The 72,089-nt window shown below is 32.0% G+C and overlaps 1 protein-coding gene across 1 annotated transcript; it reads right to left on the reverse strand.

Moving 5' to 3' along the window:
• Window positions 1-28,628: 28,628 nt before the first annotated feature.
• On the reverse strand, window positions 28,629-56,125 carry LOC143082223 (uncharacterized). Its single transcript, XM_076257807.1, has 3 exons — window positions 55,538-56,125; window positions 34,178-34,321; window positions 28,629-29,546 (listed from the first exon to the last, which is right to left on the reverse strand). Exons 1-3 carry the CDS (start codon window positions 55,590-55,592, stop codon window positions 29,332-29,334), a joined length of 414 nt encoding a protein of 137 aa, XP_076113922.1. The 5' UTR covers window positions 55,593-56,125; the 3' UTR covers window positions 28,629-29,331.
• Between the last annotated feature and the right edge of the window lie 15,964 nt (window positions 56,126-72,089).

The raw sequence follows: 72,089 nt of genomic DNA on the forward strand, positions 1-72,089 counted from the left end.
AGTATTCTGCAACATCATTTCTAAGTTTAGGCCAGTAAAAATGCTGCAAGATCTTAAGGCAAGTCTTCCTTATACCTAAGTGTCCAGCCAAGGGGGTGTCATGGGCAAGACCAATAATTTCTTGTCTATAAACTTTAGGCACCACCACTTGGTATAGCACTCTCCATTCCTCCTCTGGGGTAGCATCAGGAGGCCTCCACTTCCTCATTAAAATACTGTCCTGATGGTAATAGCATTCGGCCACTTTGTCTGCTTCCTCCTGTGGTTGAGCCCTCTGGCTGAGCTGAAGAACCTCAGGGTCTTTATGTTGTTCTTCGAGTAAATTATTTCGGTCTAATGAATGGCTGTTTACATCTGGCCATGGCATAATAACTTTTTTGTTAACACTAGGTGGTTTTATAATAGCCTTTTCTGAGTTACCAGGATCTTCAATATCAGCTATAAAAGTGTCAGAAAGGTCCATGAAATCAAACATGTCTTCTTGCAAATTCTCATTTTGTTGTTTTCTAGCCATCGCCCTAGTAACAACACAAGCTGGATACAATTCAGCATCATCTTCAGGTGATTTAACATCCACCACCGGTTCACTGGTAACAATTGGTTCAACAACCACTTTGTTCCTAGCTAGATCATTTCCTAGCAATAAGGTAACACCCTCAACAGGGAGATTAGGACGAACACCTACAACAACTGGTCCAGTTATCAAATCTGACTTCAGATAAATACGATGGAGAGGAACATCTATACAACCTAACTCTACACCTTGTAACAAAACGGAGGCACCAACAGAAGTATTCTCGGACAAAGGCAACACACCTTCTAACAATAAAGTCTGAGAAGCTCCAGTGTCCCGTAAAATCTTAATAGGCTGAAGAGTGGTATCATCAACAATAGAAACAAACCCATCAGACATAAAGGGTTTGTATTCCTCCATGTAATCACAAAAACTGGACTTAAAAGCCTGACGCGCAGGGCATTCAAATGTACTGGTAATATAAGGTGTCGTACAAGCACTGGTCTTCGGCTTATTATCTCGTTCATTCTTCTTCTGGAGTCTAAAACAATCAGCCATCAGGTGACCAATCTTCTTACAATAAGCACAAGTCAGTGACTTCTTCTCAAAAGTATCAAATTTTGGACTAGACATATTATAACTGGACTGACTCTTATTCTGTGGACCAAGCTTACTATCAGTATGCTCAGTGCTTTGATTTTTGTAATTTCCACTGGAAGTATTAACATTTTGACCCTTGAAACTTCTTTTATGTGAAAGAGTATAATTATCTGAAATTACAGCCGCATCATGTATTGACTCAACAGTTTTGTCGTCTAAATGTGTTTTTAATTCTGAATGAACACATTGTTTAAACTCTTCTAATAACATCAATTGTCTTAGTTGATCAAAATTGTTTTTTGTTTTCTTTGAAGTAAGCCATTTATCAAATAGATTTTCTTTTTCCCGAGCAAATTCCACATAGGTTTGCGAATCAAACTTTTTATAAGATCTAAATTTCTGTCTATATGCTTCTGGTACTAGTTCATAAGCTTTCAAAACTTCCTGTTTTACCATATCATAATCAGAACTTTTTTCTGATGGAAGTGCGGAATAAATTTCAGCGGCCTTACCCTCAAAAACACTTTGCAGCATCGTAGTCCAATATGGTTTCGGCCATTTCAAATTATTTGCAATTTTCTCAAACTGTGGAAAATATTTATCAACTGTTTTTTCACAAAATTTCGGAACCAAACGTATATTTTTTGCTGCATCAAAATAATCTGATTTCGACTGGACGTTAGTGTTATTTTCCTCTTTGCCAATTTCAATTTTCATTTTTTCCATCTCTAGCCTTTCCCTCATTTCAAGTTCTTTTAATTTTAATTCAAGTTCTTTTAATTTAAATTCATCTTCTTTTTCTTTTTTATCCATTTCCAACCTTTCCTTCATTTCAAGTTCTTTTATTTTCTCTGTCTCCTTCATTTCCAATTCTTTTACTTTGAGTTCATGTTCTAATTCAAGCTGTTTTAATTTAAAGGCGTCAACGTTTTCGACCTTAAGATCAAGAGCCTCTTCACCTAAAATTTCTGATTCAACTAATTTGTCTATAACCAAATTTTTTATAACTTGTTTTCTCATAGATACTTTAAAAACTAATTTCAGTTGTTTAGCAAGCAACACTAATTCCTCTTTCTTTAAATTATCAAAACTCTCCAGGTCTGGCGTTTTCAAAAATTTACCAGCATCAAATGCCATTTTGTAGAATTTTGTTGGCTAGTTATAATACAAATACTAAACAAATTTTGAATAAAATATTTTTAAGATCCCAGGACGAGCCCTCAATTTCTGTTACGGCCAGAAATCGCCTTTAAATTGTAGCCAACAAAAAACACAAATCAATAGTAAAATTTAACAATATTTAATATACAAAAGTTTACAAAAGGTATTACACAAATATTACTATTAACTTAACTGTCAAAATATGAGTCCAATCTGTTATCTTTATCTGTATCCGGAAATCTTAATCTTTCGGAATCCAATCTGAATATTATGTTCACTACTAAGGTCACAATCCAGTATGATGTTGTTTGTAGAATAAAAGTGTCAATCCAAATGCCGTGAATACTAATGTCTATCAATGTCTAAGTCCAAGTTTAATTATGAGAGTTTAGCTTTAGTGTCTGTATATATAGTGTTGTCATGGAAAATTCTAGAACACTCTATAATGGAACATTGTGGAAAATCCTGGAAAGTTACAACGGAAGTTTCTGGAATAACGTAGAAGTTTAAATTACGCATCTTTTATAAGGATCATTCTAGAAAGTTCCAATCATTCCTAAACTGCACAGTTATAAGATTATTTGGTAAACAACTATCAGGCCATACAACACAAATTAGGCCAACATAAATAAACATAATAATTACAATATCATAACAGTACGAAAACACATACCTTTAAGTCATCCATTGGGGTTTGGAATAGGTGTTAGGACACCTTAATTATATCTGTCATTTCCGCATTCATGTGAAATGTATTTTTAAGCTGAATCATTTCTTCATTTCGTGTCTGGTTTTGGATCCATCAAAAGCTTATTTGACTCTCCCTCATCTCAATGTCTACAGGGACATAATTAGTTATGTTTCTTTCTTATCATTTCGTCACGTTTATTAAAATATAATAAAAGGTTATGCAGCCTATATTTTCTGATTACAGGCATAAGAAATGTGTTTGCTTTTTTATTTCCCCTAATATAATTTGTTATGTACGCAATGTATTTCCTTTTGCAAAAATTGCAAAAAACGTGAACATCCTTATAGAGAATAAATTCAAACAAATTGTCATATAGTTCTCTTTTTTTACGTAAAACAATTACTTTTTTTAACATGAGTTTTATAGTCAATTATTGTTTATCTACCAAACATGCTACCAGATTTATTACCATGGAATAAATTTCCTGTTATTTAAATTCTGATTTTTTTCAAAATACTAAGGATGTTCTTATCCCGGTCATTGATTACCGTAGCCATATTTGGCATTACGTTTTGGAGTTTTTGGGTCCTCAATGCTATTTAACTTCGAAATTGTTTGGCCTTATAATTGATTTGATCTCAGCGTCACTGATAGTCTTATGTAGACGAAACGCGCGTTTAGCTATTGAAATTCGTGTGTATAATATTCTCCATAAGGATTAACAGTTATATTTTCAATTATGAAAAATAAGGGATTTCAGATAAATGGATAATTAAATCAACAAAACACGGACACAGCAACGTCGAAAATGTGAAACTATCCAACGACAATTGAACAACAGTCTACAAAACACATCATACAAGGATTGAGGAACTAAAGTCATTTTTTTGCCAAAACAGCTAATGTTATATAATCCAGGGGTGTCCTTTGGAATATTTAAATCTTTTTGAAAACGATTATTCATAATTATGACCATATAAATGATAAAAAGAATGTTTCAAACGTTGATGATTAATACTACAACGCAATATTTATTTTTTTCAATAAAAAGATAATCTATAAAATTCATCCTAAAGTTCTGAAAATAGGTAATTCCTTGCATCTGACACATTCAAGCTTTGTTTCAAACTGACACCGTTAGGATACCAACATAGAACCAGGTTTAGATGAATAAACTTTATAAATAATAAAACAAATGTCTAATCATTTACATTTAATATTGAATAGTTCATATTATTACGTTTGGAATAAAAGATTTAAATGCTTTCTTCATACAAAAAAAAACATCATTGTCAATAGCCTCAATTTTCAAATTAATATTTTAGTTAATATGTAATTTAGAAAGTACAGGATAATTCGCCTTGAAGCCTTAATATTACATTGCCATACTAAGAAATTGAAGGTAAAGGGTCGTACTCATCAGTAAGCACGTCGAACATAGTATTTAAAATTATCTTTGTCTAGACTTCATTGCTCAAGCAGTTAATACGATCAATCCCTGTTTTTGTTGTCGAAATGCATTTTATCAAGCTTTTTACATTTACAGACAAAAGATACATTTATATACTCATCAAAGAAATCATGATTTAAATCTTGTATTCTTGTCTACACAAAAAACCGCATCAGTGACTGTAGAACCGAAAATTTTAAAACGGCTTAAACATTTAAAATCAAATCTGCATTGACAGGGGCATAAATACGACCAAGGAATCTTTGGAGTTATTCGTTACAACGTATTCAAAACTACACTGTTTCTTCTTTGTAACTACATAAACAGTCTATAACTTTGTTGTCATGTTTGTATGTGTTTATAGTCATAGGGATTATATCACCAAGTCGACTGCTGTACCTCTATTTTGACATTTGTACTTAGTATGTATGCTTGTCAGTATAATAGAATTCTATGAGACGGCAAAACAATTGAGAGATTTTGTGGGTTATTGAAACAGGTTTTCAACATAAGGAAATGCCAGTTCCCAGTCAAGAATAGTTGTTTGTCATTCGTTTGATGTGCTTGAGCTTTTGGTTTTGACATTTTATAAGGGAATTTCTGATAAGTATTCTTCCTGGAGTTTTGTATGTTATTTTACATTTGCCTGCCGGTTGCTATGTTTTCTCCCTTGTTTAACTAACTTTCTTCGTAGTCTTGTCATATAAATATCAATCGAGGTTGAGTTTAAGCATCTTGTTTCTTCTTTTACGTGAATGATTTAGAATGTCTTACGGAAGCTTGTTGTTCCCTATTGTTAACCTAAACAGAAAAGATTGTCTTGTTGCGTCTCGTATTTCTTTATTTCCTTGCAAATTGTTCAGAAGATCTTGTGGCATGTTATGTACTGTCTTTTAAATGAAAATCCTACATTGTCTTGTCGCGACATGATTTTGGTTAGCCACGTGAACATTCTGAACTGCCCTTTCGCAGCTTGTGTAATACATTTTCCGTTACAATTCTAAATTGTCTTGTATCATGTTTCCCTTTTCTTGTTAACATTATTTATTATGTATTGTGTCAGCTATTTTTCTCCTTTTCGTGTAAACGACCAGATTGCCTTGTCAGGACATATTTTTTTAATAACAACGGAGAGTCATGGTTGTCTTTTGGAAGCTTAACTTGTGTCCTTACACGAACAGTTTAGATGTTCAGCTTCTTTTCTACTTTCCATGTAAACAGTCTAAAATGTCTATTGTCAGCTTGGGGTTACCTTTCCACGCGAACAGCCTAGTTTATCTTGTTGTAGCTGGTTCAATTCTTTTCCCCATGAACAGTCGAGATCTTTTCCCTGTTCCATATGAACAGTCTAGAATATCTTGTGTTAGCTCGGTTTTACCTTTCCACGTGAACAGTCTTGGTTTATCTTGTTGTAGCTGGTTAAATTATTTTTCCATGAACAGACGAGATTGTCTTGTGGTGTTATCTTTTCTCTCTTCCATATTAACAGTATACAATGTCTTGTGGCATCTCGGTTTGACCTTTCCACGAGTTCATCTTGTTGTAGCTTGTTGAATTCTTTTTCCATGAACAAACGAGATTGTCTTGTGGTATCATCTTTTCTCTTTTCCATGTGCAAAGTCTAGAATGTTTTGTGGCATCTCCGTTCCGCCTGTGTAATCCCTCTTAAGCGAACAGTATACACTGTCCTTTTGCAGCGTCCTTTATCCTTAATGTGAACAGTCTATAATGCAATTGTCTTGCGGAAGCAAAGTTTCTTATTTTTACATGCACAGTTAAGAATGTTTGTTTGCAGCTTGTTTCCTCAAACTCGGGTATTCTTTGATTCGATGCATATGTAAAACATTTACGTGGGAGATATATTGTAACATCCATTATTATGTATACATCTGAGTCTGCGCTAAGTAAAGATATATCGAGAATTTGGTGTTGTTTACAAAACAAAAGAAGCACTTTATATTAGAATAATTCATAAAAATGTGTTCCGAAACATATGACATTACTTATTTTTATTCCACAGGTATAGTTTTAACTAAAATATTTTCAATTTAGCTGCAGGTTTTCTGTAACTATACTGATGTAAAAATCACTTAGGTATGGTTTTGTTTTCATTTTAATTTTATATTATGTATGTACGTTGTGAATGAATTGTACGAATACAGAAATGTTATAGTGAAACAAATTTTTATTTTTCCATGCAAAACGAGATACTTTAGCTATGGTTTTATCTTAAATAATCCAGAAGATTCACATTTTAGTTAAACACTATCAGTTAACAAAGATTAAATCGGCACTGTCGAGAAGTTCGATATAAAGGTAAAACTTTTTTTATTTTGAGTTTATCTCAAGCATCACAAAAAGCTTGTAGAAATCCTGATAACAACTATAGTTTTGAAGAACTCATCAGACAATCTGACAACGATCATTGTTTAAGAGAATAATGAAGTATAGTTTATTTGATACGCTGATTACATATATTAATTTGTTTCCAAAGTTTTAAATGACATGCGGTGCTCCTGTTGAAAATGATAGATTAAGGTATAAGTGGTGTAATGATAGACGCATCTTACCGCCGAACAATTTGCAACATAGAAGTCTACTACGCTATAATATACCTACCCAAAGTCATAAGTGTCTTAAATATTTGTGATTTCGATCATGATACTGGTACATGAAAAAAACCAATAATTACTATATATTTTATAATTAATCTATGATTAACTCAGCTCTTAAAATGTAATTGTTCTCATTAAGAAAAGGAAACGCTCAATCATTGTTTTTTATATTAAAAACCCGTTATCTCTGGAATATTCCAAATCTTTTATCATAGTTTTATTGATAAAACTCACCCAGTTGTCATGACAATATCACGTATGAATGTGCAGTCATCTGTAATATTGAATTATAACAGCACTACATTGAAAACTCCTATGTATGCGTTTTTGCATTTTTGCTTCTTCAGTTCTGTCACTTTGTACTGCGTTTACATCAATGATCCATTTATTTCATACATGCAACATTTTAAGGACAATGATATGAATGTGATTTGCAAACAGCAGTGTATCAGCATCTTATATATGATTGTAAATACATTTCCCAAACAAGATACTAGTATATAGTTAGTAGTTTCGTTGTGGTCTTTTCATGTTTAGATTAGTAATACAAAATATACTGTAAACTGTTTTGTTTTTCTGCATTGGCTAGAGGTATAGGGGAGAGTTGAGATCTCCAAACAAATGTTTAGCCCTGCCGCAATTTTGCGCCTGTCCCAAGTCAGGATTCTCTGTTCTTAGTTAATCTGGTCTGATTTTTAATTTTAGTATCTTGTGTATAATTTGGAGTTTAGTATGACGTTCATTATCACTGAACTAGTATGCATATTTTTTTATGGGCCAGCTGAAGGACGCCTCTGGGTGCGTTAGTTTCGCGCTAGATATAAGATCCCTTGGTGTCCTTCGGCTTTTGTCTGCTCTATGGTCGGGTTGTGGTCGTTTTGACACATTACCCATTTCCATATTCAAATTCATACTGTGAGATATTTTTGACATTTACTAAATCCCAAAGTAAATACAGGAATGATTCAGATAGAAAGTGTTGCTTTACATGGATATAAAATAATCAATGCTAGTCTGAATAAATGCTTAATCCTTATCCACAATTTGTTGAAAAAGTATATCAAAAATGCCGAACTCAAATGTAAATTCAAAATGGGGTAGTTCAAAACAATAAAATAATTGGTAGTGGTCAGGCTGCGTGTTTTTTTTTTCTTCTTGTTGACGTCAAAACATTTTGGAATCATCTGTATTAATCGTTAGTATACACATATTTTTAAATAGGGAGACATAATTTTAAATTGACTGATATAATCAGAACAAACACAGAAAGAAGAACAGAGTGTTGTCATTCTCCTTTACGTGTAAGCAAGGTTATGTGATTTGTGTTTTAACGATATTGTTGTATACTGTAAGTTATTCAAATGAGAACGATCAGAATAAATGCTAACGAACAGTATAATTTATATAATATTAATGAACACAGCTGAAGAGAAATTAATGCTTTCAAAATAGATATAGATAATTACACTCCTGTGGCGATTTTCAATAGCAGTAAAATACAAAGTACTTTTAGCCAGTAAATCTAAAATACTGTGGAAGCAAAGAAGAAAATCTAAGTACCAACTAAATATCTTAGATACGTATGATACACTGTATGATGCTAATGAACATATAAAAGTACAACGTTATATTGATGATATGTATGTAAGTAATGGTTCCCGGAAAACATGAATCAACAATTGATGTCAAAGATAATCACACATTAGCTAAAATTAACCAGCAAAGAACACGATGTATATTCGGTTCAAAGTCTAAACAAGTCATTAGCCGCTTTGCATCGTCTGTAATTTTATTAAAGATAATAAGTCAAAAACGTCCAAATTTACCTGGATGAAAATATCCGACGGATGTTTTTTTATAAAATGTCAAGCTCTAAATCTACCCGATTCCATTTGAATTGTAAATAACACATTGTTAAATACACAAAAAACTATTACAGATTTTTCATCTTTTTCTCTTCTTATATAATGTGGTTGGTTTAAACTAGTGTATCAAAGTGGAACGGAAGCTCTCTATATTAATAAACAATATCATACATTATCGCACCACAGGTACATTATCACGTTGTAATTGGTTTAACGCCGTCACGTGGTGACTCCCTATGGGACCGTAGGGGATTAGTAACTTTCATTGGGGGTTCATGACGCGTTAATGGTGACGCCATCTATTGACGTTGTTGTGTTTCATTGTTTATTATTCAACAAAACGCAGCAGAAAAAATCCAGCGTACGATAAATTCGTTATACGGTTAACTACTGACCCCTACGGATCCATAAAGGGTGAATAAAATCCAAAGGGGACTCGACCTCCGGCATCATCCCATATAAATTTACTAGCCCTCTATGGATCCGTACGGGATCAGTAGAAAACCATATAACTTATAGTATCTTACAACTCTTGCATTTAAGTAACTCAAAGCATTTAACTTGCTACTATCAAACGCTTCCGTTCTATATTTCAATATCGATTGCTGTATTTCATATCGGATGATAAATAGAAGTTTTGTAGGAAAATATAAATATGATTCCCATAAAAAACTTCGCAAAATTTAAATATAGGAAAAAACACAGCTGAAACAATTCAGTATTGCTCAGATTTAAGATACACGAATTTGTGATTATAGAAAAAAAACTTTGGGTCTATTGACCAAAAATCATAGAAATTAAACCTTCCATTATCAAAAAGACAGTTATGACAAAGAGATATATCATCCAGAAGGTGACTTGGGGTACGGAATATGTTTATTTTATTTCTTTGTCTTCTTTCAAAGGAACGTAATGCCTTGCCACTGTGGAGCATGTGTTTTGGCTGTGTGAAATAACCAAATAAGTTAATACCTCCAGTCAAAATGAAAATATTACATCCGATATCAAAAGTGTAATCAGTTTCAATATCTTGTTTCCCAATCCACTATAAATAAATATATTTTAATTAAAAGTAGAAAGAGTGTAACGATCTCGACACGTTAAAAACTCCAGCAACATTTATCAGATATACCATAATTTACCAGTTGCAGTTCAAATATCCCGGTTTAAATTCGTTTCAGGCCAATTACAAGACTAACATATGGTATTTACTTTTATATTGTGTACTATCATTCGTCTGCTTGTCTTTGAATTTGACTGTTTCTGTGGTATCTTTCGCCCATCTTTTAAAGATGTTTTTACTAGGAATTTTAAATGATGATTTTGAAAAACAATAGGTGCCCTTATGATCATATCCTTTTCTATTAAGCTCCCTGAAGTATTCAATAATCATGCAATCCTGACAAGCACTGTTTTGGGTTAGAATCCCCCTAGACATAATAAAAGTGAATTTAGAAAAGCGCCAAGGATGTTCAAAAATACTGATATAAAAACTAACCAAACTGTTTAAAACATTGTCAGAATATGATCAAACGTGACAACAATACTACAAAAATATCATGATTAGTATGATATGTGAAGTGTTATAAGAATAGACAATCGTTTTATTATCTATGAAATCAATTCAATTCCGCATTTATAATGATTGAAGTATAACAATATGTATCTACAGAAGCATTGCTGGTATGAAAAATATGGTACCCACAATGTGTACGAAAAAAACTACAAACACAGTTAACATAGACTCAGATTACAGATATGCATAAACATATCAAGATTTCGACTTTTGGCTTATACATCTTTATTTATCATTATTTTGATAGAGAAAGTTCATGCTGAAAGTATAAAATAAGAAACATTTCAGAAGCACTGTATAATTCACAAGAAACAACATAAAAAACTAAAGACTACTTAGCATGAAACCCACCAACAACTGGGGTGGATCTTTAAAATAATAATGCTGACTTTACGTTCCAGCTAACTTAATACAAATGTGTTTCGAAACAATGTGTATCTGTAAGAGAACAAGCAGTCAACTGTAAATATTTATGGGCGTTTTTCAATAAAAACGTACTTTCTTGTCCCAGCCACTTTAAAAAAACTGTGATCTTTGCAAGTAATTTTTTGTGCAGTCAGTACATTGAATTAGATATAACATTTTTAAGCAAAGAAACAGTTTATTTTTTAGAGGGATTGATAAGATATTGATTCCTGAATGGTCCAAAACAACCAAAATGGCATGTCCATAGACCCACTGTTCAACATTCATACTCTCAAATATCGTAAAAAAATGTAGAAATAAATATTAATTTTACTTAATATAAGTTCTTTAATAATTCAAAAGTATGTTTAGAGCCAACATATTTTAATAAACAGCTATTAACATAGGATTTTTTATTTTAGAAGGTGTGTCCCTAACACAATGTCCACTACGAAACGAAGTCATTAAAACTTGCTTATAAACAGTTTTATAAAATCAATGTAATTTTTTGTTTGCAAGAGATATAAACATTAGGGTCTTACAAAAGAAGTGATGCTTTTATAACGGCAATTAAACTGTTGGTAAGAAAAATTGAGCACATCAAATGGACCAGAATGATACCGTATTTTTGTAAATGTCCACTACGAAACGGGTCAAATCTCCTTCAGTAACTGGTTTTAAAATTATGAAAAAAATATCAGTGTACAGCTTAATAACGCTTTGATGAATACAGTCAGTCTTGTTACTATTGCAATATTGGGGTTGTGAGAAAAAAATAAAACATGTGAATACGTCCCCTACGAAACGGTCCCCCTACGAAACAAGTTTAGGAGAAAAACGTTTCGTAGTGGACACTACCACTACCATGCAGTCTTTTTTTACTCTTTTTTCAATTATATTCGTGCAAAGCAAATAACAAAGGTTAGTTTCATGTAATTTTTATTATGTTTTTATTAACATAGAATAGGGTTGATGTCAACTACGAAACTTTTTGTCCACTACGAAACGGTTTTGTCAACTACGAAACGCATCAAAATGTCCACTACGTAACATGAGTTGTACCTTCATATGTGAAGTACTGTCTAATCTTTATCGATAAAAAATGGTTCTCCAATTCAGTAAAAAATGCGATTTTTCTAGTATATAAAGTAAACAAACTGGAATGTCTATAGGAAACATTTAAAATTGCAAAAATATGTGTGTTTAGAAGCAGTTTCGTCCCCTACGAAACAGTACACAAATTATGAAAATAATATCATTTTAAAGAGTATTTAAGATTGCACTTTTTGTTTACAAACAGGTCTATAATAGAGGTATTCAAAATAACTCTTGAAAATAAATTTTAGACTAGTTGATTTTCCATTTTTCTAGGTCTGAAAGGAACGCTTTTATTGAAAAACGCCCTTATACAAATATCAGAATTAAAATAAAATTGTAATTAAATAGAAGATAAATACACTTTATTGAATAAGCTGTAATACATGAACAGTGATGATATTTGTTCACTAAAAGGTGGATGCTGAGTGTAATAGATAGTGCAACACAACGCAAAGATATTGCTTACAGTTAAAATAAGCGAGATAATTACTCTATTGGCATAAAGAAAAACGAATGTCGTTTATTTGTTTAAAAAAATATGTAATAAGTAATCATAATGAGTTATACAGTTTTATAGGAATATTTCCATGATAATGGTTTATAAATCAAATATACAACAAGGTTACATATTTGAATCATGTTAATAAATTGAAAGTTCCCATTTAAAACCTGATCATACTCATATCCGTAATACTTTATAATCATTGTCATAAATAAAAAAAATACAGCTCAGAAGATTGTGTTACAATTCAATGAATACAAATGAGATGAAACACTATCTACTGATTGCAAATCATTAAGATTATTCAGATATCATCTGTGATCAAACTGTTTGTCTCTATTCCCGCAAATTATTTTCTTATTATGTGTTTTGTAAATAAATCTTTACATACAGACATTTGAATTATCGTCAAATAAGTTCGCAAGAGATAATGGAATAATTACCTTGGGTATGATGAAAATAGCATAAGAATGTTTTATCATGAAACATTATTTTATTTCTATAAAATTTGCACAATATCTGGTTGCAATCAAGATAGTCCAACAGTCCGTTCTTTATATAATCCTAATTTAATTGTTGTTGATTAATATCTGAAAACGTTGTCATAACATGATGCTATATCGATCAACATTACAAAACGTTTAACTAAAATAGTTTTCAAAGCGTTTCCTATTCTGGTAAGTAGTGGAGATGATAGCATTAGGCTGAAACGAGTCTTATAAATAATTTTCAGCCTGGAATAAATCTCAAATCATATAGTCATTCTAAAGGGCTTGCATTGTATTACCAAAATAATTCGTTTGACCTATCAAGTGGTTATTTCCTCGTGATTTGGACCTTAAATTAATGAATGAAGAGTACAAATAAGTAAAAATCATAAAAATACTGAACTCCGTGGAAAATTCAAAAAAGGAAAAAATTCTAATTAAATGGCAAAATCAAAAGCTTAAACACATTAATTGAATGGATAACAACTGTCATATTTCTGACTTAGTTCGGGAATTTCCTTATGTAGAGTGGATTGAACCTAGTTTTTAAATAAACCAAATGTCTCACCTGTAGGACAGTCGCATTAAATTCCATTATATTGACAACGATGTCTGAACAAAACAAACAGAGATAATACGAAAAAGTGAAAACAAAAATAGGGGTACAGTAGTCAAACAAATGCAGTTGTTTGTTAATCGTTTCTCTGTTATTCAATGTCGTCCTAATTAGAGAATACTGTAAAACATGGTTTAACAAGCCAAATACGTGCCCAGTAATAAAATATGTTACTGTTCGTTGTGTTCTTTATGCATTTGTTATATGAATAAGCTTACAGAAAAAACATATAGGCATTTCCATAATCTTGCAAATTATCTGATAAAATTAAAACTTTTATTGCTGTAATTTTATTTGCATCAGATATAAAGACCAATAGATGAAATTCAGATACAAATAATTTTAGAAATAATATTTATGATTATCGGCAAGCAGTTGTGAATTAAAATAGTCCAGCAACTTTTTTTAGTATGCTAGATATGTTCAAGGAGGTTATATGAGAAGGAGAGTGAACACTCCGCTTGATACAAAATTAGCATCCCCAGGATAGCAGTTCGATCAGAGAAAAATGATCAAATTATAAAGAAACTGAAATGTTTATCATCCACTTGACATGGCTCTCTGATGTACCGGGCTGTTACCGCAAGCAGCTCGGGCTATTAGATAAATCGCATATGTCACGTGATTTTTATCAGTGACAGGGTCATTAAAGTTTAGGTGCATTTTTTGTAACAATGCAGGTATAGCTGTATATGATATGGAAAATATTTGAAGCGAAATTTCAATTTTAATCGTCTGTCTACGGTGAAAAAAGATAAAGAAATGACAAAGTTATGAGGGTTCAAAAGAAAGTCAATATGCGATTTTTATTCAACACTACATTGCTTTAATTAAAGATTTTTGCTTCACCTTTCAATTTCTGTTGATGAGAATTTGCAGGTAATAATCATAGAAAATATACGAAGAAGCAGAGTACTTTTGTTACGGTGACCGGTAACGACCGGTAGAAATATTTGCAATTGAAACATAGAGACATTTATCAGGAACAACGTAAAAATGACTTTCTGTAAATAAAGGCAATAGTAGTATACCGCTGTTCAAAACTCATAAATCTATGGAAAAAAAAAAACAAAATCGGGGTAACAAACTAAAACTGAGGGAAACGCATTAAATATTAGAGGAGAACAACGACACAACATTAAAATGTAACACACATAGTAACGGACTAAGCATTAGACAAAATCCGATGAGAATAACCAATATAACATCAAAACCAAATACATGAATTTGGGATAGAAAAGTTCCGTGACACGTCTTATAGTAATTTGAATTCACACTCAAAAGTGGAGAAAACAAACGACACAACGGAAACACAACGTAAAAATGTTACGCACAGAAACGAACTATGATATAACAATGGCCATTTTCCTGACTTGGTACAGGACATTTTTAAAGAAAAATTGGTGGGTTGAACCTGGTTTTGTGGCATGCCAAACCTCGCACTTTGATGGCATTGTTAAATAATAACATTAAAATGACAACAAAATAATACAGGACTACAATACAAATAAATAGCAGAACGTATTTTGCAAAGAAACACATGAACAATAGATAACAAAAAGGCATCAGGTTTAAAATTCATTACGTCAAAAAACGCGCCTCGTCCAAACAAGACTTACCAGTGACGCCCAGATATAAAAGTTTGAAAGTCAAAAAAAGGTACAAAGTAGTACAGCTCTGAGGATCAAAAGTTGAAAAAGGTTGTGCCAAATACGGCTTGGGTTTTTTGCTTGTGATAAGAACATCCTTATTATATAGAACAATTTATGCTATTGCAAACAATAAATTTTATCAAATGAATATAAAAGATTTACATGATAAAACTGACGTCTTAACTAATTACAGAAAACAAAACCCGAATACATAATACATGGAAGACCAACACAGAAAATGTAACAGTTGCTATTAACATTGACGGCAATGAGACGGATATTCGTTTCATTTCTATTGGTAATAAGTTTACTCTTAACATGAAATTTTAATTTTTAATTACTTCAATTAATTCACAATTTTCTTTTAAATGTCCATAAGAGTATATCCTGTCAGTTAATGACACCTCGGGTGTTTCCGTTCTTACTCAGGTATGTAATTGGGACAAAATCGCCCTCTGTGACAGAGTCGATCTCAACTAATAACATAAAAGTCGGTAACATTTTATGTGTAATTATCGTCTTTCGTCATCTCTCCTTCTCATATAACCTCCTTGATATGTTCAAGTGATTTAATGGAGTTATAATCTATATACTGTGGTTTCATTTATTTTTTGGTGGTTTCAAATTTTGTGGATAAAGGGAAACTTGTATGTTCGTGGATATTGAATTTTGTGGTTTTGCCGAGCCTTGTATACAAGCTTATATAAAATTTGTCATTCGTTGAACATTTTTAAATATCGTGGTTTTCCTGTATCAACGAAATCCACGACAATTGGTACCCAACGATGATGGATTCACAATATGCGTACTTTACTTTGAAACCATGTGGTTGTAAGTTCGAAATTAAATGTCCTTTGTTCGTATAAACTTGATTTTTGTCATCTCTAGGACAACTTAACACTGTAAAACATCTTTCAGCTACCAGTCCTTTATCCCATAATGACGAAGTTGCTTAAAATGTGCAATAACTATCCACTGAAATTATTACCTTCTCCACTATTTAACACTCCTTAGTATATATATGGTTTAACAGTAATGAAACCTAGCAATTAAACCATCTCTATTTCTTATCTCTATTTATGTTTGTTGAATTATTATATCCCATCGATAATACTTTTCGCCTTTATTTGTAAAATTTGAATAGTGTGGGGTCAAAGTCTTGCTTAAACTGTATCTTGCAACATTTTAGTGATTTTTTTTGTCTGTATGAAAAATATCTTTGATGTTATTATAATTTGGTACTCATGTGTTGCTCTATCATTGATCATACTACAGATAACTAACATCCTGTCAGAATAATGAGTTTGCCTTTTGTTTGTCAAATGCAGTTATAAAAAGAATAAAAGTACAATTTGATATAAACTGCAATGATACTTCTAGATTTCAATGTGTTAATAAACTGTGTTATGTTAACGTTATGTTGTTGACATAAACATGATTATAAATCATCCCCACGATGTTTGCGTCCAAACGAGAGCATACATTTTCACTGAACTAGTACACAATTATTTTAGGGGACAGCTGAAGACCACCTGCGGATGCGCGATTTATATGATCTGTTTAACTGTCCGTTGTTTCAGGTGATTATTTTTGTCACTCATTCATGTATTTAGTTTTGATATGATGTTATATTTGTTATTCTCATCGGATGTTGTCTAATGCTTAGTTGGTTTCTGTGTGTGTTACATTTTAATGTTGTGTCACCATTTTCTTGTATTTTTAAATGCGTTTTCCTCGGTTTTGGTTTATAATCTGGATTTGTTTTTGTCTATCGATTTATGAGTTTTGAACATCGGTATACTATTGTTGCCTTTATTCATTTAATATTCTATGAATATGTATGGCATTATTAAAAACTACTAATATTAAAAATGTTCACGCTGCGTTGAAGACCAATTGTAGACTTCGATTGTTGGGTGCTGTTTAGTCGGGTTGTTGTCTCGTTGGCATATTCCCCACTTCCATTCTCAATTTTGTTTTATTTTATACGAAAGAAGCAAAAACTCTAATTTTACTCGTGAATAATATTCGCTGGTTCAAAAATTAATTGGGGTTATTTCACAAACGTAGATTTTGTATGATTGCAAATGAGACAACTGTCTACAAGAGACTAAAACTGGCACAGAAATAATACAGCCTTTTCACCGTACGATCTTCAACTTTGTCTATCTTGGTAAGAAATAAGGATAGAATGTTTAATTGCTTACATCCACTTCATTTAAACTTTGGTGAACAGCTGTCCTATTTTGGCAAATTATAGCAGTCATACCACATCTCCTTTCTCTTATGTCTTAACTTTAGGTATAAAAACTAATTTTATATATGGACTGTTGGTTTAATGTGAGACTTTTTATCGACTATGCTGTACACGTATGTGTTTTGATGATTAAGAATGACATACTATACATTAATCAAGTGTACGTGTAGACTACTAGTTTTTAAAATCTTCATTTGATATTTTGGGAATATTGTAGTTGTCTCATTTCAATCATATCTCATGTCTCCTGGCTTTTTTACTACACATACTCATAGACATTAATCACACAGATTTATATGAAAAACTGGATTAATAAAGACAATGACAAGAAAGACTATAATTAAATAAACTCATCATCGATACCAGAATTAAAATTTGATATTTACGCTGAAGACTCATCAGTGACGAACGAATCAAAAAATGTTTAAAAGGCCAAATAAAGTATGAAGTTGAAGAGCATTGAGGACCAAAAATTCCTAAAAGTTTTGCCAAATACAGCTAAGGTTATCTATTCCTGAGGTAGAAAAGCATTAGTATTTCAAAAAGTTTTGTTAACAGTTATCTTATATTTATAAACACATCAATGATAACTCTAGTCAACACAGAAGTTCTGACTACTGGGAATGTGATACAGTCCTTGGATGGTGTAAACTTCCCACTAACACCATACACCATAACACCATACACCATACACCATTACACCATACACCTTGTACCATTACACCATATACGTTACACCTTTGCACCATACACCTTACACATTACACCATACACCATTACCCATTCTATCTACACGATCTGAAATTACCCATAATGCAATTAAATTTCAAATATTAAGATTATCATTATTGTTTATGTTTACAATTTAAAAAAAACAAAATAAGAACCTCGTTTTCAACTAATGAAATGTCGTACACAATCATTCACACCATTCCCGATCACACGTTACACAATCACACCATTCCTCATACACCATTACACCATTCCCCTTACACCATACACCATAGCACCATACACCTTACACCATTACACCATACACGTTTTTTTTGGGAAGTTTACACCATCCAAGGGTTGTATCCTCGGAGAAATACATTTTCACCAGCAGTGGCATCGAGCCAGTGGTTGTAAATAAACTCATCTTCGATACCAGGATAAAAATTTTATATTTACGCCGGACGCGCGTTTCGTTTGCTGAAGACTTTATCAGTGACGCTTGAATCATAAACATGTTCAAATAAAGTATAAAGTTGAATAGCATGGAGGACAAAACAAAGTTTTACCAAATACAACTAAGGTTATCTAAGGTTATCTATTCCTGAGGTCGAAATATACACTCACCACCCAGCAGGTTGGCGAATATTAAATGAATCTGGCATGTAAAGGAATTTTATAGAAGATGTTCAACGATTTATTTTTAAAAATAGATATAATCAAATTCAACTGATATAACATGACCATCTATCAAGTCACTATCAAAGTTCCTTACACACAAAGTATCGCTCTCAAATTTTGATAAAAATGATTAAATAAAAGAGGACGAAAGATACCAAAGGGACATCCAAACTCAGAAATCTAAAACAAACTGACAACGCCATGGATAAAAATGAAAAAGACAAACATACAACAGCACACATGACACAACATAAAAAACTAAAGAATAAACAACACGAACCCCACCAAAAAACTAGGGGTGATCTCAAGTGCTCCGGAAGGGTAATCAGATCCTACTCCACATGTGGCACCCGTCGTGTTGCTTATGTGATAAAAAATCTGGTAGATTGTCTAATTCGGTAGGTCACATTCATGAAAGGGAAGGGGATTGTAGTTACGACGTAAGGAACATATCCGATATTATTTGTGAAACGGTTATTCCATAACGGTCAACCAACTCGTGATGGCGTCCGTAAAATTTACGAAGGGATGATTTCAACTTCACCATTTGGAACTCTTGGTTTAATAGCTTCCTTGTGAGCAGCAACCCTCTATCAAGAAAATCATGATTGGAAATGCAAACACGGGAATATCGTACCAATTGGGAGATATATACCCCGTATGCAGGTGCAGATAATGCTGGTATATCTTCCCATTAATGATATTCAGAGGAATGTTCTGGTCAATAGTCACATTTAGTTGTACCGATATACTAGTATTTTATTTCTGTTTTAAGGCAAGCCACATGTTAGTCCACATGATAAGTGCATGGATGGACAACTGTCGTTGGCACATAACTGTTTAAACTTTTTTGGGCTTTTCTTGTGCTTGGACTTTTCTTCTAAACATTCACATAGACAAGATACTAGTATCCTGTTTGCCATTCTTTTTTTAAGCTAAGCAATACAAACTCTTTCAATTTGTCTTTTAGTTAAGAATGTGGAATACTTGTGTAAAGAGTAGAAAAGTCTAATGTTTTAATACTATTACAAGATGAAAGCGAGTTAGATTTAATGTACTTTAAAAGATCTTTGGAATTGTTGGTAAATGATCTAAGTAAATGTTTTGACCAGTTTGTGATATCGAAAACCCTGGTGTAAGATTGTTCAGTAATACATTAATTTCTCCTGCTAAAATCTAATACATTGCTACATACACGAGCGAATCGTACAAGTTGAGACATAAATGTATAAACACCATAAGATGGTGACAAAGGAACGCACCATCTAACAATGGATAACTAACAATAGGATATGAAAAATAATCTGTTTTATCATAAATTGTAGCATTAGGCTTCCCGTTAATGATATAGATATCAAGATCGAGGAAAGGACAGTGGTCATTGTTAGTATTGGCTTTATTCAAATAACTTCAACAGGATAAATTAAGTAAGTAAACATACTGAAGTAGTAATTATTGAGAGCCAATGCAATATATCATCCAAATATCTAAATGTATTGTTAAATGTATCAAATGTCTTGTCGATGGGTCTTTGCTGATTTTAGTCATAAACTGTAACTCATAATAATACAAAAAGCAATAAGTGCTGCACAGTTAGTCCAAATTAGAATTTCAATAACTTGACGATATACGGAATCTCCAAAGCGAAACACAAATTAATGTTATCAAGTACAAATGCAAGCGCATATATAGTATCAAAGCATGTCCAATTGACATGATGCTTTTGTTTGTTGCCACTAAAAAATGATCTAAAAGTGTTTGAACAAATTTATTCTCATTCTGTCTTTTTAAATGTCCACTTAATTAGGTGTGTGAATGTTTTCTTTATAGAATATGAGGCAATACACTTAACGTTGCCAAATTTCTTGCACCAGATGCGCATTTTGACAATACATGTCTATTCAGTGATGCTCGAGGCCAAAATATTTGAAATCCAAAGCCTATATAAAAGATGAAGAGCTATAATCTAAAAGGTCCAAAAAGTATAGCCAAATCTGTGAAAGGAATCAGAGCTTTGCACGAGGGAGACATCTTCCTTAATTTATAATAATATCCATCATTTTGTAACAGCAAATCTTATTAACACAAAAATTTTCATGCCTGTACCGAAGGACTGGCTACTGGGCTGGTGATACCTTCGGGAACTAATAGTCCACCAGCAGAGGCATCGACCCAGTGGTAGTTATAACATTAACGGTACCAATTTTCTTGCACCAGATGCGCATTTCGACAATACATGTCTCGTCAGTGAGGCAAAGTGGTATATAGGGTAGAAAAATCAATACCTTGAACAGATTAACAATTACCAATAAGTGCATGCAATTTATCAAATACTTCCAACGAATTTTTGACACTCCAAAAGTAATTAATTCCCCTTCTTTCAAAAGAGGGACGAAAGATACCAAAGGGACAGTCAAACTCATAAATCTAAAACAAACTGACAACGCCATGGCTAAAAATGAAAAAGACAAACAGAAAAACAATAGTACACATGACACAACATAGAAAACTAAAGAATAAACAACACGAACCCCACCAAAAACTAGGGGTGATCTCAGGTGCTCCGGAAGGGTAAGCAGATCCTGCTCCACATGCGGCACCCGTCGTGTTGCTTATGTGATTACAAATCCGGTAAATAGTCTAATTCGGTAGGTCAAATTCATGAAAGGGAAGGGGATTGTAGTTACGACGTGAGGAACATATCCGATATCATTTGTGAAATGGTTATTCCATAACGGTCAACCAACTCGTGATGGCGTCCGTAAAATTTACGAAGGGATGATTTCAACTTCACCATTTGGAACTCTTGATTTAATAGCTTCCTTGTGAGCAGTAACCCTCTATCAAGAAAATCATGATAGGAAATGCAAGCACGGGAATATCGTATCAATTGAGAGATATATACCCCGTATGCAGGTGCTGCTGGAATGTTGCTACTTAGAAATGGAAAGTTCACAATTGGAAAGCTGAAATCATCTCTTTTGTCGTAAAGTTTTGTCTTCAACCGACCCTCATTGTCAATTTCTAGATGTAAGTCAAGATATGAAGCTGACTTAACTGTATCTGTAGTATCCTTTATCTCCAATTCGATGGGATAGATGCGTTCCACATAGTCACCAAATTTTGAATTGTTTAGTGAAAGAACGTCATCTATATAGCGGAAAGTAGAGTTAAAGGATATTGCTAACTTCTTATCTTTCTTCCTAAGAAGTTCCTGCATGAAGTCAGCCTCATAATAATAAAGAAACAAGTCAGCAAGTAGAGGGGCACAGTTTGTTCCCATTGGTATGCCGACAGTCTGTTGAAAAACACGTCCTCCGAACGTAACAAATATGTTGTCAATCAAGAAATCAAGCATCTTGATAATATCGGTTTCAGAGAATTTTTTGTTTGAATCAGAGTGATTCTTTACAAAGTAGGATTTATCCCTCCCTAAGACAAGATACTTGTATCTACGTTGGCCATTCTTTTTTATGAAGCAAAGTAATACCAACTCTTTTAATTTGTCTTTAAGTTTGGAATGTGGAATACTTGTGTAAAGAGTAGAGAAGTCAAATGTTTTAATACTGTTACAAGATGAAAGAGAGTTAGATTGTATGTACTCTAAAAGATCTTTGGAATTTTTAAGTATCCACATCTGATTAACGCCACCTCTAGAATAGGCAGTTTCACAATAACTTTGAAGCCCGTCTTTGATTGCTGATAAAATGGATGTTAATAATTTAGAAAGAGGTTTTGTGGAGCACTTGGAAGACCCAGCAATATACCGCTGTTTGTAAGGACACTTATGTAGTTTAGGTATCCAATACAGTGATGGAAGATCTAGTTCTTCATCTTTGGTTGAAATACCAAAGGAACAAAGAACAGACCTATGATTATCCAGGATTTCCTCTTTGGTAAGTGTCGTGAGGGTATATGTTGAGTTTCCAAGTGAATTGTCTATACCTAATTCGTTTATCAAGCAATTAATGTAATGACTTTTACAGACAAAAACGATGTTATTTGGGGCTTTGTCTGCGGGGACAACAACATATTTATCATGGAGGTCGGATAGGTGTTTAGCAACATTTGGGTCTTTAAAAATTGACGTAGCATGGGCATTGATGGACCCATTCAGTTTCTTAATTCTGATTTGTATTAAGGACCTCACTGCCTTTATCCATTCGGATAGAGTGTCTACGTCTTCCTTCTCGCGCTTAGCCCATTGCCTGGCATAATCCTCGACTGAATCCATCAAAATTTTAAAGTTGTATTTCCAATTGATGGATTTAGGCTCACGATATTTCGGACCTTTCGATAACACGTTTCGTAGAGAAGTGTTATTAACAATGTTAAGGTCACCGGTAATAACGTGGCCAGCGGGATTATATGTGAATTGGGAACTAGCACAAGTGCAATCAGGAGGTTTAGACTTGAAGTCGTCAATATCGAGATCCTGCAAAACGCGTTTGTAATTGAAAATTTTAGTTGCAATAGGTTTGGTATAGGTATAAGAAATTATTGGTACAGACTGGTCTTTAAAATAAGGAGGTATTTTCGATTGAACTAATTTATGATGAAGGATATTGCCAAGGTTGACGCCATCGAGACCTTTGTTGGCAAAGGAAAGATTTAGAAAATATCTTTTCTCTTTTTCATCTTTTCCAATGCGAACTGGCTTGAAAAGTCTGTGACTTGCAATATCCGAAATTATAGCTTGAAGTTTGTATTGGTTTGAATGAGGGTTTGTAACAGTGGATTCCAAACATAAATTGAACAGAGAATGAAGTTTTGAAAGGGGTAATGAATAAAGTTTCGTGCGAATGTGATGAATACCTAACGGTTTTTGTATGAATGGCAGCAAGTCATTAATAGAGACATCATGCAGAGAGGGTGATGTATAATGACGATGACCATGACTGCGTCTACGTCGAGGAGTCGAGTTGAAAATATTCATCACATTCACCGAGTTACACGAAGGACTAGATAGAATACCTATACCATCAATTTTGTCATTGCAGCCATACGGTGTTGCAGTTCCCAATTGTCTAATCCAGTAGTCTTCTTTTTGTCTACGGAGAGTCGTTGAAAGATTAGGATTGTTAGAGCTATGGTATATCTTTTCGATAATGCGAACTGTCATAGAAACGATGGAATGATCGGGCTGATTGAAATGCTGGTATAGAATGTCGTTAGCATTGAGGTTAATGTCTGATCTATGACCGCACATCCGTTTGTTTAGCCTTCCTTTCGTTTCACCGACAAAGGTCTTATTTGAACAATTTATTATCAGGTTTTTGTACCAAGTGTACTAGAAAGTAGAATAGACAATTTAGAATTTGAACAATGTCTTGAAGATAAAATAAATCTATATTTGTAAGGTGTTTTGTGTAGCTTTGGAAACCAGTACATAGTTAGGACTTCCATTGTATTTGGTTCTGCTTGTAAAGAAGTAGCTAAAAGTTTATGTTTGTTACAGATGTCGTTTTCTGAAAATGAAGTCAGTGGGAATGTTGGTGAATTCGTAATATCCTTTTGGAGTACCTCAATGTAATATTTACATCAAACAATACTGATATTATCATCAATTTTATCTTATCAAAAAATCAGTTAAGTTGTGTTGTTAGAAGATTTTTGTGATAACACAAAACATAGTCAAAATAAGAATTCAAATAATGTTTTATTATTTCAAATCTAAAACCAATCAATACAATAAGACTTTATAGCGATTATCAATCTTTTTCATCTCAATTAAATTAATCATAAATGCAAAAGGACAAACTAAATTAGGCACCTTTGATTGCGTGATGATCGCAAGTATTGATTATTAATTAATTATATTACAAAATATAATGTCCTGACTTAATTGCGTAGCATTAATGAGGGAAATCATGGTATTATCACAGATCTTTGCGTTTGAAAATCAAATTCGTTTGCATGCTACTATCAATTGTATTTTCGTATAATATTGTGTGTATTTATTGTAATGTTTGATCACAAAGTTAATAAAAAAAGCTTTCAATGTTCTATTACAAAGCTTGATGAAAGATATAAAAAATGAGGCAGTTGATATCAAAGAAACATTCTAAACTGAATAGATGAAGAAACGATGCTATTTTACAGCGACGATGCAACAATAAAAAGTCGTCCGAAATAGTACAAGTCCACAGACAGTGAATAACACACTAATTCCTTAGCAGTACTAGACCAGACAAACCATGAGTTGATTTCGGTAGCTGATTTTTTTTTAAGTTGAAAAAGGAGAATAAATGTTTTGAATCATTGTGATGGAGTGTTTGATTATATCAATTGAGAGGAATCCTTGGTGTTCGATTTATTTGATAATTAATTTACAACAATTGCATGCCTGTAATAAAACTGAGGTAATGCCTATTAATGCCAGTTCAACATTTGAAAAGGTACACATACTTTTCAAAACACAGAATGCTGCACATTTCTAGTTCTAAGATTATTTAGATAAATAAATCCTGGATTGTCGAGGTTGTCAACACTTATATGTGAAAGAGAAATGTGTGTGGTTAAACGATAGTAACATGTGTCTACCTGTTAAATCAAGTTGGTCTTCTGCTACAGAGGAACGTTTAATATTTTTCTTACTGTAGAGGTAATTTAAACTGTGATATAAAACGATGTAATTAACTGATGGTTTATAATAACTGTGTATGACTGATAAGCCCTCATACCGTCGGTTTAGTGTCAGATAGCGTTTGATGAGCATTACATAATTTGTTATCGTAAACATGGTGAAAGTGTAAATGGAGGCCGAAATTTTGTACTTGATTGGTGATTTGTCATGATGACTTTATTGGCTTAGTTTACTGTTAACACAACGGCTACTTGCAGGGTTAGGTTGATAAGTTGTGTAGATCGCTAACCACTATGATGAATTATTGGTTTTGACTATGACAAGAAGCATTATCAGGAGCAAAGTCGTGAAACAGTGAAATGACGATCACGTTTTAGATTGGAATATATTAACTAACGATTGTAGTCTTAAAAATTAAACACATCATATGTACTTTATCCAATTGGGATCTGTTTCATTTATATACATTATTTTGTTAAAGAATTTATTTCCAATGATAACCTTTAATTCTAATTAAGGTTTACTAGATATTTTATTGAAATTGCAGGTCCTTTTGATCATTGCTTTTTGTTGGCATACTGATGTTTCACTGATATTCCTTTCATGAGATTAAATATCGACTAAGGAGGAGTCATATCAATCAGTATAAACATCAATAATTCATAACGCCAACGAATTTAGAATAAAATCAATTAATTTAATGGTTCTTAATCAGATTAAGCTATAATAAATCTTATAATATTCCATTTATTTCAATTCTTACATAATATCATTCAAAGCACTTTGTATATCAACATTAATTTGATAATCCAACATACACTTTTGTGGTGATTCCCTTGATAATACATCTGCTAATATTTTTAGAAAAAAATGCAATAAAAGAATGAACATTTCGTAACAAATATTACTTTGCACATACACTATAATTTCATTTAGCATCGTGGTCATCTCATGCATATATGGGACTTTATACAAGACGTAAAAAAAATGTACAAGCAGGGAAATCTGTAAATGATTCATTTTTTATAGTCAGTTTTGTTATACATCTGTAAACAAATTGAGAGGGGACATACTGAACTGAATACTAAAGCAAACATCGGTCTTCAACACAGCGAGAATAACCCGCACCCGGAGGCAAGCTTCAGACGGCTGCTTAACAAAAATAAGTCCTAGTTCAGTGAAAAGTTACAATGTAGAAAAAACAAACACAATACCCACAGTAAACTTCAGTTTAAATTAGTTCGAATCTGATGTCAGAAAAGGTAACCATAGAAACTAAACAAACTGAGAATGAAACATTAACTGAGGACTACTGGCAGTTACTGACATGCAAGATCAAGACCTCAGCTTAATTGCAGTTTTACATGCGGGACGTGCGCTTTGTCAACCGAACTAGCACCATTCATCTTCAACTTTATAAAGATCCAACGAACATATGGACGCACAGACATGCTCCCTCATATCGTCATCCGGTTATATTGGAAGTGCTTACTTTCCTCTTAAAGTACAGTTAATGTTTGTCTGCCATATTGTTTGATTTTGTTGAGCTACGATGATCGAATTTATACTTTTCCAGATTTATACTAACAGTTAAAAGGTTCTTCTTTTTTAATTAACCGAGATTCGCTGGGAACTGTCGTGAAAATACAAGTGTTTTCATGTCTCTCTATCCATTCAAAAGAGATGACAAACCTCATTAACTCCGAGATTTGCTGCTCTTCAATGATGAGATTGCCACATAACAATTTAATACATCAGGTTAAAATCAATCGGTTAATTATTTTCACTGTGATATGTTCGGAGTGTTTCATGCGTGCAGTAAATGTTCTTTGAAAAAAAAGTACAGCAATAACAACAACAACTTCACGGAAATGCTAGCACATACTTAATCTGTTAAATGAAAAGAAGCTGCCCGGTATTTTTGAACACATCTTTGTCATTACAATATCTATCAAAGCAACTTGTTTACTGATTTGTCGCTGCTTATATAACATATATAACATGTGCATTGTCAGTAAAAGACGAAACAAGTATATAGATAGACAGACATACCTTGACCATCATTAATATAGATAAAATAGTATTGTAATAACAGTTCTACATAAAACAGCTGATATATATTTGTGATTGTTTTTCTTCTTTGTATTATAAATTCTTATATCATCACATTACAGATACAGACAGAGGTATTTTGATGTTAATACAGTAAAATACCTTTTGTTCCCATATTGAAATTGTTCTGCGAATAGAATATAATGAAACTACGTGTTTTGATACAAAAAAGTAGTAACAAAACACCAAACTCTAAGGTAAAAGAATAAAAGGGGGTACAGAAAATTGATAAAAAAATATTCATTAGACTACAACATTCAATGGAACGTAAGGTGAACAACTGTTATGTTCCAAACTTGATACCAGCTTTTTTAATATATGGATACAACTAGATGTGTAGCTATATTACCGTCCTCCTGATATAACATAAACTATTCAATAGTGTCAAGTGATAAGTGCATCGGAATGAACAAAATTCATCCAGCAGCTCTCCTATCAAATTATTTAGATTATACTAAACACATGAATAGTACGCTAGCAAACATGATTACCCCCAATATATTCTATATGTAAATATTTCAAATCTGGAGCTTGAAATTGCTGTATTTTATGTTTCAGGTTATTTATTATACATTTTTGCATGTTGACGTTTTTATTGATTACTTTCACGGTGTGGGGTTTTGCCAAATATTCTGTTCAAAGGTTTATAGTTGCTTCCATCTTTGTCATTTGCTATATAGTTTCCTAATTGGTAATCATATCACATATTCTCATTCATATTTAGTCGGATTTGAATATTAAATCACTAGAGTTACCCTCTGCCTTTTTTTGGCTATTAGAAAACATCATGAATGTGCAGTTCGATCAAGTTTTAGCTCAACCGTGAAGATACATGTACATTGAATTTCAGTAATGTATGAATTGGATAAACCATAATCCATAATATAATTCAGCGTTTGACGGTCTAGATGATGGTTTAAATACATGTATCAGTATCGTTTGATATCGATTCCTTACTTGGAAATATTGTAAATCCACCAGGATCCCCAATTATCCGCGATTCGTTTTATAATTTTGGCGTTTTTTGAATATATAATATAATATATACTCCTTATGGTAAAATTGACATTTATTTCAGTAAAAGTCATAAAGTTACAATACAGACACTCGTTACATTGACAAATCACACTTTAGAGTGAGCTTATCTGAAATATTTATAAAACATTCATGCTTTAATGAGCATTGACATTGTAGTTATATGTTTATTTCAGATAACAATTTCTAAAGAAGAACACATGACAGCTTTATTGTAGTCAACCAAAAATTAAAACCATTACAATTATTAGCATTTTGTGTGTTTTGCCCATCCGAGTAAAGTATGTAACAATACCAGTCCAACTATAATGTTTATAACATGCATAAATCAATCTAAATGAATAAATACGAATCTCAGTGTAGTATATTTTTTATCCCTTTAACATACCCTTTTCTATTAAAAATACAAATGAGATAAATAATATTCAAAAATGAAAGATGGTCTTGTAGTGACTATTATAAGCATATTCAATCAACATTTAACGTAAAAAAAAAACTTGTATCCAAAAATAGACATGGTCAGTTGAATCAACATTTATCACCAAAATCAGTTCACGATACAATCTGACTGCATTTCAGAAAACTGTCAAATCTGGATGAAAATGCAATGTTGTAGATGAAATACCAGGTATTCTTAGACCAACGTGCTGCTGGTCATTCGTCAAAAGAAGGTCATGTCCGAGATGTAAGTAACAAATACCCTATGTATTGGCCAATTAACCGACTATCCATATCATCAACATTAAAAACATGATAACTTTTACTACACCTGAGTTAATTAATGAAGAATTACAATAGTCTGTATCACAAAAACAGTAATGTGCTGTATATCCACTAACATCGTTTGTCCAATTTTTGCATCCGTTTGTTTCATTAATTCCTTGTAAAGATCCAGGATGATAGCATATACGTACAATGCCTATCCAGCCGTCTGAAAAATAATAATAAATATTATTAACAAACAATGAATTCGAATACTCTCGCAAAATAAGATATATAAATAAGAAGATATGGTATGTGTCGATAACACAACTCTCCATCCATGTACAAATGTGTAAAAGGTAACCAATTTTAGGTCAAAGTATGGTCATCACCACTAATCCTTTGCATACGGGGTTTATATCTCCCAATTGATACGATATTCCCGTGCTTGCATTGCCTATCATGATTTTCTTGATAGAAGGTTGATGCTCACAAGGAAGCTATTAAACCAAAAACCAAGAGTTCCAAATGGTGAAGTTGCAATCATCCCTTCGTAAATTTTACGGACGCCATTACGAGTTGGTTGACCGTTATGGGATAACCGTTTCCAAAATGATATCGGATATGTTCATTGCGTCGTAACTACAATCCCCGTCCCTTTCATGAATGTGACCTACCGAATTAGACTATTTACCGGATTTGTTATCACATAAGCAACACGACGGGTGCCGCATGTGGAGCAGGATCTGCTTACCCTTCCGTAGCACCTTCGATCACCCCTAGTTTTTTGGTGGGGTTCGTGTTGTTTATTCTTTAGTTTTCTATGTTATGTCGTGTGTGCTGTTGTTTATTTGTCTTTTTCATTTTTAGCCATGCCGTTGTCAGTTTGTTTTAGATTTATGAGTTTGACTGTCCCTTTGGTATCTTTCGTCCCTCTTTTGCTCATTCAAAACATCAAACTTTAACAGCCCGAGTCAGTAATCTGATGTCCAGTAGTTGTCGTTTGTTAATGTGATTCACAAGTTTTTCTCGTTTTTCATTTTTGTCGAGCAATCATTCCGTAGTCGGCGTCGTCTCCGTCAATTTTGACATCGTCTATAAATATTCACTCTGTGGATAATGCTTTTTTTGCAATCTTAATAACTTTCTTAAACTATCCTTGATTTCTACCAAACTTGACTAGACGCTTGTTTATGATCAAAAGATAGTTGTTTAGAAGGACAAACAATTGTAAATATTTATTTCCTGTTTTTCGTATCTATACTATTAAACGAGAAGACCTCATTTTGTGTGCCGCTTCTCTTCCATCCACGATTAATTAATCACCATGCCTCTGTGTTCTAAAGGTAACATGCATAGTCGCATTTGTCATCCATTCTTATGATTATTCAGATTGAGTTATTTTTGGAGAAAAACGACAAAAAAGGAGTCCGGATATTGATTCAATCATCAGACTGACTTTTAGTCATAGATAAGACTTCCGGTTTAAAACAACCAATCGTATGATAGATAACCAAAATCGAAAAATAAATAAGCCAATCAGAGCGTTCTCCATATCATGGTGTTTAGATCGCAAGAACTACAACTATTATTACTCCTTAGAGAGGACAATTATTTTACGCATTTTATCTAAATGTAAACTGCTATTATACTACTTTAATATATAGATTCTCTCTGTATTCTGTCTACTGTTTTCTTTGAAATGTTTACTATTTAAGGGGTCATATCAGTTGCAGATATATTAAAATAAGTAAAACATGTGGAAACAAGAATGTGTCCATAGTACACAAATGCCACCTCGGCACTATATTTACTAAGTTTCGAGTTTATTGGACTTCAACTTCATTAAAAGCTAACTCAACCAAAAAATTAAGCCTGAAGCGGGACAGACGGACGGACGTCAAAACCGAACGAACGAACGAACGCACAGATATACAGACTAGAAAACATAATGCACATAAATGGGGCAGACAAATTTATTGTTGAAAGTGAAAGTAGTCATTTGGCAAAAAGGAAGTAGGGTAGAGACTAGAGGGAGGCAGGACCTTTTTCGAGACTTCGGGATCGGGTGTTTTTAAGCTCGGGATCTGGGGATTGACCAATACGGGATCCGGGAATATATTTTCGATTTCGGTATTTCGGGATATGAATTTCTTTAAATTCTGCATCTCGGGATTGCATGTTTTTAAGACCGGATTTCGGGATCAGGACCCCTCCGACCACCCCTCAAATTAGTCGGTCTTAGTCATTTATACAAGATTAATATCCTACCATTGGCATGTTAATAAGCCTCTCAAAAGAAAAAGCACTGATGGATCCGATTGTCCTAGAAGCATATTTTATTAGACTAATAATGGTCTCTATAAGTAGTTACATTTATTTCATGTTTGAAGCGGTGCAACATTTTAATTTAATTTGACTTTTACCAAAAGATGCATTGTAGCAAAGGAGAAGAATAATTGTGGTCTGAGGCCAGAAACACGAAAATAGTTGAATTTAACAGAAAGGAAACAAATATCGAACTTTGGAAAAAGGGAGAAGGCTTTTGATACCTTTTATGAAATTCTCCATGAAACGTATTTATCTTTTACAAACATCATCCTACAAAAGTTCACAAGCTGTATATGCCCGCGATTTCGCGGGTGTGTTCTAGTATTACTTATAAATGAAATTTCTTCCAGTAAACATTATGTACAGGCTTCAAACTTTGCCATAAGCTTCTAGCAATCAAAAGATAATATCTACAGGAAAATGTTTAATATTTTCCCCACAGACAACATATAGGCGAATCACGTTGTTCCGTTGAACCCTTACGATCATTTCATATAACACTTATGAATCACATCAAAGCAAAAAACGACAACCACAGTTATAACATGTTCCTGACTTGGGATATGTGTATGTTATGAATATAGGACATATAAATGGTTTACATGCTCGACATCTTAAGCCTGGCTTTATTCGGAAACTAAATCAAAATGATGTACAGATGAAGTAATTGTCAATGCATCTAAAAAGAGAGATTGTCAGATTTTCAGATGCAATATATGTCCAATCTTTTAAAAAAACAAATTGAGAGATTTGTTGCATGTTCCATGATACGGTCATACATGCGTCGAAAACATGTACAGATGATTCTGATTTAGGGCGGGAAACTATTGTGACCTATAGTTGTAAATTTCTGTGTCAACTTGGTCTCTTGTGAAGAGTAGTCTTATTGGCAATTATACCACATCTTTTTTTTTTATAGTCGAATCAGATTCTTCCGCACAGATTTCTCTCACAGAGTTATGAAAAATATAGAATTACATTGATACTTCATAAGTTTTTCTGGCACAATCACTAGTTGGCTGAATGATAAGATGCAAATCAACAGATCTCTAGATAACAGATATGTCGTGAGATCCGTATATGTACATATTTCTTTCTACAATTTCTGATGACAATTCGAGTGTGGATCACCAGGGAGTGTTCATACAAAGTCGGACATGATGTTTATGTCGACGCAACAATCTTGCTCCCTGTCGAGTTCATGCTTTTCCCTCAATGTTGGTATCGAACTTTGCTTTGCATCTTTTTGAATGAGATTTCAACATTGACAAATTGCTTCTGCCTTGGTATTCACTGATATCTTTGTTAGTACAAATAAAGATAAAATATAATAATTTTTAAAACATTATATAAAACTCGTGTAAATGTAGAGTATAAGGTTAAAACACCAACAGAAACATCTAATCTATTTATGAACTGTTGGATTTTTGCTGCTGAGGTTCGTCATGTTATTTTATATTCCTCGATGATTTCTTTAATATTTCGACTATTATAGTGTCACATTGGATTTTTTGTCTCTGATTTTTTTTTATTTTTCATTCCTTTTCATTTAGACTTTAGATAATTTCAAATTCCGGTAACAATACGGAAAAGTACAGTAATTTACTATACACTTTTTCATTTACAATTAAGGTAAAGGTTATGTAAACTTAAAAGAAGCAAGGTACAATAATGTGTTTTCTACTTTTGTTTAAAAAAAGACTTGATTAATAACACAGATGTATTCATATCGAGAAAAAATCTTCTTCTTAAGTAATCGTTAAATTCTGCTTTCATTATTTGCCTTAAAATCTTTCTTCGTTAGCGCAGTGTCTCAGATTTATAATATACCGTTTCTTAATAAATGCATGGTCATATATTTATGGCACAACGATGTTTAAATTGTAAATTTATTCGTCCCTCTAGAATGTAAATTCTTACGATTTATATTCGCAAAACAAAGGACAATGCAAAACAAGGCAATTTAATATGATAATGTCTTGAGTTTCGTATAAAGACTATCGATTTGTAGGTATGCAATGTCTTCACTTGATTCTAATTTCACAGATATTTGAATTCGCATACACGAGATTGAAATTTTACTTGTATTCTTCTATTGATAAAAGCAAAATATATTTAAAAAATGGTTGAAATGAGGCAAATTCTTAAAGAAAACACCATTGGAAATATTTTCATGTTAAAATGTCTTTTTTTACTTTATATCGTTTGAACAAGGTTGACTCGTTATGATGTATAAATGTATAAATAAAAGAATCAGATATCAGGAAGTGAAGCGTATTTATGAATTGTAAGTTACGAATTCATGTCATAATTGACCAAGTTATTATTTCATACAATTTATTCCAGTACAAATAACGACCATAACTATGGTAGCTTACTTATGGCGTAGTTAATATACTATAAAATCATCACATTTTTACACTGATAACTTTGTTCGTATAATACTAGATAAATATTATCCAAATTATCAATTCTTCGATACTCTACAGTTATAAAAACACAGTGCTTTAGTCAACTTGTATATACTACCTTTGTCAGGTTGTCGTTGCAAGGCACATTTTGCATCTGGTCCTGGACAGTGATCGGCTTTAAACTGATAAGCCTTAAAATAAACCCCACAGGCAGGGTTCACGTGGTTCTCACAGTTAAAACACTTCAATCCAGCCACTGAAACTGAAATAGAAAAAATCATTATTAATCAGTTTATAGTGATATCAAAGCGAAGAGTGTATGTGTAACTGTATGTTTTAGCTAAAGGATCAAAATAATGAAATATATATAAAAAAGAAGATGTGGTATGATTGCCAATGAGACAACTATATACAAAATACCAAAATGACACCGAAATTATCAACTATAGGTCACCTTACGACCTTCAACAATGCACAAAGCCCATATCGCATAGTCAGCTATAAAAGGCCCCGATAAGACAATGTAAAACAATTCAAACGAGAAAACTAACGGCCTTTTTAATGTAAAAAAAATAATAATAAGGCGGGGTTAAACATGTTAGCGGGATCCCAATTCCCTCCCCCTAACCTAGGACAGTGGTATAACAGTACAACATAAGAACGAACTATAAAAATCAGTTGAAAAAGGCTTAACTCATCAGATGGACAAAAATACAAGTGGACGTGGCCCGGTACTTACATATATCTATATAACAATTAACGTTCCGACTTATGTGTCAAAGCATGCGCAATGCATCCTCCATGTAGTGTCTTTTCAGCAAGCCAAAAATATGCATGAAATTGATTAATACAAAATAACCCATTTTGTAAAAATATATGAAGAATACCCTTGGGACGAATCTTTTAGTGTTAAATTTTTCATCAATTTTGTAATATCATGAAATCAGCATGTGTGTTTATAATTGTCTATTCTGATGAATAAAAAATGGCAACATCAGTTTACCTATGTTAAAATTACCTCAAACATATTGTGCATGCATAAAACTAAAACAAGAGGGAATTTCACTATCACATGATAAATACAGAGCAAGACCGGATCCTTGGACAGTTGTTTTATATGCTTTAGTATATTCTGCAAATGCATGTTGCCAAATCAGCATTTTTTTTGTAAAATGTATTGCGTTTGGAAGATTGTGACCTTGATTAAATTGAAGACTTGATTTTTTGTGTTTTAGGTAATGAAAATGTTGCCTTGAGAATCGTATTGCATCCTAAAGTACTAGTATACTCGTAAATGAAATCATTACAATGATGGACTTGATAATGATAATATTATGGTATTAAATCAGGTAGTCAGGTTTTAAATAAAGCAAATGTCTTGACATTGTTGTGTTATTCTGCAGTTGAAACTTAAATTAATTCAGTTGGATAGTTATATTTAATGAACATATCGTCGTTAGTTTTCTATTTTTTAATTAGGACGTATTATGAAAGGATTTGACTGTTTCCTTTCTACAACAGCAACATTTACAATTTAATTAGAAAAGTCACACTTGGTTGCATAGCTAGCCACACGTCTCACGTGAGTGACATAGTATTTAACAGAGATGGTAAGTCTGCTAATGATAAACTCATCATAGATACCAGGACTAAATTTAGTATACGCCAGACCCGCGTTTCGTCTACAAAAGACTCTTCAGTGACGCTCGAATCCAAAAAAAAAGATAAAAATACCAAATAAAGAACGAAGTTGAAGAGCATTGAGGACCAAAATTCCTAAAAGTTTTGCCAAATACAGCTATGGTAATCTATGCCTAAGGTAGAAAATATTACATGTACAAATTTTCACCTATGGTAGAATGATAACAGTTACATGAATTTGAATTTGTTTCAGCGACGTGCGATATTCTGAAAAATGTAAAACTGTCAATTAAGTTTTCTGCACATGTTTAACCTCATTTTACATAAGCCAATGGATCAATCATTTGGGAAATCAATAATATCATGAAAGGCCAATTTCACTCTTTTGATGTCTTGATGAAGCCACGCTCATACAGATTTAATTTGGTATGATAGACAACCTGTCTACGACTGCTGACATCTATCATTTTAATGACTGTACCACAGATATTCGAGCTTGATTAGTTATATCGTATATCATTAAACTATTTGGACTTCAGACATTTGTAATTGTTTTGATATATTAGTCCAAATGTAATTTTCGTGACATAAGAGAACATTTGTGAAAGTTCAAAACCATTAACTAAAATGAAAAATGGAGGTAAGGTAGTTGCAAAGACTGAACAAAAATTTCGTAAAGTTCACTTTTTAATCACCATTACGTATCATTACTGTTGATATTTATCGAAAGTATGACGAATGAACAATGCAATGCAATTAATTATATAACCTTATCGAAGCAACGGGTAAATGGACTGATAAGATGTGAATTCATTTCAATAATGTAGAGTGCACAAATCTGAACATACAAAGGTCACTGAATTACCTTCGATAATGATAAAAACCATCATTGTAAACAGTACGATGAGAGGTAATTTTAAACAATTCCGAGACCAATAAAACCGTTGAAATTAAGTAGGAACTGTGTTTTTTAAGTTATTGCTTTCTCTGTTTGATTTTTACTTGTTTTTACTTGTCGTCATTTAGCCATATGTAACAGGCATTCCTAGTTTATATCGGGGTAGGGGGTTTCCAGTTGTTAGATATAAAGAATTGTGGTTAAAGGACAACTCTCTATCCAAGTCACAAGTCGTAAAAGCAGAATTATAGGTCCAAGTACCGTTCATTATTGAGTTCACGATGTATCAGTATTTTGAGTTAAACATGTAATAACTGGTGTGCTTATACATGTTATAGATGTAAAATATAAGCATTTGTACCAATTTAAGTAGCAATCTGATTATACAAGTACACATGCTATTTCTTAATGATAAAATGCTTCATCATATAAACAATATTTCATGTTTCTATTGACAAAGATAACACCGATCATATCTTCCTTTGTAAGTTTATATTTGTTATTATGACGAATAGAAAACAAATACATTTCTACGTTTTCGGTCTAATAAAAGTTCAGCCTAAATGAGCTACAAAAGAGCATATATGCCATTATATCAGACCTATTCAAAATTCGTTAAGACCATTGTTGGTAACCTAAAGAGTGATTTACATGATACCACAGACCATGTATGTCACGAGATCAATTGGGAATACAAAGAAGTAGTAAAAGCAGATTCCGTAGTTTGAGGTTGTTCAGTTTTTCATATCTTTAATGTGTTCTATTTACGTCTAGATACTGGACAATTTTTAACTCGTTTAATAATTCTTGACTATCGCTTACACATTTTGCAATTTTTATTCATATTCAATACTTTGATTTTCAAATTCTGCTTCTTTTTTACATCTTTATAGGATATCAGTATTAATTGAAACAAAAAAAGAATTAAACATCATGCGTATCCACATGCTTTATACACAAGGTTCCAAACACCAGTTTAATTGCGGTTCAAACAACTCACTCTCTGTGTTAAGCAATTCCTATTGTAGCAAGATAACTTAACATAAAGGAATATCTATATTTTAATATTTTTATTTGATTTCAACAATTCTGAAAACCTCAGTTCTCTGTGGAACGTTATGTTAAGGATCTCTTCAAAACAAAATATCTAAAACCTTCGCTACATTCTAACTTGTCACATATATTCGTTTGGAAAATTCGCTGATTCCGTAGAATACTGAAAACAAAGAACAAATTGCACCATAAATTGAGAATTTAAGGTGGTATGGGAGTCTAAAATAAAAATGATAGAATTTGTTCATACTTTGCCAAAACGTAGTATCTATTGATATATGTTGAAAAAATATAATCAAAATGATAGGTCACCGCGCATTTTCTCAAGCTACAGGACGTGACAAAATGACACATTTTGTATGGATTATACAGAGAAAAATACCATTTTGTTATTAGAAACTAAACAAAATGATGGAATTGGTGAATACCTAAGGATAAGATAGCTTTCAGACAATTCTTTGAGAATATCAAAAGAAAAGATAGGGTCACCGTACGTTTTTCCCTGCTAAAATACAAAATAGGAAAATTCCATGTAGAATCCTTCAGAAAATGCACTGTTTAAGAGTTATCTCCCCTTTAAATGTCAATTTAAAAAAAAAAAAAAACAACCAACAATAATCATCATTTGCAAAGATATTTAATAATTATGTTATATTCTTACAAATTGGTTCTTTTAAATGAACATTCACATTTTAAATCTTCATTTGCTAATTTGATAGAAAATCTGGACCCATACCACCTTAACAATGATATTGCAATGGTTCCGGAGCTAAAGCACTTAGTCGATTATGTTTACTTGTACAGTTTCTTAAATATCATTGTCTTAACAGTATAATCATTACTTTTAATTTAAAACAACGATAAAACAACTTATTTAGAAATAATATCGAACTGTATACTCAATTTAAAAAGGAGGGAGTCCTTGTCACCTGACGAAATCTGCAACTTGATAATATCAAACAATACAACGAAAATCCAAATCCAAATCCAAACAAAGGATATACATAAATAAGAAGTTGTGGCATGAATTCCAATGAGACAACTCTAAAATTGAGAATGGAAATGGGGAATGTGTCAAAGAGACAACAACCCGACCATAGGGCAGACAACAGCAGAAGGTCACCAACTGGTCTTCAATGCAACGAGAAATTCTCGCACCCGGAGGCGTCCTTCAGCTGGCCCCTAAACAAATATATACTGGTTCAGTGATTAAGCAGCAAAAATGCGGCGGGGTTAAACATGTTTGTGAGATCTCAAACCTCCTCCTATACCTCTAGCCAATGCAGAAAAGTAAACGCATAACAATACGCACATTAAAATTCAGTTCAAAAGAAGTCCGAGTCTGATGTCAGAAGATGTAACCAAAGAAAATAAACAAAATGACAATAATACATAAATAACATTTGACTACTAGCAGTTAACTGACATGCCAGCTCCGGACTTCAATTAAACTGATTGAAAAATTATGTCTTCATCATATGAATATCAGGCACAATCCTCCCCGTGAGGGGTTTAGTATCATACCATCATAACATATATGAGAAGAACATAACCCGTGTCATGCCAACAACTGGTGTATTAATAATAAATGTGTTTAGTTCCGATGCAAAGACCCTATAAGTGAATCAATATTAGCGCCAAAATATGCAATCTTTAATGACCTGACAACAGTATCGTAACTATATCCTTTCTTAATAAGTCTATTTAAAGGTTTTGTTAGCTTTTGAGGTGAATACTGACATTTTTGTGCTTTATAAAGAATATTTCAATATAATATTGGATGTGAAATACCTGAACGTATAAGAAGTCTATATGTTGAGCTATATTTACGAATGATGTCCTTATACCGATGATAAAATTTAGTAAATGTTTTGACTAGTTTGTGATATCGAAAACCCTGGTGTAATAATTTTTTCAGTAATACATAAATTTCTCTCGTTAAAATCTAAAATATTGTTACATACACGAGCGAATCGTACAAGTTGAGATAAATTTTAGTATTAAGCTTTCCATAATGATATATATATCAAGATCGAAGAAAGGGCAGTGGTCATTGTCAGTATTACTTTATTTAAAGTAGGTTCAACAGGATAAATTTCTTTAGTATACATACGGAAGTCGTCATTAATGAGAGCTAAAATATCATCCAAATATCTAAAAGTATTATTGAATTTGTGTATCAGATGTTGTTTCGATGGGTCTTTACTGATTTTTGTCATAAATTGTGACTCATAGCAATACAAAAACAGGTCCGCAATAAGTGGTGCACAGTTAGTCCCCATTGGAATTCCGATAACAAAAATGTTATCTAGTAAAAATTCAAGGGCAGATATAGTATCAAAGCTTTTTTTTTTGTTTATTGCTACTAAAAATGACCTAAAAGAGTTTGATCATATATATTCACATTCTGACTTTTTAAATGCCCATTTCATTAGGTGTGTGAATTTTTTCTTAATGAGAATGTGAGGCAATGTGGTATATAGGGTAGAAAAATCAAAACTTTGAACATATTCAAAATCACCAATATAAGCATGCAATTTATCAAGTACTTCCAACGAGTTTTTGACACTCCAAAAGTAAATAATTCCACTATTTTCGAAGGCCTTACTTGAACAATTTATTATCAGGTTTTTAATTGTACCAAGTGTACTGGTCAGAAGAATAGATAATGTAGTAGTGGAACAATGGCTTGAAGATGAAATAAATCTATATTTGTAAGGTGTTTTGTGTAGTTTCGGAAGCCAATACATAGTTGGGACCTTCATTGTTTTTGATTCTGCTTGTAAAGCGGTAGCTAAAAGTTTATGTTTGTTACAGATGTCGTTTTCTGAAAATGGAGTCAGTTGGAATGTTGGCGAATTTGTGATTTCTTTTTGTAGAACCTCAATGTAAAATTTACGTCAAACAATAATAATATTATTAGCAGCTTTATCGGTCGGGACAAAAACAAATTCCTTGGCTAGTTCTTTTAGTTTATGTTTGATGCGAGAAATATGTTTATTGTGATTATTGTTAAGAGTAAAATGTTCTTTAAAATGTTGAATACGTATATCACCAATGTTTATTACTGAATTAAAAAAAGAGTCCAAAGATGTTTTGTCAGCTTTTTCCCGTTTTATCCATTTCAAACAGTAAGTACGGAGTGAGTCGTGGATGATATCACGACACTCATTCCAATTAATAGTTGAAGGGGGACGATATTTGGGTCCTTTACTGAGGAATGATTTCAACTCTCGGTCTTGAACGATGGTAAAATCTCCTGTTATAACATGGGAAATAGATCCATAGATGTATTCGGAATTACTGCAATTACATGAAGTAGTTGTATTTTCACTGATATTAACATCTTTACACAATTGGCTATAATTAAACACAAATTTCAGAGTAGATTTCTTGTAAATATAACAAATAAGAGGGAGCTCAGTATTATCAAAATATTCAGGAATTTGTTCTTTAACAGAATGGTCGTTAAAAATACCAGCAATATTAACAAAATCAAAACCTTTATTGACATACTTTATTTTAATAAAATGTTTTTTATGATCTTCAGGACGATCAATTGTAGGAAACAGTTTAGAATAACAATATGCCATTATAATTTGAACGATTTAATACTTAGGACTGCTATATGAAATTGTGTTGCAATCCTCTAAAATTTTATTTAACTTATTAATCGGTAATGAACAGAGCTTTGTTAACAGATAATGTCTGCCGTTGTTTTTTGAAATAGAAATAAGGTCCGAAGTATTGGTATGATTTGTCCGAGATTTTCTTTGATTGCGATTTTTTTCTACGACCATGAGAGCGGTTTTTTCGAACAGTTTAAGAAACAATATCCAAAATGTTAACAGAATCGGTTCTTGATATATTGATAATTCCCATGATATTATCATTAAAACCGAGAGGGTAGACTGTCTGTAACTTTTTAATCCAATTTAATTCAATTATTTTCCGTGATCGTACAAACTTTGAATGAGATTCACCAGGCTGCTTATTTACAAAGGTTGAACTGCTAAATATTTAAAAGGATGATTGTGCTTCTTAAGGTGTTGATAAATGATTCTTTTGAATTTATTGGGTCTTTTAAAACGATACAGATGTTCTTTAGTGCGTTTAGATAAATACCGTCCAGTTTCACCTACGTACTGAATGCCGCATCCCGTCAAAGTCACAACGTATAAAAGGTTGAAAGTTGTAAGTCAAAGTACGACCTTTAACAATGATATATAAATATGAACACTGATTTCTGTACTGGTTGATCTTAAGTTTAAGAAAATTATTTAATAATTAGTGGAAATTTACTTTTTACAATATTTCAGTAGATGCTTTTCTATTAAAAGACTAAACAAAGTTTTATTTGTATATGGATAATTGTTTGTTGAAAATCTATAACTGTATTTTCCACCACTCTAATGGAAAAATTATAGTAGAGGTCGGTCATTTAAAGATGCACCAACCGTATCATATACGTTGACGTATCCGTATTTGCAGATATACCAAAAAATCAGTATGTGATCCCGAGCTTTAATTTTATGTACCTTCAATAATGCAAATGGTCGACTGATTAATTTCTAATGCAGAAAGGACAAGGTACAATAAGGGCTAATTTTGGCCCCCTCTTGAAAGAATTGAATTTTATTATTTCAATGGACTAGGTATAGAAGCTTAAAAAAATGGCATTTTTTTTTGTGATTCTCATTTTTTGGTTGCCTAGCAACAGATTTGAAACCATTCAATAATATGCTATTTTAAACCTCATCTAAAAAAAAATCGTAATTTCCATATGAATCAAAATGTATATTGTAAAATACATATATGGAAATTTAAAGCAGTAATGTTTTGTTTATCGTTATTAATTGAACGAGTATTTATCAACACCTTAACCATCAGTATGGCCCTTAGCAACAGTAATGTATATTAAGCAACAGTAGACTTTGGTATATGTTCATGGCTTATGTAAACAATAATATGTTAACCAAAGCTATGTTTCTATTGCTAGGTACTTTTAGGACAATTGTACAAATCTTACAATTTGTTTGGCTTGGTTTTTTTTCGCTGAGAAACTACCTAGCAACCGTAATAACTGCATAGCAACGACCTTTTTCATTTATGATTTACGTTGATGTTGTATTTCTCTAATAGTATATTGTCGTCTAAGTAAATGAGCTTTTATAGATTAATCTCTGTCCGACTATGGATGAAAATAGCTTGGTGTTCACTTTCAACAAACAACCCCCCTCTTCCTCCTCCCCCAAAAAATAGCAAATAAATAAATAAATAAACATGACAACCCTCATATTTTGGTCCGATTATGGGCCCCTGTCCCAAAAAGAAATATGCTCTTTTTTCTCAATTTTCAGCTCTAAAATTACCAGTTGTATATCATTGTATGAAGACATCGTTGCAAGATTTTGTTGGTGTCGTAGTGTGGTATTTTGTTTACAAATCTATTGAATTTTGTTCACAATTTATGCAATTATAACATATTCCTTCTCAGAATGCAGAATTTTGCACATAATTTTCAAAAATTTTCTTGAGGACCTAGTCCCCAAACCCACTTCAAAGTTGCAAACGGCTGGTGCTGTGTGCCATCGGTCTAAATAAACCAATATATTTTCCCACAATCAAACATTTCATTTTATTCTCAATTGCATGGGCCCTGTGCTCCTTCCCCTAAATACTAGGAAAATCACTGCTGTCAAACTCATCAATTGAAAAAAAAACTGACAACGACATGGCTGAAAATGAGAAAGACAAACAGACAAGCAATAGTACACATGACACAACATATACAACTAAAGAATAAGGAACACGAACCCCACCAAAAACTGGGGGTGGTCTCAGGTGCTCCGGAAGGGTAAGCAGATACATAACTTTTATTCTATGATTGTTCATAACGATACATAACATCATTTTTGGACTCCGATTTCTATATGTTGTTAGATTCAGCAAATCGAAGAACCCCACTAATTCATTTTTTTATGAAATCAAAGAAAGTCTAATTTCAGACCTCAATGTAAAATAATTTGAAAACATGGCCTAAAATCTAAAATCTATACAAACGGTAACATACAGATCAAGTATCCCATGTATTCACTTTTTTATTGAAGAATTAAATTTGAACCCTGTTTTGCACCAATTTGAAAACCAGTTCCAAAATCAAATATCTTAATACACATACAGATTCAGCTCATCAAAAAAACCGCAAGAATTTTATTTTGGTAAAACCAAAAAAAAAAAAAAAATTATTTTGGACCCTTTAGACCTCATTGTAGACCGATATGAAGGCGGGCCCAGAATAGACAAATATATATTCACGGATATGTTTGGCATACATGTTTATTTAATGTTTGATGAAATTAAACGAAGTTTAATTTTGGACGTTTAAACCTCACGTTTAGACCAAATTTAAACACGGGGCCTTGAATCCAAAAACATAAAAACACAGTTAGATGCAGCATTTTATAGAACCCCCGGAATTAAATCCCATTGAAATTGGTCAAGAAATAAACAACAAACACCAAACAACAACATATGATAATATTATACGGACTCAAACATGTTCCCGGTCCCTTAAACAGTGATCTGATCTTTGAATACAACAAAATAACTATACCATTTACTGAGAACAGACACAGGACAGTCCATGTATTGCATTATGTTGCGCCCATGGTTTATATTTTCAGGATGCCAATTTCATATTTGTAAAAAGACAGGGAAATGGTTAGATGTAGTTATAAATTGAAAAAGAGTTTGCGAGTAATATATATATATTATAGCAAACGTTACATATCATAATGATCAGAGTGGCCATGATTTTTTTATACCTTGTTATCATGTCATGATTATTATTCATTTCAATTTTTGAAATACAAAAATCATTTTGAAAGGACATCTGTTTGCTATCCATTGACAAAAGTTACACCCTTAAAAATTCATGTGGGTTTGAAACTACATGATGTGTATAGATAGGTACTTCCTTAAATATAATTTTTCCAAAAAGCTTCTACAGCTTTTTTTTGGTTTAAACTAAACCACCCAGAAACAGCGGAAATCAGCGGCATATATAGAAACATTGTAAGTGAGACTAGAACCGTGAAGAATGTCCCTAAACATCCCATTGAAAAATACTATAAAAGAATGTGTATTGACAACCAACTAGAATGATAGCTATTATAATCAAAACAAATACTCCAGCCATTCTATTTCATTGAAATATTTTTAATTATTATTAGAAGAAAAACGTATTAGACAAAAATATACACCTTGTGAGATTCGAACGTAAATCGCGGCATTCACAAGCCGACGCGATACCACTACGCTACGTTGCCACAATGTCTCAAATGTGGTAAATGTATGTATTTATTGGCATACTGTAAAGTCATGATAGAAATGAAAAAAAAGAAATCTGGGACTAGGGCTAACTACCTCCCCGGAAGTACCTCTCAATTTGTTTCCTTTAAATGAGACGATGTGTACTCGAAACAAAAAAGATTCACGTTAATATTAAACAGAATTAACTTGTTCTTTTCGGCGGTGGTCTTTTGCAAAGTCTTTTGCAATTACAGACTCGACCCAAGGTATCTTGTCCCGAATTTACACATTATTCCAAAGAACCCAAAAAAGGAAAAAAAAAAATATTCAAACTTTTTTCGATTTATTTAAGGGCATACGATACAGTTTGAACCTGTATTTACAAGTTGATGAAAATTTGCATATAGGCTATTTTTTACCTGATTAAATCAAATATGTCATAAAAAATATACCTTCATGTGCTACTTTTTGAGTAAAATGAGGTCGAAATTTTGTATATTTGTTCAAAATTCAGATTTGTGTCCGTATTTTCTTTTTCGAAAGAACGACGTAACTTTTTTGCTTTAAAAGATAAACGCAAATTGTTTTTTGTTAAATAATCGGTAATTTCTGTATTTTATAAGTATCATTAAAAATTATGCAATTTTTATTCCGAAATAACTCTATATTTATCAAATGTTCATGAATAGAGGAAAAAACGTCATTTTTTGCTGCATGTTTATTAAAATTAAAAAAATTGCGCTATTTACAGTTTTATAAATTTGGGTCACATAATCTCCTTGCAAAATGAAACAAATTGCTGTTTTAAAAAATAGGGGTCCATGCACTCGTTTTCAAATCAAATCAGTTTGAATGATAAAAATCAGTCGAAAAATGCATCTTTCCCCGATATGTCATAGTTTGACGTCGCGAAAATAACATTTTACGTTAGCAACGTCATTACCTTCCCTGTAACTGTATCGTATGCCCTTAATGAGGGGGACACTTGCAAAACGCCTGTTTATCGTGTGTGCCGAGTGCATATGTTTTCACTATGTAAGGTGTTGATCATGTTTAAATCGATAAAACACACTCCACCTTGATATAAAGATAAAAAAATACAATTTGAAACTGAATGATGGCAAAATCCTACAACTGAAAACCTTGAGCACATATCGAAGTATTCTTTGTTTAGTTGAGGGTGTCTTGCCGTAACAGCCGAATGCGGATATTTTCAGCTCTTTCTCCGATTTCGATCCGATACTACTATTTTGACACAAATTGTTGTTTTTTTACGAGAGATTTTTAAATTTTTTGAGCATCTTTGCCAATGTGAGCCAATAATTTCTTTTCATATTCGGAAAATCCGGTTTGTATGCCATCTTTATCACTAATTATTTCTGTGGCTCACGTTGGCGGAGGCCTTTAAAAATGAAAGATTGCAGTCCACAAATGGCCATTTTTCTATCTTTTGACGTTATCAACACAATTTAGCCAACCCAAAATCAGGTTTCTGCCATACAAGAAGACAAATTGGGCATGTGGTATTGAAGAACAAATATATTAAGATATTTTATGATGCTCAGTTCATTTAACCAAATTGTGATTTGACAAATAGATGATACTCAGTACTGTTCTATTATCTTTGATGATAAAATCGCAAATGAACAATAGTCAAAGTTCCTTACATATATATAAGTAGTACATTTGATTTTTTGGGGCTGTTTATTCACGTAAGATCTTAAATTAATTATTTTTTTACAGAACAATACTATCACAGATATTGAAAGTGTATGTTTGATTGTTTCGAAGAGATTCCAATTATTTTGTTTATAAAAATGAAGCATGGTCTTATTACTAAGCTCAGGATCACATACTATTTTTTTTTTATATATATATCTGCAGATACGGATGCGTCAACGTATACAATACGATTGATACGTTTGTAAATGACTGACCTCTAGTATGTACCCTTATAGATAAGATTATATATACATGAATATGTCGACTCTGCCAACAGCTACCCACGATACGACTTCCCAAAAGTAATAACAACTGGTATATCAGCAATTAAACAATGGGGAACAGAGATCATTTGAAACTTTTAAGTATAAGTTCGTGTTATTAAATATTGATTTTTGCAAAATTCCTTAGATATGTAAGAGTATTTTCTATTTTTACCATGTTGATCGTCTGCGGATACCGGAATTAACCTTTTAAAATAAAACGAATCTTGATTAAAACAATTAAAACAGTTGTGCGAAAATTTGATTATCAAGAAATAGACGCCAATTATAATGTCTATTTGAAATATGTTAGACGATATGCAAAAACGAAAAAGAAGTTAGTTCCTTTTAACATTACTCTTCAATAATACGATGGCATTCAGAATAAGATTAACACATAATGAATATTTTATTCGATTTTCCCCCTTTGATCTATATGTAAGGATACTTAGAATACAATATGATCTGCTTCCCACTGTGTCTTTATATTGTAAAGCGAAATTGAAAATTGATTAAATAAGAGATAATTAATTTTAAACGTTTTTCTTGGCGTTTAACACAACACAAAGTATGCACTTGACAGTTAACAGATAATTACAATTTATATGCATATGTTTTCAGAAAAAAGGTCTTTGAGTTTCTATTACGTCAATACCACAGAAATTATGAAAAATGTTTGACATTTTCATCCATGAAATTTCATTAGTTGGAGCTTGAGATAGAAATATATAAAAAATGGACAATAGTAGAAGTAGATTATTGAAATTAAATACATTAAATATTCTAAAGAACCTGCATTTGAATCTGTTTGAATAACGATGTTATTGATATAATACATTTATACCTAGAATCACCTTTCACTGAAACTTAAGCATTCTGTCTTAAAGGTAAATATTAACTGAACATGATCATATTACCAATATGTTATGAAAAAGGTATAAAGACGTTAAATAGTTCAAACGAAAATATAGCGGCCAAATTTGAAACAAAACAATTTGCTAACAACAAAAAGTGCAAACATTAACATACTAAAACTAGAAACACTAAATTACCCTAACTTTTGACACTGCTGTAAATAATAATGCAAAATCAATCTGTTTAACCTTAAATGATTTTCTTCAGTGAATTCTCGAGAAAAAAATAAAACATGGGAAATATTTTGGCGTGAAACTGTCTGCCCGGACATTCAGCTACCTGGTTGGAGGTTCTGGTTGCATTTTTCAACCTTTCTTACAAAGTTTTGATTGCATGTTAAACTCGTACTGGTGTCAAAAAGAAAATGTAAATGTGTCTGGAATTTAGTTGATAATCTTTCACGAAGATGATGTTTTTTTTAAAACAAAAGGAAAGAAACCAAATATCTTTGTAATACCTTTATATTATTAAAGCCTTTATGCATAAATACATTTGTACACGAGATTGACAAAAGTCACTTATATAAGTTATTGATAAAAATACCGCTTTCTTAAAAGTTTTTCTTTCTCTGAAATAAATCTAAATTTTCTATTTCTACTGCATCAAAAAATAAAAACCCGTCATATAGAAATAGATGTATATCATTTGCTCCATAGAATGATAGTACACTCTGTAATTAATTGTGATGGGATATAGGTTGTTGTATTTCTAGAACAAAAAGCCCCGAATTATAACATACTACATCGAACAGTAAGTATTCAGTTTCGCAGTAAAACACATCTTTTTAATTTCGGGGCAAAAGTTAAAAGCAGGTTTAAAGCATTCCAATAGGAATCAACTATGCAAATCTACTCTATTACCTTTTAAGTTGGAGTTCCTTTAAGCACTTGTAAACAAAGGTTTATGGTCATGTTGTACCCTTGCTAGCCTTTATATTGATATACATTCAATTGATTATCGTAAGGTGTAGATGAACCTGAGTAAATGTATCTAATATATGCCTTGTTTTTTTTTACAGAATAATTCTTTTATGAAATATGTAGCACACAGTAAAAAAGATTTATACCAAACATTTTTAGAGTCAACAAATTAGTAAAGGATAAATCCTGCATAAAAATAACGTGTGACTATACCTATCAAAGTTTCCAAGTGATTCATAATCAAATTAATGATCGGTCTTTATAAAATTTCTACGATAGGATGTTTTTATCTTGTGTACGAAATGGAAAATGTTGGGTCCGATTTAGTAATTGTCGCTAGGAGTTACAAGGTACAAAACGACTTGCTACTGTAACACACAAAAGATGCTCAACGAAATCAAATCATATAAGTTCAAATAGAGTTACAATCGTGATGCTCTTTAAAAAAACTTTTACTATCGAGTCCTTTTAATGTATCCTCCTACACTTGATATTTACAAAACCACACATACAGGTCTTCCGTCATATTTTTAGAAAATCGCATCGAATTTAACCACAGTAATTTTCTTAATACTATAATATTTTACCAACGAAACGATTTCAATTTTGAAATAAAAAGTTTCCTCGACTAAAAGCAATACACCAACTTCATCTGAAAATGAATTATATATTGCTCAACCAATATGATATTCAACAATTGCTACCCAGAGGTTTTTATTATTGTCTCAGTGATCGATTAATGACTAAGGATTGTTTCAATGAACTTCTCGTTCTTTTTCTCTAAAAGATCATAGAAAAGTACCAAGACCCTATAGAAAAATATTCTATGGTCTTGAGCGAAACATTCTAGGCGATAAACGTTTTTATTAACAATACAGTTTTTCATATATTTGTTTGTTTGTTATTATTAAGGTTGCTTTACTCTTTACGTGACTAGGTGTTTATGGATCCAGATGCAAGTTTTTGACGTGATCGTATCAAGTGCAGGTTGCTACATATGATTCGAGTGCAAATGGGTTTGGCAGTGTTTTTTGTTTTCATTTCGTTTATCCTGATTTGTATTTTGTTAACTTGTAATTCATGGAGAAATATGCTGACTAAAACCTGTATGTGCTATAAACAACGCAGGATTTTCTGTTGGGTTCTTTGTCAAATGTTCAATTAACCATATTATTTCAAAATTGTAACCAGTTGTGATTTATGTTTACGAAGATTTGGCTGATGGATTCTAATTCTTATTATATTAAATGTTTGTGACTGTTTGGGTTTCTCTGTCAGAGTTTAATTAATGTTTGTGACTGTTTGGCTTTCTCTCTCAGAGTTTAGTAAATGTTTGTGACTGGTTGGGGTTCTCTCTCAGAGTTTAGTAAATGTTTGTGACTATTTGGGTTTCTCTTGCACAGCTTAGTAAATGTTTGTGACTGTTTGACTTTCTCTTTCATAGTTTAGTAAATGTTTGTGACTGTTTGGCTTTCTTTCTCAGAGTTAAGTAAATGTTTGTGACTGTTTGGGTTTCTCTCTAAGAGTTTAGTAAATGTTTGTGACTGTTTGGGTTTCTCTCTAAGAGTTTAGTAAATGTTTGTGACTGTTTGGGTTTCTCTCTCAGAGGTTAGTAAATGTTTGTGACTGTTTGGGTTTCTCTCTAAGAGTTTAGTAAATGTTTGTGACTGTTTGGGTTTCTCACTCAGAGTTTAGTAAATGAAACGAAATCTATAATCAACTGTCATTCAAGTACAATGTAAGGATCAACTCACCATAATTGACGTTTATAGATATAGGAATATGAAATTAGTTTTCCATTCGTTCCGTTACTTGATATTATCTAGTGTTTGATTTTTTTAAGTTAAAGTAACTTCTCCTTTTTGAATATACATGTATGTTTGTATTTCTTTTCATCTTGTGTTACCATAACTTGTATTGGTAATTTTTAATGTTAATTTTCAAAGTGAAGCCCCTGACACGCTTAAAATAAAAACAAAACACCATTTGAAAGATAAAATTTGTAATTGCTGCCGATATCCAGACGATTTAATCTCGGTGAATAATTTAGGTTTTTCAGATCATACAAATTTGTTTAATTGGTTGCAGTAGAGAACTCTGATATCTATCTGAGTATTATAAAACCAATTATATCACTCCTATGACGTCATACAAGAATTCGAAAAGTACTGAGGACGTTATTTAAAAGATATTGTTACTTGTAAGTTCTTTTTTGATTAACATTTAAGGCAATGAATAAAATATATCTAATCCAATTATAGAAATACAACATTCTGTCAACCCCATTTTAACGCTGCCGATAATTCACTCAAGCGATACGCGCATTCTAGAACTAATGGGATACTCAGCAACTCGTATAAAAGTTTTGATATTCGATTCCTTTGATTGGTTATTTTATGGAATTTACGGATAACGTCTCACTTTTAGTTCATCAAATGCGACAATAAACGTCCATTAATCCAAACAAAAAATAAATTTTTTGAAGTAATCTTCATAGCACCTTTTTGTGAATTGCACATTATTTCAGTTAATTCTATTATTTCGACAATATTAGTTATTAACTGGATAGTCCGTACACATTTATGAATCTAGTTTTTAGATATTAAATATGTGTCAAATCCTTTGCAAAATCATATCACAAATAGAGACATAAATACTGGAAGTATAAATCCACAAGCAGGCAGTTGATAAAAACTTCTACCAACTTTTCTACGATTAAACTTAATGCAATAAGTTTGTGAATTGGCTGGTATGTGTGATGAATTCTAACACTCCTCAGTATTTCTACCGTTTCTGAGTTTATGTTCTAAAACAAATATCTGTTGTGGAATAATCTTATACCATTACATTTGAACACTGTTAAATATATATCACATCGTAGAATATTCGCCATTCCTTTTCCAAAATGACAATGCTGCCGGAGAAATGGTAACAACATAGCAAAATAGACACAATTTGTGGCTCATTACAGCGTGATGTTTTCCAGTTTGTTTTACAAGTACATATGATATCACATCCAGTTTTAGGTGAGGTTAGTGGTACTGTTAGCACTTCATTACGACTTTCTTTTTAAAAGTAAATCTTTGTTTGTTTTTTTTTTTTATTTCATATCAGACAGTCGCCGTTTTTTTGTAAATCAAATTTAAACAAATCTGTGTATTGTATTGTTTTTATTCCAAATGTTGTGCATTTGGGTTGATCAATTTACATGGTAAAATGCATTTTATAATTGTCAAACGTCGAATTTAATATAAATGTAATTTTACCGTATAAAATGGAAATTACATTAACTGTTAGCGAGACATAAAAAGTCTTCTTTTTCTACTGAAATAACATTTATTTATGATTGAGATATTATCGTTTCATATACAGATGTAAACTGATATACAAGACAATAACATTGAGGCATTGTACAAAATATATTGACCATATGGTTTCTCTATTTTACATAATATAAGTTTGTGTTACGTAGATGAATGACCGATGTATTCACGTGTTTTATACAAATAAGTCCACATGGATTATAATAGATTTGTATATGTTTTTATTGATACTGAGTGTTGTTTTACATGTATATTTGTTCAGTAAAATAATATGAGAATAAAACGTAATGTAACAAACTTGTGCATGACTTAAAGGTTTGGTAGATTTTGGCGTTTTAACAACACGTTTTGGACAAGGAAAACATAAAAAAGGAGCACGAGGGAAATTATTTGGAATCGAACCTCAATTGAAATTTTGCGATCGGAGTGTTGTCCTTATTATGTCCCTACCCTTATGTATTAAGAAATATGACAGTTTGTTTTGTTCAATAGTTAAATATGTTTGAGCTTTTGATTTTGCCATTTGCTATTGCCCCTTTATGGCAATAAAACATATAATATATATGATCCAAAAATTGAAATATAACATATTGTCAACACCGGAATTAACGCTGAAGATTTATTTGTCATGCGAACAGTGCATTCTAGAACAAATTGGATTATCAGCAACTCGTATAAAAAATTCGGTATTCGATTTCTTAGATTATTCATATCAGTGGAATTTGAGGAACACCTCTCACAGATTATTTAACACAACAATAAACCGACGTCCATTAGCACAAATTAAAAATGCATTTTATAGAGTAATATGCATATTAATGTTACTCACATGTAACCTTGTTCTTAGTGTGAATGGATCTAAGGCACCCTTTATGGCTTAAACCTTATTTATATATCGAATCTATTTTCTCGGCAATAATATCAAACTGAGGAGCCAAATATTTCTAGAATAACTCTTTTTTTAAAACCTGATTTTTGGGTTTATATGACTGTAAAACAATTGTTGGTGAAGAAAAAATCATATGTTGGTGTGCTTCTTTTTTTTTGCTACGGCCCTCTGAAAGACCCAATTTTGATGATTTTCCCATTTTTCATAAATTTTTACACATTTTTTGGCAATTATCGTGAAATAAATCACAACTCCACAATCAAAATTGTTTTCATACTCTCAATAAAGATGTGAAGGGGACCAATCTGAATACATTCAACTTAAAAAAAGCTATAGGTAGGTGTTAATATAAGAAAGTTTTATCATATTTTGATGCTTTTTCGAGTCAAATTTACCATGTTGTCAATTTTTATTTTTCTCTGTTTAAAGAACAAAATTCATATTTTTCAACTGCCTTGTTATAAATGATTGAAAAAAATACATATCTATGAAATTTGAAAAGAAAAAGTCATATGGGATGTTTATGTTTCTGGTAAAATCATTTTTGTACCCCTTTGTCTCAAAATTTCACTAAAAAAGAATGACTTGATTAGTAATAAAATTTGAAAATTTCTTTACTCAAAAACTACTTATTGGAAATATACAATTCGTTCACAGAGTTAAGTTTGAACGAGACTTAAATGTCAGAAAAATAAATCCTTAATACTGGAAGTATAAATCCACATGCAGGCATTTGATAAAATATGTGTAATTTCTACCAACAGTACTACGATTGAGCTTAATGCAACAACTTTAAATTGGTTATTATGTGTGATGAATTTTAACACTAAACAGCATTTCTACCGTTTCTGAGTTTATGTATTCAATACAAAGATCTGCATTGGAACAATCTTCTATCAATAAATCTGAACACTGATAAATATATGTGATATTGAAGTATCTTTGGCATTGCTTTTACAACATCACATTGATGCCAGAGGAACTTTAACAGCATAACAAAATACTTATTCATAAACACAGTTCGTGGCTCATTAGATTTTTGTTTTTGTCGGTGTTTTCTCTTTTGTTATCAGTTTTGTTTTTCTGTCAAGTACTTATGCTATCACACCCAGTTTTTGGTGAGTTTAGTTGTACTTTAAACTTTTTTTGGATATATTTGTATTCCCGTCGACTTACGTATTAAAAGCATATCTATGTTATTCATCCAACGTATTTTACATTAGACATTCGCAATTTTTAAATCGAGTTAAAACACAGCTGTATATTGAAATGTTATTATAACAAATGTTGTGCAGTTCGGTTGATCAATTTACACGATAAAATGCATTTTGTATTTGTCAAACGTCGAATTTAACATAAATGTAATTTTACCATTTGAAATTGATATTACATTAATTGTTAGCGTGAAAGTCAAAACATAAAAAGTCTTCTTTTCCTACTGAAATAACATTTGTTATCGTTATCATATACAGATGTTAACTGATTTATAAAACTGTATATAACAATAAGGCATTCTACAAAATATATTGACCATATGGTTTCTTTCTTTTACATAATATAAGTTTGTATTTCGTCGATAAATGACCATTATATTAAAGCCATTTATCACCTGTTTCGATATAAGCTGATACCTTGCATATGACAACATTGTTTGATTCTTATATATGATCACCGTATATAGCAATATTATATATTTAAAAGAGTGTTTTTGGGGAGAAAAAAGCGAATAAATTCACTACCAAAAAGTTTTTTAATTTATTTTCTTGATTACCTGATTGTCTGTTTGTCGTTTTGTCTTTGTTTTGGTAAGGCATTCAATTCGTTGAGTTTTGAGATTTAAATGTTCCTGTAGACTTTTATGAACCCCCATGTCAATTCGTGCTCAGTTGGTTGAACGTTTTTTATACAGATAAGTCCACATGTATTATAATAATATTGTACAAATGTATTTGTTTTTTTTTATTAATATTGAGTGTTTGCTTGATGTTTTTTTTTTGTAAAATGATATGAAAATAAAACGTTAGTATATACACTCAAATGTGATAAATTTGTGTTTTTTTTTTTTCCTTACCATGTACCTATTCAGGAATATGCCAGTTTAATTTCTCGTTTGGGCTTTTCAATGCTGATTGGTTTTTTTTTTGTGTTGGTTACATGTGTATGCGGGACTGCCCTTTTTCATTCTGTTTTTTCATTCATATTTTTGAAGTAATAAATGTCTTGTTCATGAACATTTTGTTTATTATCAGTGAATCATTTTGTTATCAAATTCTTATTGTAATATGGCACACATATATTTGATGGTTAATATTTGTCTCATTAACAATACTATTAATATACTTGATGAATTATTGAAATACACAAAACTAAAATAAAGACGCATGCCACTGAAACATTTAAACCCCGACAAAAACGAAGTTAAATTTAAAGTATAAACTATAGCATTAATGGAGACAACACACATACAATCAAGAGACGTAGAGAGAGAAAAAAAGATGCACATACAATAGGGTGGAATAAAAAAGAGAAAACTATCCTACCTGCTAAAGACATGAATCCAATGAATGCAAAGTGAAGTGATAAATCCAATATCATTTCATTTCTTAAAACTGTTCTCCTTGTTCTTCAATACCATTTAGTTGCTAAATCCCAATGACAGAACACACATTAAAATATTCATTCACTCTTTAGCCACGATCATAGATTTTACAGTGGTAGAAGTATCCTTTATTTATTCCATTTGGTAGATTAGCACAGAAAAGTAACGTCTATACATTGGAGGAACTAAGTGTTATTTATTCTATTCGTTAGATTAGCTACTTCAACACTTCTAATGATTCTGTATTTTCTCCAATGTAATTACTGTCTACTTTATGTGTTGCTAGCAACGATACTAAATGATTGTGTTGTCGCTATGTTATTTGATTTCTCCTCTGCAAGCGGAAACCTGTGACCCCAGGAAATATAAAAATCAGATAAAATGGAAATCTCGACAATTTATACTATTCTCTTACATTTCAGAAAACAGATTATAACAATCAATAAGCTCAATTGCAAACTTTGATTTTTAAATCTTTATTGAAAGTAAAATGTACCGAAGAGGAATTATGTTATCAATTCCATATAAAACCATTGTGAACAGCATGATCAGTAATGAAAAAGATAGACTTATGAACTACTTTCTAAGAAATGCATACAACCGATGGAAATGAGATACGTCAGTAAATATAAAAAGCACAACAACTTAACGAATCAAAATCAACAGGCGGGTTAAATATTTCTGTGATTCGTTAAACAAACTTCATCAACACATTTCATAAACTCGTTTATTAATCTTCATCAGATATCTTCCTGGTCAAACTTTTGAACTGCTATCAAGCATGAAAAGTCCCAAAAACTGAAACCCAAAAGGAAATAAATTCTACCGCAATTTATGTAAACTAAGACGTCAAAGCGTGTTACAGCCTTACTTATTATTATAAATAGTTTTTCAACTATTGAAGACATATTTTTGTGATCTTTGTTGAATTATCATTACAACATTTTTGGTTTCTATCAATAGTTCATCAGCTCCAGAATATAGAGTTTTTACAGGTCAGTTAATCAATCCGTAACTCCATATTCTGACTTACATTAAAAAGAGTTAACATGTGGAAATTGTTGGTCAGGGGTCTAAATGAATAGTTTATTAGACGCCACTTTATAGGAATTAGTTTACTCTTATTAAATATCTGTATCACACATGAGCATGCATATATTTGACTTGTCGTTACCATAGTCCTGTTCTTTTCACCTTAAATGTGACAGTTATCCTCGAAGTTTTAGTTGCATGAGCAACACGAGAAGGTTTAAGTTGTAGAACAGATATATGCACGCTTCTCTATTACCCGAACATATGGCCGGGTTATGGAGGGGTTCATGTTCCTCGATTAACGATGAATTTTGATCACGCATGCATGCAGTTTCTTCTATCCATGTTTGCTGTCCCATGGTTTTAGTCGTTTGTATATTTCGGCAGATAGGTGAAGCACGTATATATTCACAGGGAGGTGCGCGGAGATAAAAAAAAAATGTTCCCGCCAAGTTATAATGGAGAACACTGAATTCGAATACAGCAAAGTTTTACAAGCATCATTACTTATTGTTGAATTGATATTTTTTTATATGTTTTTGCGGCAAAAAATCTTTACCTATAAATCGTTTCTAATCTGTTCATATGCCGATTGTGTCAAATCAGTTTTATTCACATATCGACTGAAATGGATTTGCATGGTGAGTAATGAATTTTAGTAGCAATCACTTAATATGTCGACGTACTTGTTATTGTTTAGTGTGCATGCAATTCACAAAGGATTTTTCTCATTGGATTCTAAAGTAAAAAAGAACGACATGTTTTGGGACTTTCTTTTTTGAATTTTTTCTCGGAGTTCAGTATTTTTGTGTTTTTACTTTTTATTGGAAACATTTCAACGAAAATATTAAGAATTGAATATTTTGATGATACGGCTTGACCGAAATTGTATGCTTTTGAATGATTATACATCAAAACCTCTCTTTTGTTAGAATAAAAAGAGAACGTTTTACTATATACAATTTGAAACTCTTTTTGAGAAGAAAACTCTAATAATTGGTGTTCCGTAAATGCATTTATGACTTTTGGTCATCGTACTTGTTTTTATTTTGCTACAAAACATTTACATTGACCGCATATTACTGTATGAATATGACTATGCATATGAATAATTCCCCATAATATCGCTAAGTTAAAACAATGAAATAGAAACAGTCTGTTTTTGTCAGACACAGTTGTAGTAATATATAAATTGCATAGAGTTCATCATTTAGATGAAAAGTCTTTCACATAAATTACATTGCTGTCTCAAGTTTTGTATTTGCCATCAATATTTAAATCGATGATTTACTGCTATTGTAACATCTTAAACTGCGAAGTACCCTGATTGTCCTAAATCCATAATAATCAAATAGATAAACAGCGGTAAGAAAATGTTGCCAGACTTCATAGTAATGCAACATGGAAATATTGACCAATCCCAAGATGTATCTCTAATTTGAAAGAAACGGTGTCTTTTTTTTTATTCTTAAATGCATTTTGTATATTCACCTTTTAACAGTGGAATTGCAATTTTTTTTAAACATACCATTTCACGGTTGTTGCCATTGGCTTGTAGGATTGCATAATTTCGGCGAATTATGTACTTTAAAATAAACTTTATTTGAGTCGTGGGTTTTTTGTCTATTTTATTATAATAAAGCATTTCGATTTTTTCTTGTAAAACTTATGTTTTGGTTAGAGTGTTGAATGTTAAACATGTTCCCAATGGGTTTGTATATGCCTGAGAATTCTTAAAATTTTACTGTATACTATTATTATGTTGTTTAGCAGTAAACATACAGCGCATTGTTAACTATACGAATATAACAAACGCAATCTATGTATTACTGGTAAATTATTTAACTAGGGATATCGTTACCATAAATTACTTAAATCCTTTACTAAATTTTTCCATAGATATAAAGATTTGGTTTTGCAGTTTGGTTGTACATGTAGAAAACTTATTTCAAACGGGATAGCACATCCTCATTTTTACGGAAATGTTGTTAACCGTGCCAAGAAATTTAGAAATGATCCTTGTAAACTTATCGCTCCTTTAAATTAACTTATTCTAAAAGGTTACCTATTCAACACTGTAATAAGATCATTGAATATTGTTTTTATTGGTATAAATATTGATTTTGATTTAAATTTACTGTTAAGTCTGTTCTTTGTTACATCTTTTTTACGTGATTGTATTTATGTATCCCGTCATACTTTGAACGACAAAATTATTTTATCTCTACCTGTGCGAATTTCAAACGCGCAATTTCACACCAGTACTTAAAACCTTCCATCCTTTATGGGTGCTTTTAACATAGATAAATAAAATCGTATAATGTAAGCAAAATGAGGATGTTAATTTGGATGCATGCCTTTTTGTGCTTCTTCGTTACGTTCGTGTATTTATAGTGATTAAGATGATAACACAATGTTGACTGCTGTACCCCTATTTTTGACATTTTTACCTATTGTGTATGTTTGTTTTGTTCACGCATCGGTGACAATATAATGGAATTTGATACGACTGTCATACAAGTGAGAGGTTTAGCTAGCTTCAATCCACCATTTTCTACATAAGAAAATGCCTGTACCAAGTCAGGAATATGACAATTGTTATCCATTCGTGTAATGTGTTTGAACTTTTGATTTTGCCATTTGATTGGGGACTTTCCTTTTTGAATTTTCCTTGGAGTTCAGTATTTCTGTGATTTTACTTTTTTGTTATTAGTGAGTTTAAAGCAAACTAAATATTACTTGTATGTTTTATACATATACACATTCATGGATCTACAATCTGTCGATACCTGTAACGTGGCATTGCACAAAGTCATGTTTTTCTCTGACTGTTTATGACGTCTTTACACTAAATCCATTGGATGTTGGATGTGTACGGATTGATTGTTTAGTTTTAGATGCATGTGTTTTGTTATTAGTTGTAAGTGGCTTTGAACTAGCTGTCAGATAACTGCGAGTACTCTAAGATCTGTTCCTAGTGTCTTTATGTTGTCGGAATGTACAAGTACCCGGCCACGTCCACTTGTAGTTTTGTCCATCTGATGAGTTAGGCCTTTTTCTAATGATTTTTATAGTTTGTTCTTATGTTGTAATGTTCAACCACTGTTCCAGGTAAGGCGGATGGTTGGGATCCCGCTTACATGTTTAACCCCGCAACATTATTTATGTATGTGCCTGTCCCAAGTCAGGAGCCTGTTACAGTATTCAGTGGTTATCGTTTGTTTATGTGTTCCATATTTGTTTTTCGTTCATTTTGTTATATCAATAAGGCCGTTCGTTTTCTCGTTTGAATTGTTTTACATTGTCATATTGCGGCCTTTTGTAGCTGACTATGCGGTATGGGCTTTGCTCATTGTTGAAGGCCGTATGGTGATCTATAGTTGTTAATGTCTGTGTCATGTTGGTCTCTTGTTGACAGTCGTCTCATTGAAAATCATACCACAGCTTCTTTTTATATATATCAATTAAGAAATATGTCGTTGTCTCAATGCATTTTCTGACATAAAGAAGACAGATTAAAACAACTGTAAAATCAATTGCTAGTGACATTTCCAATTGCTGATAGATTTTGTATAGAATGATATTTAACAGTGATAATGTTGTCATTTGAGAGAAATTATCATGTTTTGTACAATTTGCATTGTTCAATATGATGATGTTTTTTCGAACGTTTAATTCAAAACATGTTTTTGACGTTAAATGTATCAATCAGCTACTATATTAAAAAAAAAAAAAAACCACAAATATCACTCTCCAAGGAAAATTTAAAACAGAAAGTCCTTTATCAATATAAGGAGGAAACGTGATTAGCCTGAATTTGAGGTACTAGGTCTGTTTCGAGAAAAAAATATCCAATGCAAGTTAAAATTATATCTTGACATGTCTTCATAGTTGCCTCTCAACAAATTTTATCTTAATGTTCTCTTTTTAAAGTCGCTAGATATTTACCTTAATCTGAAACTCTGTCAATACAGTTAGGTCTTGTAAACATTATGTAAGAAAATAGAGCAAAATATGAAATTGATATATTTTTTTTTCAATTTGAGTTACGGGATTTTGTATGTTAAGGATGTGGTTAGGTGAGGTTTTGGAATGTATGTCACATGTTCTGTCTCCTTGGTTTTTTCTCCATATGATACAAGGTGTCAAAACCATTTATCTTTTCATATAAGACTTGATAGCTCCTAAAAGGTCATACTTGCTTTTGATTTGAGAACAAATTGATACCAATTCAAATGTTAGGAGTTAATCTTTCCCGCCTCATAAAGAAGAGCAAATACTATGATCTCAAAAAGAAGCTCCATGACCAACCAACATCTTGAGCTTATTTTTCCTTAACTTATGCCCTTCCGACTTATAGTATCAATTTTAAATTCTTGATTTTTCTTATTTTCATCTAAGTATATCCTTAAGAGTAAGTTGCAGAGATGTCAAGTAAAAACTATGATTATTTCATTAGTTATTGTCTGTTGTCCCCATCATTCAATCTATTCTATTTCGATAGACAATGACTGTAAACCATTGAGGTGTTTAATCTGGAAATTCATTATAATTATCTGTATGATAGAACTTCAGTTAATGACACTCCGTCTAGTCTATTCATTAGTTATTTGTTATTGACATCTGACATGTTATATCGATATACATGTACGATTAGTTTCATATGAATAAATAGGTACGTTACATTTCATTAGGCTTCCGTTCAAAATTCAAATGTTCTGATATGAAGGAATTGATCTTTGCCAAATTATTATGTTTAACGAATTAATGAACGTACATAATTAAACTGTCTAATAACCTGATGATACATATTGAATGTAACTTCCTGTGCTGATATAATGAAATATTAAAACATTAAATGCATCCCTTTAAAACTATGTGGGAAAAGTAGTATTTAACTTTTCATATAAAAAGTGGAATGATCGCAAATGAAACAACTTTTCACACGAGACCAAATGACAAAGAAATTAACAACTATATGTCAATTTAATGCCTTCAGCAATAAGCATGTTCACAATATGTGATTTGGGTCTGGCTAAGTGGTAAGGCATATGAAAAAGCCAGTGTATAATGATTTCTTTCAATCTGTTTACTTAGGAAATAAGAAAAAACAAGAATGAAATATACTGTCTCACTTACCCCACGATCTTATGTGCTCTGGTACGGTTAGCAGATTATATTTAACAATGGTACTCGTCTTGTTACTAATGTAAGAACATGTCTGCTGAGATTGTTTCAGTTGCTCACATTATAAGAAAAGATCACAGAAGTGTTGCTATTGTGGGAACATATCTATCTTCATTTGTGAAACAGACATTCCATAAAGGCCAATGAACTCGTAATGTTGATGGCTTCAACATTGGGATATCAAAAGCAACAAATTGCAAACCACAAATACTAAATTCAAAGGCAAATTGGAAAAGTTGCAGTCCACAAAAAAGACAAAATCAAACGTTAGCAATCAACTGAAATGACGAAGGACAAGTGCCATATTTGTGACATGGAAAATGGCTACTTTTATAGCTAGCTTAATCTTCCATTTGTATGGCAGTTGTTAATAGTTTCGTTAAACTCACTAAATTAGGTGAGAAAACCAAACAGACATATGTTTTTAAATTAGTTATGTTGTTGTTAGTCGGTTTGAGTCACGGCTCCATGTTGAAGGCCGTAATTTGTAATTTTTTGTATATATTTTGTTTTTGAGGAACAGTTTACTGATTGGCACTTAAAACACATCTTTCTATATATTAAGTAAAAACAAACGATGGCGGAATGCATCACGCCGAGTCAAAAGGCATGCGACAAAGGAAAATAAAAGCACAACGACAGAGACAATGAAGTAAAATAAAAGTACACAAATAAAACTCAAAAACATTAAACTTTAGAAGTAGACATTGAATATTTATCTTGTAGGTCTTGGTACTTTCCGATGAGAAAGGTAACGGTTTGTTCTGTGACAAAACCCAGGGTTATTGGTATTTTTTCTCAGATACCAATAAAGTTTTACGAAGTCTAAGTAGCACCTTCATGATCTTGAATACCGTAAGAGTTCGGAAATATATACGCCATACGATGCATGCGCTAATGACGACTATTGCTGTTACTGTTAGTAAAATTAATAATTCTAAAATACAGATTGTTTCATTTGCCATCGAGTCTGGTATTTAGATGACTGTTGTGGTCCAATTTGAGGTAAATTTCTAAAAATAATGCGACGGAAGCGATGTCTGTTGCTTTTTAATCCCTAGTTCAGGAGGATATATTTTGAACACCATGTCTGAAAAAATCTTCAGTGTTAATGGGAAGAGCATCAATAATATACATGTACATGTATATGAAATTAAGTAATCTAGCGTGTTTGATCTTTTTGCTTTACCAGTGTCTGAAAAAAAAATAATAAAATCACAAAAATACTGAACTCCGTGGAAAATTCAAAACAGAAAGTCCTTAATCAAATGACAAAATCAAATGATAAATCACATTAAACGAATTGACAACAACTGTCATATTCCTGACTTGGTACAGTCATTTTCAAAGTAGAAATAATAAATTGAACATGGTTTTATAGCGCTAAACCTCACCCTTTAACGACAGTCGCATCAAATACCATTATATTGACATCGATGAAAAAAGTGTCACAAATAGAGGTACAACAACAACACGACTCTCACCAAAAACTGGGGTTGATTCCATGTGGTCTGGAAGGGTAAGTATGTCCTGCGCCACAAGTGGCACCCGTCGTCAAGAGACTTTGATTCATATGAATTTAGGAACAGTCCTAGGAGATTTGCACAGATTTTCCCATGAGAATGCTGACAACCTGCAGAAAATTCATCCTCCAATTTCAACAAATATGTTGTCAAAGAGAAACTCCTTTATTTGTGCTGTGTAGCATGCTGTCTTTGTGACTCACTTTGAACTGAAACTGTGGAATTGTTTTCTATTACAAGTATGATAATTGAAAGCATTTGAGATTTTTTCTCGAAGAAAGGGTCTTTCAATTTTTGATGCTGTAAAGTGGTGTAGAAGGTGACAAAACAAAATGTTTGATAGAATATATTTCAGAAAATCACCCAGATTTCTAATTATAAACAAAGTTCTCTTGATTTCTTAAATGTCAATATCTAGATAATGCCACTACATGAATAGACAGTGTTACAGTAAGACGGCAATTGAATCTTGTGAACGTTGTTACGGATCCATGTGAAGCTTGAGTATTCAACACAAATCAGATAAGCCCTTAGATGTTATGGTATTGCAATATTAGATTCGGCCATGAAAAAAAAAATGTTGTTTAACAACAGCTCATCTCTATCAAAGATAACGCATGTGTAAAGGGGATTATCCGCGTTTTTCTTTTATCTATAAAAGCTAATTTTAGGCAGCAATTGTTTATTCATGAAAAACATAAAAGGAAATGCCAGCTTTGAAATTTCCTAAATTTGAAAATAATTATTAGACCTTCGGATCTCATTTTGTTTCCTTTCTATTCTAACCAACACCAAAAATACGTCTTCCGATAAAACCATTGATTTTTATAGCATCAAATCTTCTCAATAAGATTTGAAGAGTTCAGAAGAGTTAAAAAGAAGCATGCTGATATTTTTGTCAGTTTGGTATAATAAAACTGGTTTTAGAAATTCTATAATGATTCCCATGAACGGCAAGTATGGCCACCAGTTGCTAATGTCGTATGTTGTTTAATTGTTGACATATTACTTCGGAAATGCTTCAGGTAAAATGTTAAGTACCCTTTTCATTAGTAAGAAGACAAATCTCGCTTATTAAATTTTCATAGTTAAAGTCTTCAGATGTTCTGAAAATATAGTTTTGCTATAAACAATAAGGAAAAAAATATCCGAACCCGAAGGAAAATTAAAAGATAGAAAGTCTCTCATTAAAAAGCGAAATAAAAAGAACTTAGATGCATCAAACAAATGGCAATTATTGAACAACTGTCATGTTCCTTATTAGGTAAAGACATTTTTATGTACAAAAAAGTGGATTAAACCTGGTCATAATAAGTTCATAGCAGGCACAGTAGGGATGCAAAAATCATTATAATTAAAACCAACTTGAATAATTAAAACAAACATTATGATTTTCCGAATAGTAATTGGGAAATTCTATAATTCATATGGTTCTACTTGTAGTTGTAAAAAGGCCATCACTCGATATGTTTGGAACATAAATAACAAACCCGTTGTTTTGAGATAAATGCCAAAAACGAATCGGTGAAAAATTTTTTTTTGCTACCAAAACAAATAGCAACAGTAGTTCACCTACGATTTAATAAAAATAGGAAGATGTAGTCTTTTAAAACGTTCAATTATCAGAGCTATATATAAATATAAAAAGATAATCCCCCTTTATATGAACAGGTAATGTTACTTAAAGGAAACACACCAAATTCTGCTTCAAGTAAGTGTAGATACAAAATTCTCTGACGTATATATAATAAATTTAATGTCGTCGTGTTTTGTATCTTGGTGGGTATGAAATGAGAAGTTTTTCAAAATAAAAGTGACATTTAAATTGTGTTAAAGACCTCATCTGTTAATCCGTTATGAATACCGGCTTTATTATGCAATCGAAGGTTTTTTTTAAATCAATTGGTTGTCAATGAAATGATAAGGTTCATTTATACCCTGTGGACATATTTAAGATTGTAACATTTTGATTGAGTTCATGTGAATTTATTTGATCTACCGTTCAAGTTTGAATTTTATCTCTTTCTTCCCTGGATGTCTAAGGTATTTGGTGAATTTCACTAGCTTACGTTCATTAAGTATGAACGTCACGCATGTACAAATAATGCATAGGGTATCGGAGCTATGGCTGGGACAGCAAATATGTTTGCTTCTCGCTATTACCATTTAGTTGAAGCATAGTTATATGTTTGCTATATCGTTTGGTGACTCAAAAAATATGCATATCTACTCAAATGAATTAGATAAATCCATACCAAATCTGAAATAATTTAACACTGTTAAATTCACTTTTGATATTTACCAATCACTGAATTTGTCTACTGCGTATTGCAATAAAAAAATCAATGTTGCAATTCTCTTATCTACAACTAATTGATTACAATGAACATGGAAGCTTTGATCTGGACAGCTTTGTACTGCGATACAGATAATTACCTTTTTGTCATAATCTTTGTTCGTTTTTATACATCAAAACAGGAAATCAAATAGTGAACCACTTTTACTATAGATTTAATAGTTAAATTATAAAAATGTGGTCAATAGTGCTGTACAAAATAAGTGGATTGCAATATCGGCAAATGGTTGTAGTCAGGTTTTCTTACACAGTTGTATTAAGGGTTCAACTGACTAATGATCATGAGTAAAAATATTTATACTCGGCCTATACAAATTTCATGTGCAAGCAATATCACAATACAAAATAAATGCAATATTATCAGAAGAAACTTCGTTCTGAAATGATCAAGCTAGGTGGACGCAGGAATCTTTCTGTATTGGTTCAATATATTATTTAAGTGTTAATTAAACAATGTCCGTAAAATAAAAGGTATATTAACAAGTAGACCTTAACTTTTATGTTTAACTGAGAGAAATGCTTTTTCACCAGAAAGTATAAAATCTGACAGAACAATTTCGAATCCTAGTACTTATTTCCAAACCTTACGGCTTGACTTGGGCCGGGTATATATATTTACAAGTAAGAGGTTTAGCTAGCTATAAAACCAGGTTCAATCCACCATTTTCTACATTTGAAAATGCCAGTACCAAGTCAGAAGTGTGACAGTTCTTGTTTATTTGTTTTTATTGCTTTTTTTTGTTTGATTTTGCCATGTGATTATGGACTTTCCGAATTGATTTTCCTCTGAGTTCAGTATTTTTGTGATTTAACTTGTTATGTACGACAGGCGTGTGAATTGTTGAGTACAGGTAGCGTGATAATTGTAATAACAATAGAGTTAGAAGTGCTGTTAGTACTAAAAGTCGGGCGTGCACGAGAAAAGTTATCGACAATGGTGGAGACCATCTAACGAGTACGGAATTGTGTAAAGGAAGATTAATCTTCAGTATAACAGTTCATGCATTATGTATGTAGTATTTAATTTTAATTATGCGCTTCTCTTTTGTAGATTGTATGTTATTTGAATGAACTGATGACATTGTATGTTATTTTATTAGACTGATGCCATTTGTGGTGAAAACTGTTGAGGACATTTGTTTTATGTTTAATGTATATGATAAGAAATTTCGAAGATGGTCACCGCACCTGACAGTCCCTATAATGGTGTTTGTCTTTATTAGTATAGAAATAATTTACGATATACGTATTACTTTTCATGGTTGGTATTAGGGTGTTGTCAGAAAATAAGAAGCCAAAATTACATCAATGATTTATTTTCGGTTGAACAGAGTGAATTAAGAAAATAACCATATCGTCAAACGGAAATAGTATATCAGGTTGTACATACCCATTTCCTTTGCAATATTTATATCGATAATGGAAATTTAAAACAAACCAAATATTCTCGTATCTTTAAAATAATGTGTAGAAATGCATCCATTAATCCTAACCATATAATTTGTTGAACAAATACATGTTTAAAAATTGTGTACAAATACCTGAAATATATTACATTTTAGAAAATACAATCCCAGTTTGTTAATTTTTTTTTTTTTTTTTTATTTTGAATACTATTTTGATCAAGTGTTAACCAACACAGGTATATTGAAAGGCGGCTCTGGAAACATTTTTTTTATCTGTATGGCAAGCTATAATTGTCTGATGCTATTCATGCTATTTGTCATGCAAAAACAGTTTACTTTAAAACAACCTAACAAACTACTACAGTTTAAACGATGTACATGTCATAACTCGTATGTATGATACATAGATAAAATTTCGTCAAAACGGGAGACAATGACAGTACAGTTCTTATTGAATTGAATTACTTACTATATTTTGGAATTGTAGAACGCGCTGTGTGTCAAAACACACATTCTTACATTATAACATACCACATAGTGTTATATGGCATGTTAATTCCGTAAACATGTTTATAAATAAAGGCAACCGTAGTATACCGCTGTTCAAAACTCATAAATCCATGGACAAAAAACAAAATCGGGGTAACAAACCAAAACCGAGGGAAACGCATTAAATATAAGAGGAGAACAACGACACAACATAACAATTGCCTTATAAGAAAATTAAGCTAGTTGTTTTGTTGGAGGAGATTGACATTTCGAAATTCCAAAAAAGTTAAGAAAACAACGTGCATAATTAACCCCTGGTAAGTTAAATTTCAATAAATATCAAATAAATATTCCTTGGACAATTTGCTTCTTATAACGATATTGTGTATCGTGAATATATGGCTGCAAATTTTTTTTTTATTTGTTGCATTAATTTCAAAATATGCTATTTCATTTTCTAAATCGCTTTCAGAGCAAAACTGATTTTGTCGTTCAGTTTTTGTGTTTAATAGTTATCTAAATTACTCGATCTTTTTCTTTGTATGGTAATTTTGGAATTGAAATCAACTGTAGAAACTTATGTAATTTGAATAAAAGAAAAAAAGAAAATCTTCGATGAAATGATTGCTCTGTAATTACGACTCAAAGTAAAAACGTCTCTGTTTTCTCAATTATCTGAGTTATCTTTATCATTATCTTACGCTTGGTGTCTTTTGTCTTTTGATTGAAATTTATCTTATCTGAAATAGAATAACGTCAATAAGAAAATTATCCCCTTCACCAATTTCCTTATAATATGAGACAACCATATTCTGTATTCTTTCTTTTATTGCAAATCGATTCGTATAATTGCATCGAATAAATGCTGATGTTCGTATTTAAGGTAGAGAACAAAGGACCTACTGATTTTGTATACAATAAATCATTGTTCTTTTTTAACTGTCTGAAATCAGTAAGATGACTGTCTCTTTAATAGGTAAGAAATGATATGACCTAAAAGTCAATTCGAAAAAAGAGAAAGTGTAAAAAATGTATGACAAAGCGCTATTTGCATGTTTGTGTCTCGCCTATTTGTACACCATATGCATTTTATGGCAATACTGTAATGATTGCAAACACAGCCTCCTTTAAACATGTTGTCGTCATTCACGTTGATTTCAGTCTTCGTTTAACCATAGTTGAGCTATATTTGCTTACATTTACTTAATCTTGTATATGATTGATATTATTTGTCTCATTGAAAATAATATTAAATGTATTCATTGTTAAATTGATTTTGTTTAACCTTACATTTTTTACCATACGACCTGTGATAGAATGTCCACATACAGATAAGTTGCAAATTTTATCAAGCTAATATCTCAACAGTAGAACATGAATTATACATATCTGATTAACATATCATGCCATTCATATAAAACAGTTTAAACTATACTGCCTTCAAAAACTAGATATAAAAAAGAAGATGTGGTATGATTGCCAATGAGACAACTATCCACAAAAGACCAAAATGACACAGACATTAACAAGTAAAGGTCACCGTACGGTCTTCAACAATGAGCAAAGCCCATACCGCATAGTGAGCTTTAAAAGGTCCCGATAAGACAATGTAAAACAATTCAAACAAGAAAACTAACAGCCTTATTTAAGTAAAAAAAAATGAACGAAAAACAAATATGTAACACATATACAAACGACAACCACTGAATTACAGGCTCCTGACTTGGGACAGGCACATACATAAATAATGTGGCCGGGTTAAACATGTTAGCGGGATCCTAACCCTCCCCCTAACCTGGAACAGTGGTATATACAACATAAGAACGAACTATAAAAATCAGTTGAAAAAGGCTTAACTCATCAGATGGACAAAAATACAAGTGGACGTGGCCCGCGCTTATCACCTAATAACTGACGAAAGATACCAAAGGGACAGTCAAACTCATAAATTGAAAATAAACTGACAACGCCAAGTGTTATTACCACACCACCACATTCTTTGGCATTCTGCAAATCACCAAGTTTGCTTCTACCTTGATTTGTTCTCTTTGATTAAGAAATGTAACAATGTCTTAAATTAATCACATATCATTGTCAAAATAATAGAATTATTTACGACTGTCATACAAGTGAGAGGTTTGTGTAGCTATAAAACCAGAATTAATTTATCATTTCTACGTATTAAAATGCACGTTCCAAGTCAGGAATATTGACATTTGCTGTCCATTTGTTTGATGTGTTTGAACTTTTGATTTTGCCATTTGATTAGGGACTTTCAGTTTTTTAATTCAACTCTAAGTTCAGTATTTTTTTTCTGATTTTACTTACTAATTAATGTTGTCATAATCCAAATGGTATCGACTTACATGATATTCATTCATACTTGTGCAGTTTAAGTAAGGGCAACAGTTGGATATCGCTGTTCGAAATTCATATATCGATTGAGAAGAAAGCAAATCCGGGTTAAAAGCTAAAACTTAGAGAAACACATCAAATAAAAGAGAAGAACCACGACAGAAACACAACACTAAACTGCATCACACAGAGAAACGAACTTTAATATAACAAAGTATTCATGTAGTTGTTTTGAAAAGTCAACGTACTTGTTTTGTTTTGGGTAAATGCAATTAACATACAGCCCTTGGATGGTGTAAACTTCCCAAAAAAACGTGTATGGTGCAATGGTGAAAGGTGTATGGTGCAATGGTGTAAGGTGTATGGTGCTATGGTGTATGGTGTAAGGGGAATGGTGTAATGGTGTATGAGGAATGGTGTGATTGTGTAACGTGTGATCGGGAATGGTGTGAATGATGGTTTACGATATTTCATTAGTTACAAACGAAGTTCTTTTTATTTTGTTTTTTTTTCAAATTGTAAACATAAACAATAATAATAATCTTAATATTTGAAATTTAATTGCATTATGAGTAATTTCGGATCGTGTAGATAGAATGGATAATGGTGTATGGTGTAATGTGTAAGGTGTATGGTGCAAAGGTGTAACGTGTATGGTGTAATGGTACAAGCTGTATGGTGTAATGGTGTATGGTGTATGGTGTTATGGTGTATGGTGTTAGTGGGAAGTTTACACCATCCAAGGACTGTAGGGTTTGTTTTCTCACAAGCTTTTGAATTAAAAAAGTATCATGTTTTCATGCAATGTTAGAATGGAGTTTATATCATGCTACATTTCTTTTGACAAATGTTAATGAAAATTCTGATTATTTAATTTCTTCATGATACAGCTTGTAAAAATAATCTGATGTTGCATGGTTCTACATAAACAACTCTCTTTTGTTTGAATGGAAAGAAAACTATTAACTATACACTTTGACAGATTATTGAGAAGAAAGCGCTAATAATGTGTGTTCCGTAAATGCAAAAACGTTTGGTCACCGTACTCGTTATATTCTGCTACAACACATGTACATTGACCGAATATTTCTTGATGAATAAGACTATACATATGAATAATTCATCCTTATGTCGCTCAAATCATGAAATAAAAAAAAAGATTTCATCATTAAGATAAAAAATTAGATAAATAAATTACATTCCTGTCTCCAGTCTTTGTATTTGTGATCAATATTTAAATCAATGATTTACTGCTATTTTAAATTCTTAGACTACGAAGTACCCTGATTGTCTTTAATTCATAATTATCTTATGGATAAGCAATAAGAAAATTTAATCAAACTTAATACTAATGCAACATGGAAATATTGACCAACTCAAACTGATATGTGATATACAACCTGTTATAGAGGGTATATATCTGGCATTATAATCACCAGTAATGTTCTTTTATTTCAGTTTACATGTCTCTCTTATTATAAACGGGGCTTATGGAAGTTCTTGATTGAAAGTTGTCTATTTACCATTTGATTAAAATCATGATATAATACGAGATATATCAAGCGGCTACTGCATCCAAAACCTAAGATAAAAAATATACTGAACTCCAAGTAAAATTTACAACGGAAAGTCATTTATCCAAAGGAAATTGAAACCTCAAACATATCAAACGAATGATAAAAAACTGTCTTTCTTCTGACTTGGTACAGGCATTTCCTTATGTAATAAATGGTAAGTTAAATGTTCAATCAGCTGATGTAGAAAGCTTTGCAACAAACACCATCTAAATGTCCTCTTTTAATAGCCGTTTGATATTTACTTTTACTTTAAACTCTGTCAATACAGGCGGGATTAGTTATCATTTAAAAAAAGAGAATTATAATTTATTTCAGTTTTTGTCAATTTGAATTACATGATTTGTTGTGTTAAGCATAAGTTGCAGAGATGTCAAGAAATAATTCCTGATTATTTCATTAGTTATTGTCTGTTGTTCCCATCTTTCAATTTATTCTTTCTCGGTTGACAATGACTGTAAACCATTGAGGTGTTTAATCTAGAAATATATTATAATTATCTGTATGATAGAACTTCAGTTAATGACACTCTGTCTAGTCCATTCATTAGTTGTTTGGTATTGACACCTGA

The sequence above is a fragment of the Mytilus galloprovincialis genome, chromosome 7 (assembly GCF_965363235.1).
Source record: "Mytilus galloprovincialis chromosome 7, xbMytGall1.hap1.1, whole genome shotgun sequence".
Taxonomy (NCBI): domain Eukaryota; kingdom Metazoa; phylum Mollusca; class Bivalvia; order Mytilida; family Mytilidae; genus Mytilus; species Mytilus galloprovincialis.

What these genes read in the sequence shown, in the direction of transcription:
- LOC143082223 (XM_076257807.1), bottom strand. Translation starts at nt 55,592, where the DNA reads ATGATATTGGATTTATCACTTCACTTTGCATTCATTGGATTCATGTCT. An exon ending in TGGATTCATGTCTTTAGCAG is followed by an intron (nt 34,322 to 55,537) that starts GTAGGATAGTTT and finishes TTTCTATTTCAG; the next exon opens with TTTCAGTGGCTGGATTGAAG. An exon ending in GCAACGACAACCTGACAAAG is followed by an intron (nt 29,547 to 34,177) that starts GTAGTATATACA and finishes ATTATTTTTCAG; the next exon opens with ACGGCTGGATAGGCATTGTA.